General features: G+C 51.0%; 1 protein-coding gene and 1 pseudogene across 2 annotated transcripts; both read right to left on the bottom strand.

The window, feature by feature from the left end:
* Nucleotides 1-12,712: 12,712 nt before the first annotated feature.
* LOC144612276 (alpha-endosulfine-like) lies at nucleotides 12,713-27,043 on the bottom strand. 2 transcript variants are annotated; one of them, XM_078431844.1, is made up of 3 exons: nucleotides 26,800-27,043; nucleotides 15,934-16,059; nucleotides 12,713-15,662 (listed from the first exon to the last, which is right to left on the bottom strand). In XM_078431844.1, the coding sequence occupies exons 1-3, from the start codon at nucleotides 26,845-26,847 to the stop codon at nucleotides 15,492-15,494; spliced, it is 345 nt and encodes a 114-aa protein (XP_078287970.1). In that variant the 5' UTR covers nucleotides 26,848-27,043; the 3' UTR covers nucleotides 12,713-15,491. The 2 variants fall into 2 exon arrangements, with proteins under 2 accessions (XP_078287970.1, XP_078287971.1); XM_078431845.1 differs by having other exon boundaries at nucleotides 12,713-15,659.
* A 19,165-nt stretch (nucleotides 27,044-46,208) lies between these two features.
* LOC144612344 (one cut domain family member 2-like) overlaps nucleotides 46,209-54,379 on the bottom strand; it is a 10,955-nt pseudogene continuing 2,784 nt past the window's right edge.

Below are 54,379 nucleotides of genomic sequence, written 5' to 3'. Positions count from 1 at the left end.
GAGGCCATTCGGCCCTTCGAGCCTGTACGCACCGCCATTCAATGTGATCATGGCTGATCATTCTCAATCAGTACCCCGTTCCTGCCTTCTCCCCGTACCCCATGACTCCGCTATCCTTAAGAGCTCTATCCAGCTCTCTCTTGAATGCATTCGGAGAATTGGCCTCCACTGCCTTCTGAGGCAGAGAATTCCACAGATTCACAACTCTCCGACTGAAAAAGTTTTTCCTCGTCTCCGTTCTAAATGGCCGACCCCTTATTCTTAAACTGTGTGTGGCCCCTGGTTCTGGACTCCCCCAACATTGGGAACATGTTTCCTGCCTCTAACGTGTCCAACCCCTTAATAATCTTATACGTTTCGATAAGATCTCGGGGGTTTGGTTTAGAGATACAGCGCTGAAACAGGCCATTCGGCCCGTCCCGTCCAAGCCGCCCCCTTCTACCCCATTCCCAATTAATTTGGTTTAGAGATACAGCGCTGAAACAGGCCATTCGGCCCATCTCATCCAAGACACTCCCATCTATCCCACTCCCATTACGCACCCACAGAGCGGTAAACAGGCCCATCCAAGACGCCCCCTTCTACCGAATTCCCATTTTAGTTTAGAGATACAGCGCGGAAACAGGCCCTTCGGCCCGTCTCGTCCAAGACGCCCCCTTCTACCCCATTCCCATTTAGTTTGGTTTAGAGATACAGCGCGGAAACAGGCCCTTCGGCCCGTCTCGTCCAAGACGCCCCCTTCTACCCCACTCCCATTTAGTTTAGAGATACAGCGCGGAAACAGGCCCTTCGGCCCGTCTCGTCCAAGACGCCCCCTTCTACCCCACTCCCATTTAGTTTAGAGATACAGCGCGGAAACAGGCCCTTCGGCCCGTCTCGTCCAAGACGCCCCCTTCTACCCCACTCCCATTTAGTTTAGAGATACAGCGCGGGAAACAGGCCCTTCGGCCCGTCTCGTCCAAGACGCCCCTTCTACCCCACTCCATTTAGTTTAGAGATACAGCGCGGAAACAGGCCCTTCGGCCCGTCTCGTCCAAGACGCCCCCTTCTACCCCACTCCCATTTAGTTTAGAGACACAGCGCTATCGTGAACCGTTTTGGCTGTAGTTTAGGAACAAACAAACGAACAAACGAGAGTATTAGTATATAGACTAGACCAAGTGGACCCGTTGGGCCCAAACCTCTCCTGCATTGGTGCAGCACCCTCTCCTAACCCCCTCCCTCCCCTCCCCAATTCCCCTTCCCCCTCTCCATCCACCTCAACCCCCCCTTATCCACCTTCTCCCCCCTCCCCTCCCCCCCACTTCCCTCCCCCTTAGATAGATTTAAACTTTAAAATGTGAATAACTTTAAAAATATAACACCGATTTCAATAAAACTACTTGCTTTACCATCATCAAATGGTGAGTAAGGTGGGCCTAAAAGGAGCAAAGAGGTCCTTCTGCAGTTGTACAGGGCCCTAGTGAGACCGCACCTGGAGTACTGTGTGCAGTTGTACCGGGCCCTAGTGAGACCGCACCTGGAGTACTGTGTGCAGTTTTGGTCTCCAAATTTGAGGAAGGATATTCTTGCTATTGAGGGCGTGCAGCGTAGGTTCACCAGGTTAATTCCCGGAATGGCGGGACTGTCGTATGTTGAAAGACTGGAGTGACTGGGCTTGTATACACTGGAATTTAGAAGGTTGAATGGCGGTGCTGGCTCGAAGGGCCGAATGGCCTCCTCCTGCGTCTATTGTCTACTGAATTGGGCCGAAGGGCCTGTTTCCGCGCTGTATCTCTAAACCAAACTAAATGGGAATGGGATAGAAGGGGGTGTCTTGGACGGGTAGGGCTGAAGGGCCTGTTTGCGTGTCGGGACCCAGATCACTGCTACCCTCTGGTGGCCGGAGGGGGGAGGGCGCCCTCTTAGGGGGAAGAGGGGGAATGATGCACAGCTCCTCCTGTATCCCATGGGGTGGCTTGCGGGCAGACAGGCCGTTCGGCCCACCGGGTCCGCGCCGACCAGTGGTCCCCGCACACACTAACACTACCCTAGGTATCCCAAAATGCTGGAGTGGCTCAGCAGGTCAGGCAGCATCTAGGAGTGAAGGACCTGCTGAGTTACTCCAGCATTTTGTGATACCTCCGATTTGCACCAGCATCTGCAGTTATTTTCCTTAACACTATCCTACACACACACTGGGGACAGTTTTTACACACACACACACACCAAGCCAATTAACCTACAAACCTGCACGTCTTTGGAGCGTGGGAGGAAACCGAAGATCTCGGAGAAAACCCACGCAGGTCACGGGGGGAACGTGCAAACTCCGTACAGGCGGCGCCCGTGGTCGGGATCGAACCCGGGTCTCTCCATTCGCTGTAAGGAGAGCAATTCTACCGCTGCGCCAACGTGACCGCCCTACAGCGTGATTTGCCGTACAGTCATAGCAATAATAAGCAACAGGACACACAAAACGCATTATAGACAATAGGTGCAGGAGGAGGCCATCCGGCCCTTCGAGCCTGTACGCACCGCCATTCAATGTGATCACGGCTGATCATTCTCAATCAGTACCCCGTTCCTGCCTTCTCCCCAAACCCCCTGACTCCGCTATCCTTAAGAGCTCTATCCAGCTCTCTCTTGAATGCATTCAGAGAATCGGCCTCCACTGCCCTCTGAGGCAGAGAATTCCACAGATTCACAACTGAAAAAGTTTTTCCTCATCTCCGTTCTAAATGGCCGACCCCCTTATTCTTAAACTGTGTGTGGCCCCTTGTTCTGGACTCCCCCAACACCGGGAACATGTTTCCTGCCTCTAACGTGTCCAACCCCTTAATAATCTTATACGTTTCGATAAGATCCCCTCTCATCCTTCTAAATTCCAGTGTATACAAGCCTACTTCGACACGAACATCCACCACAGTGACTCCTCCACATTGCTCACTCTGATGGAAGGCGGGAAAAAGTTCCATCTCTTCCCTTCTTTGTCCTCCAGCGGTCGGGGGCCTCGAACCTTCCGTTGACGGGACGATCAAGCTCCAGCATCTGGGGGAGGGAATCTCAGCTTGAAATCCTCCCGCCCCAGAACTCCCCCCTAAAACGTGGCCTCCAGTCTCCCCACCCCCACCGCCCCCCCTCCCTGGAAATAGGTGCAGGAGGAGGCCATTCGGCCCTTCGAGCCAGCACCGCCATTCATTGTGATCGCGGCTGAACATCCACAATCAGTAACCCGTGCCTGCCTCCTCCCCATATCCCTTGATTCCGCTAGCCCCTAGAGCTCTATCTAACTCTCTTTTAAATTCATCCAGTGAATCGGCCTCCACTGCCCTCTGTGGCAGAGAATTCCACACATTCACAACTCTCTGGGTGAAAAAGTTTTTTCTCGCTTCAGTTTTAAACGGCCTCCCCTTTATTCTTAGACTGTGTGTGTGGCTCCTGGTTCTGGACTCGCCCAACATTGGGAACATTTTTCCTGCATCTAGCTTGTCCAGTCCTGTTATAATTTTATACGTCTCTACGAGATCCCCTCTCGACCGTGTAAACTCCGGTTAAAAGAAGCCCAATCCTTCTAAACTCCGGTGAATACAAGCCCAGTCTTCCCAATCTTTCCTCATATGACAGTCCCACCATCCCGGGGATTAACCTGGTGAACCTACGCTGCACTGCCTCAACAGCAAGGACGTCCTTCCTCAAGTTGGGAGACCAAAACAGCACACGTTACTCCAGCATTTCCATCACCTACAACGGGACCCCACCACTGGCCACATCTTCCCAACCCCTCCCCTCTCTGCGTTCCGCAGAGACCGTTCCCTCCGTAACTCCCTGGTCCACTCGTCCCTTCCCACCCAATCCCCGGGCACTTTCCCCTGCAACCGCACGAGATGCAACACCTGTCCCTTTACCTCCCCCCTCAACTCCATCCAAGGACCCAAACAGTCTCTCCAGGTGAGGCAGAGGTTCACCTGCACCTCCTCCAACCTCATCTATTGCATCCGCTGCTCTAGATGTCAACTTCTTTACATCGGCGAAACCAAGCGCAGGCTCGGCGATCGTTTCGCTCGACACCTTCGCTCAGTCCGCCTTAACCAACCTGATCTCCCGGTGGCTCAGCACTTCAACTCCCCCTCCCACCTTTCTTTCATGGGCCTCCTCCAGTGCCATAGTGAGGCCCACCGGAAATTGGAGGAACAGCACCTCATATTCCGCTTGGGCAGCTTGCAGCCCAGCGGTATGAACATTGACTTCTCCAACTTTAGATAGTTCCTCTGTCCCTCTCTTCCCCTCCCCGTCACAGTTCTCCCTCTATCTTCCTGCCTCCACCTACATAGTTCCTTTGTCCCGCCCCGTCTGACATCAGTCTGAAGAAGGGTCTCGACCCCGAAACGTCACCCATTCCTTCTCTCCTGAGATGCTGCCTGACCCGCTGAGTTACTCCAGTATTTTGTGAACAATACTCCAGATGTGGTCTCACCAGGGCCCCTGTACAACTGCAGGGCTGTTCCGGTACCGTCCGGAACATTCCGGTACCGCCGGACTCCTCTCGCCGGTCCGGCAAAACGAATAATCTGTCCGGCAAGTCGCTGGAACCAAGCGCGCCGGAAAATTGGTGATGGACCTGAACTCACAATGGTGGATTTCAGAAACGTTGCTGTAAATTCTCAGCAGTTCAGACAGAGTCCGAGGAGAGAGCCGGAACAAGCAACTACAGATACTAGTTTAGATAAACCTGCAGTGTAGTACAGGTTGTGAAGGGCAAGGTTTAAGAGAGGGCGGTGGGTATATGGAATGAGCCGCCAGGGAACAGAATCATCCACAATTGAATCGAATAAGTTTATTGGCCAAGTACGTACCCATACAAGGAATGTACCTTGGTGCTCTGCTCGCAAGGAACACAAACGTACAGTAAACAATTAAGAACAAAGCATAAAACATTAAGAATAAAGCATCTATATACTAAAACTCTCGTTTGTTCCTGAACGACAGCCAAAGCGGGACACGACAGCGCGACAATTTTAGGCCCACCCTACTCAACTTTGGTGCTAATGGTAGAAGTTTAATTGAAATCGGTGTTATATTTTTAAAGTTATTCACATTTTAAAGTTTAAATCTATCTCCTCGGGAGGGAGGGGGGATGGAGTGGGGGGGGCGGGGAGGGAGGAGAGGTTTGGGCCCAACGGGTCATAGAAACATAGAAAATAGGTGCAGGAGTAGGCCATTCGGCCCTTCGAGCCTGTATGCACCGCCATTCAATATGATCATGGCTGATCATCCAACTCAGTATCCCGTACCTGCCTTCTCTCCATACCCCCTGATCCCTTTAGCCACAAGGGCCACATCTAAATCCCTATTAAATATTGCCAATGAACTGGCCTCAACTACCATCTGTGGCAGAGAATTCCACTTGGTCTAGTTATGGTTTAAACACGTGAGTGAAATAAACCAGAGCAAAAGGAGACTACAGACGTTTGGTTATTGAATGGAGTACTGTGTGCAGTTTTGGTCTCCAAATTTGAGGAAGGATATTCTTGCTATTGAGGGCGTGCAGCGTAGGTTTACTAGGTTAATTCCCGGAATGGCGGGACTGTCATATGTTGAAAGACTGGAGCGACTAGGTTTGTATACACTGGAATTTAGAAGGATGAGAGGGGATCTTATCGAAACGTATAAGATTATTAAGGGGTTGGACATGTTAGAGGCAGGAAACATGTTCCCAATGTTGAGGGAGTCCAGAACCAGGGGCCACAGTTTAAGAATAAGGGGTAGGCAATTTAGAACAGAGATGAGGAAACACCTTTTTAGTCAGAGAGTTGTGAATCTGTGGAATTCTCTGCCTCAGAGGGCAGTGGAGGCCAATTCTCTGAATACATTCAAGAGAGAGCTGGATAGAGCTCTTAAGGATAGCGGAGTCAGGGGGTACGGGGAGAAGGCAGGAACGGGGTACTGATTGAGAATGATCAGCCATGATCACATTGAATGGCGGTGCTGGCTCGAAGGGCCGAATGGCCTACTCCTGCACCTATTGTCTATTGAATTACTAATCTGGAAAACAAGCTGTTTTTATGTCTGGCTGTGGCTGCTTTGACAGTCCGGAGTCGCCTTCCAGAGGGAAGTGCTTCCAAGAGTTTGTGGCCAGGGTGAGAGGGGTCAGAGGTGATCTTGCCCGCTCGCTTCCTGGCCCTTGCAGTGTACAGTTCGTCAATGGGGGGGAAGGTTGCAGCCAACAACCTTCTCAGCCGTGCGAACGATCCGTTGCAGCCTCCGCATGTCGTGCTTGGTGGCTGAGCCAAACCAGACCATGCAGCGTGAAAACAGAGCCTTCGGCCCAATTTTCCCATCAAAATGCCCCATCTACACTAGTCCCACCTGCCTGCGCTTGCCCCATACCCCTCCTGTCCGCGTACACGTCCAAACTCTCCCTATAGCTCAGGCCCGTAAGCTGGAAGGAGAGCAGAGATGATTTGAGAGGATGTTGCCAGGACTCGAGGGGCCTGAGCTACAGGGAGAGGCTGGGACTCCATTAATTGGAGCGCAGGAGGATAAGGGGTGATCTTAGAGAGGTGTATAATACCATGATCAAATTGGTCATCATTGGTCCAAAAACGCTCACCAAATCCACCCAAAACTTCATCCTCAACATTGATGGTCTCCCAGTATCCACCTCCCCTCACATCCGGAATCTTGGAATCATCTTTGATCAAACCCTCTCCTTCGACAAACACATCAAACACATCACAAAGACAGCCTTCTTCCACCTCAAAAACATTGCCCGTCTCCGTCCATCCCTCTCCTCCACAGCTGCAGAAACCCTCATCCACGCCTTCATCACCTCCCGTCTGGACTACTGCAACAGCCTCCTCTATGGCGCACCCTCAAAAATCATCAGTAAACTTCAATACATTCAAAACTCCGCTGCCCGTCTACTCACACACACCTCGATCCGTGACCATATCACCCCCGTCCTTTATAAACTCCACTGGCTCCCCATCCCCCAGAGAATCCAGTACAAAATCCTCCTCATAACCTACAAAGCCCTCCACAACCTGGCCCCATCCTACCTGACCGACCTCCTCCACAGGCACACTCCCACCTGCACCCTCCGCTCTGCCGCTGCCAACCTCCTGTCCCCCCACATCCGGACCAAACTCAGATCCTGGGGGGACAGGGCTTTCTCCATCGCTGCTCCCACCCTATGGAACTCACTACCCCCAAAACGTTAGAGACTCCCCCACACTCACCACATTCAAAACATCACTGAAGTCTCACCTGTTCAGCACTGCCTTCAACCACTGAAGGTCACCTCACCTACTGTCTCCTTTCTCTGTTCATTTATTTATTTACTTATTTATCTATTTATTAATTTCCCCTATGTTCTCAAAATCTCTGTAAAGCGTCTTTGAGTGTATGAAAAGCGCTATATACATTATGATCGGGTAGACACACCATCTCTTGCCCAGAGTAGAGGAATCAAGAACCATAGCTTTAAGGTCAGAGGGGGAAAGATTTAATAGGAATCTGAGGGGCATCTTTTCACACAGAGGGTGGTGGGTGTATGGAACGAGCTGCCAGAGGGGGTAGTTGGGGCAGGTACTATAACATTAAAAAGCACTTGGGCAGGTACAGGGATGGAACAGTTTTAGGGGGATATGGGCCAAATCTGGACAGAAGGGACAGGTAAAGATGGGGCATCTTGGTCAGGATGGACAAGTTGGGCCGAAGGGCCTGTTGTCTGACTCTTGAGTTGTCTGTGTTTTTATTGTAGATCGACACAAAATGCAGGAGTAGTAACTCAACGGGACAGGCAGCGTCTCTGGAGAGAAGGAATGGGTGACGTTTCGGTTCGAGACCCCTTCTTCAGGGTGACTGTAGGTGCTGCACCATCTGCAGTCACAAACTGACTCCAGGAGGGGGCAGCATTGGCCAGCGTATCCCAAGTACTAGTGACCAAACTCCCCAGTAATTGTTAACGCACCTACTAATAACCCATGTAAGGGGGGGAAAAAAATGCAGGCGCCGGGTTAAATCAAAGGTAGACACAAAATGCTGGAGTAACTCAGCGGGTCAGGCAGCGTCTCAATAGACAACGGGTGCAGGAGGAGGCCATTCAGCCCTTCGAGCCAACACTGCCATACAATGTGATCATGGCTGATCATTCTCAATCAGTGCCCCGTTCCTGCCTTCTCCCCATACCCCCTGACTCCGCTATCCTTAAAGAGCTCTATCCAGCTCTCTCTTGAATGCATTCAGAGAATTGGCCTCCACTGCCCTCTGAGGCAGAGAATTCCACAGATTCACAACTCTCTGTCTCTGCCCGACCCGCTGAGTTACACCAGCATTTTGTGTCCACCTTTAACCTACAAGCCTGTACGTCTTTGGAGTGTGGGAGGAAACCAGAGAGGTCACGGGGGGTGGGGGAGAAAATAGGTGCAGGAGGAGGCCATTTGGCCCTTCGAGCCAGCACCGCCATTCATCGTGAATCATGGCTGGCCATCCACAATCAGTAACCCGTGTCTGCCTTCGCCCCATATCCCTTATTCCATGCCCCATATCCCTTGATTCTGCTAGCCCCTCGAGCCCTATCTAACAGAATGAGCAAATTTCATACAGACAGCACCCGTAGTCAGGATCGAACCCACCCCCACCCCCGGTCTCTGGCGCTGTGTGGCATAGACACCACCACTGAGCCATACCATATGAACCCCACCCCAGTATATAAAGTTACGAGTGGCATATATTAGGATAGACAGCCAGAACCTCCCCCCCCCCAGGGTGGAAATATCCAACACTAGAGTGCGTAGGTTTAAGATGAGAGGGGGGAAGTTTAATGACCCTGGCCCTGGTGAGACCGCACCTGGAGTACTGTGTGCAATTTTGGTCTCCAAATTTGAGGAAGGATATTCTTGCTATTGAGGGCGTGCAGCGTAGGTTCACTAGGTTAATTCCCGGAATGGCGGGACTGTCGTATGTTGAAAGGCTGGAGCGATTGGGCTTGTATACACTGGAATTTAGTATGATGAGGGGGGATCTTATTGAAACATATAAGATAATTAGGGGATTGGACACATTAGAGGCAGGAAACATGTTCCCAATGTTGGGGGAGTCCAGAACAAGGGGCCACAGTTTAAGAATAAGGGGTAGGCCATTTAGAACGGAGATGAGGAAGAACTTTTTCAGTCAGAAAGTGGTGAAGGTGTGGAATTCTCTGCCTCAGAAGGCAGTGGAGGCCAGTTCGTTGGATGCTTTCAAGAGAGAGCTGGATAGAGCTCTTAAGGATAGCGGAGTGAGGGGGTATGGGGAGAAGGCAGGAACAGGGTACTGATTGAGAGTGATCAGCCATGATCGCATTGAATGGCGGTGCTGGCTCGAAGGGCTGAATGGCCTACTCCTGCACCTATTGTCTATTGACCCTCTCATCCTCCCACCTAAGAGATAGATTTAAACTTTAAAATGCGAATAACTTCAAAAATATAACAGCGATTTCAAAGAAACTTCGTCCATTAGCACCAAAGGGACGACGGTGAGTAAGGTGGGCCTAAAATTGTCTCGCTGTCGTGTACAGTTTTGGCTGTAGTTCAGGAACAAACAAACAAACAAACAAACAAACAAGAGTTTTAGTATATATAGAATATGCGGGTGGTGGTGGCGGCAGATGTGATAGTGGTGTGTTGTTACTTGCGAGCAAAGCACCAAGGCAAGTTCCTTGTATGTTTACATACTTGGCTAACAAAATGTAATCAATTCAAGAGGGTTTTAGATAGGCATGTGGAAGTGCAGGGATTATGGATCGTGTACAGATGAGATCAGTTTATCTTGGCATTATTTTCGGCACCAGTGTGTGTACGGTGTGAACTCCGGTCGGCAGTCAGAGATTCAATGCCATGTCTTTAATTCAGTGCTCCATGTGACCTTGTGGGTTTTCTCCGGGTGCTCCGGTTTCTTCCTGGGTGTCATGGTGCACCAGTCATTGAAAGCAAGCGTGCAGGTGCAGCAGGCAGTGAAGAAAGCGAATGGTATGTTGGCATTCATAGCAAGAGGAGTAAAGGAGCAGGGAGGTTCTACTGCAGTTGTACAGGGCCTTGGTGAGGCCGCACCTGGAGTATTGTGTACAGTTTTGGCCTCCTAATCTGAGGAAAGACATTCTAGCCTTAGAGGGAGTACAGAGAAGGTTCAGCAGATTGATCCTTGGGATGGCAGGACTTTCATATGAAGAAAGACTGGAAAGACTCGTCTTGTACTCGCTGAAATTTAGAAGATTGAGGGGGGATCTTATAGAAACGTACAAAATTCTTAAGGGGTTGGACAGGCTAGATGCGGGAAGATTGTTCCCGATGTTGGGGAAGTCCAGAACAAGGGGTCACAGTTTAAGGATAAGGGGGAAGTCTTTTAGGACCGAGATGAGAAAACATTTCTTCACACAGAGTGGTGAGTCTGTGGAATTCTCTGCCACAGAAGGTAGTTGAGGCCAGTTCATTGGCTATATTTAAGAGGGAGTTAGATGTGGCCCTTGTGGCTAAAGGGATCAGGGGGTATGGAGAGAAGGCAGGTACAGGATACTGAGTTGGATGATCAGCCATGATCATATTGAATGGCGGTGCGTACAGGCTCGAAGGGCCGAATGGCCTACTCCTGCACCTATTTTCTATGTTTCCCACACTCCCAAAGACGTGCAGGTTAATTGGCTTCTGGTGTGAGGGACAGAACTAGTGTAGGGATGATCGCTGGTCGGCACGAACTCGGTGGGCTGAAGGGCCTGTTTCTGCACCGTATCTGTACGTCTTTGGAGTGTGGGAGGAAACCAGAAAAAGTCCACACAGGTCACGGGGGGGAGAATAGAAACATAGAAAATAAGTGGAGGAGGAAGCCATTCGGCCCTTCGAGCCAGCACTGCCATTCATCGTGATCATGGCTGATCATCCACAATCAGTAACCCGTGCCTGCCTTCTCCCCGTATCCCTCGATTCCACTAGCCCCTAGAGCTCTATCTAACTCTCTTTTAATTTCATCCAGTGAATCGGCCTCCGCTGCCCTCTGTGGCAGAGAATTCCACACATTCACAACTCTCTGGGTGAAAAAGTTTTTTCCTCACCTCAGTTTTAAATGGCCTCCCCTTTATTCTTGTGTGTGGCCCCTGGTTCTGGACTCCCCCAATATCGGGAACATTTTTCCTGCATCGAGCTTGTCCAGTCCTTTTATAATTTGATAAGATCCCCCTCTCATCCTTCTAAACTCCAGAGAATACAAAGCCCAGTCTTTCCTCCTGTGGCAGTCCCGCCATCCCGGGGATTAAACCTCGAGAATCACGAAAGGTTAATTTAAGGCAGTAAAAAAAGGCAAATGCAATGTTTAGCATTCATTTCGAGCGGACTAGAGCATAAAAGCATGGATGTAATGCTCTAGACGGCGCTGGTCAGGCCACATTTTGATTATTGTGAGCAGTTTTGGTCCTCACATCTGAGGATGTGCTGGCTCTGGAGAGGGTCCAGAGGTTTACGAGAATGATCCCAGGAACGAGTGGGTTAACGTACGATGAGCGTTTGTCGGCACTGGGCCTGTACTCGCTGGAGTTTAGAAGGATGAGGGGGACGGACGGACTTAATCGAAACGCACAGAACATTGAAAGACCTGGACGGATAGAGTGGATGAATAACTAGTTTTACGTTATCCCACTTTCCGATCCACTCCCAACACATTTGGGACAATTTTGCAGAGGGTCAATAAACCTGCAAACCTGCTCGTCTTTGGAGCGTGGGAGGCAACCAGAGCACGAGGAGGAAACCCACGAGGTCACGGGGAGAACGTGCAAACTCCGCACAGAGGCAGACAGACACACGCATAGACAGACAGACGCACACATGAGACACCTCAACAGACACACACACTCAGAAGAGAGACGCACGCACACAGAGAAAAAGACACATAGATGCAGACAGACACACATACACAGCTCCCGAGGCCAGGATCGAACCCGGGTCTCTGGCGCTGTGAGGCAGCGACTCTACCCGCTGCACCACCGTGCTGTCCAACTTGATTGGGGAGGGGGTAAATGAGACCGCCAGCTAGTTCCAGTGACACTCTGCGATGGGCGGCGCTCGATACTGCCAGCCCGCCGATCCTCAAGGCCATCGGCACACAGGTGAGACAGGGCCCTGGTCCGCCCGACCACACCCCTCATAGAAACATAGAAAGCAGGTGCAGGAGGCCATTCAGCCCTTCGAGCCTGTACGCACCGCCATTCATTGTCATCACGGCCGATCATCCACAATCAGTAACCCGTGCCTGCCTTCTCCCCATATCCCCTGATTCCGCTAGCCCATAGAGCTCTATCTAACTCTCTTTTAAATTCATCCATTGAATCGGCCTCCACTGCCCTCTGTGGCAGAGAATTCCACAGATTCGCAACTCTCTGGGTGAAAAAGTTCCTTCTCACCTCAGTTTTAAATGGCCTCCCCTTTATTCTCAGACTGTGTGGCCCCTGGTTCTGGACTCCCCAACATTGGGAACGTTTTTCCTGCATCTAGCTTGTCCAGTCCTTTTATAATTTTATACGTCTCTATAAGATCCCCTCTCGTCCTTCTAAACTCCAGTGAATACAAGCCCAGTCTTTCCAATCTCACCTTTTTCTCACCTGTTTTACACGGCCTCCCCTGTTATTCTTAGACTGTGTGTGGCCCCTGGTTCTGGCCCCTCCTCCCTCATCCTCCCCTCCCCATAAAAATCAGTGACGATCCAATGCTTGTGCGTATTGTTCTTTTTTTAATATAAATATATGCAGCTTCAAAGGGAGATTTGAGAGTCGGAGAGGGTGGAAGGAGGGTGTTTATCCTCAGGTTCTTTTATGTTCTCCCCCCTCCCACCCTCTCCCGGGGTGTGAGTGGAGGAGCAGACAAAGAAGAGGTGAGGGGGAACACAAAACCATCCAAAAAAAACCGGAGGAATCGGGGGGGGGGGGGGGGGGGGGTTAATCGATGGGTGACAACATTGGAAACAGCAGCCATTTTGTTTTATTTCACGTCCCTCGCCCACCGCTTCTTTCGTGGCCCCTCCTGCTCCTCTCCCTCCTCCCGTATAAAACCATGTACACCTCAGTCACCTCCCTCCCTCCCTCCCCCATCTCCCACCCCAATCTCCTCTTACCCCGTTCTAAACACACTCTGCCAAGTTACATTGACATGCCAACCTTTCCCACCTGTGTAAAGTGGGGAAGAGGCCGAACACAGGATGATGGGGGGAGGAACTAAACCAACAGAACTGACCGACCTTCGGCTGGCTGAAGGGATGTGACTTTTGTTTTGTTTTTTAAAACCTGGCCGTAGGCGGACACGACCACAAAGGATTAATGTCCTTTTCTTGTGTTGGAAGGAACTGCAGATGCTGGTTTAAAAATCGAAGGTGGACACAAAATGCTGGAGTAACTCAGCGGGGCGGGCAGCATCTCTGGAGAGAAGGAAATGGGCGACGTTTCGGGTCGAGACCTTTGTTCGGATTTCAGTTTCTCAACTCTAAATCCGAAGAAGGGTCTCAACCCGAAACGTTGCCCTTTGCTTCTCTCCAGAGATGCTGCCTGACCCGCTGAGTTACTCCAGCATTGTGTCTAATGTCCTTTTTTTTTTTGTTGTAGTGTGAAGTTTTCTCCGACTGTTATCTATCGGTTTTTAAAAATCGGGCCTGCCACCTCCCATCCTCCTCCCCTTTCCCAATTGATTTTTGCTATGTCAACAGTCACGCTGCTGTTGTAGGCCTCGGCCACTAGGTGGGGTCGCTGAGACGAACGCTCAGCTCTGTTTCCCCCCCATCCCCATCTGCACTAGACACGTAAAACACACCCCGGCGTGTCTGGACATTGACGATCGGGAAGACGAGGGGGGTTGGGGGGGGGCAATAATACGACTCTTCCATCCTCCCCCCCCTCTCCAACAACCCTTCCTGGCTTTGTAAACCTCGAATAAAACACCCCCCCGGCCACGGACTTACTCCCGATTAAAAACACAGGGTGGAAAAATGGCGCAAGTTCACCGCCCGCAGAAGAAACGTTCTCGCCTAGTCTTTCACCAAACAGGTCTGTGGGAGGGCGGCCATTTTATAAGAGGGGAAATTTGTGCAAATTATCCCAGGGAGGGGGGGGGGGAAATCGCCGCGGCAACTCCTGCAGCGGATTTTAAATAGCAGGGTGGGGGGGGGGGGGGGGCAAGATAACTCTCTGTTTGGCCTCACCCGGACGGTGGGAGGAAGCAGAGAGGAACAGGTCCACCACTGCCGACACCTCCTTTAGTTCGGATCACGAGAGGGTTTTCAGCGGTCGATTGGCAGGTCGACTTTGCCCCTCCTAGAGGTCGTCTCCCGAGGCCAACTTTGCAGGCTGGCACCTCCCCCCCCCGGCGGAATATTCCGGAACCCCCAGGGATAATCCGGAAAAGGCTCTGGAACCGGCGGTGCCGGGAGAATCAGCGGTGCCACCGAGAACACGACTGACCGCGGGGCGAACCGTTTTGTTTCACGGGTGAGAACAGACCACTTCTCGGTTCACCCCCCTCACTCACCCACCGACTACCAGGAAGGCAAACTGCAACCACCCAAACCGTGGAAACCGGATATATTTCGGCAAAAGTAATAGAAGTTTTGTTTAAAAGTAAAAATGCACAGCACGACTTTGTGTCAGGGAGGGTGGTTATGAAATGCCCTTCTCCCTTGCAGCAATCCCTCCATTGAGTTTAGTTTCGAGATAAAGCGCAGATACAGGCCCTTCGGCCCACCGCCGACCAGCGATCCCCGCACACTAACACTATCCTACACCCACCAGGGACAATTCTTACAATTACCAAGCCAATTATCATTGAAACCTCTACGTCTTTGGAGTGCGGGAGGAAACCGGAGATCCTGGAGAAAACCCACGCGGGTCACGGGGAGAACGTGCAAACTCCGTACAGACAGCACCCGTAGTCGGGATGGCACCCGGGTCTCAGGCGCTGTCTACCTCCGCCACTCTACCTCCGCGCCACCGTGCCGACCCCCTTGACCCGATCTATGACCGCCACGGCTGTGGTGGGAGGTGCAAACCGAGGAACTGCAGACGCTGGTTTACAAAACAAAAAGACACAAGAGCGCTGGAGTAATCGCGGGGAGCGTTTTTGAAGTGGGGAGGGTGGGGGAATCTTGAATTGGCTGCTCCCACACCACTCCCCCCCCCCTCCTCCCCTCACTCGAAGACCATCTCAATCCCCGGGGAATGGTTGGGAAGGCAGGACAATTAATGTCGGAGATGGGAGGGTGAAGGATGGAAGAGAAGGGGGTGGGATGAAGCCATTTTGGTTCCGCTGGTTTGCCGAAGGGGGTGGGGGGGGGGGGGGGGAGCAGGGCGGCGTTAAAAAAAAAATCAATCGGCGGCACTCAGAAGGGAATCCCGTCTCCGCACCCCCTCATCCCCGGCCCCCCCCTCCCCGCTGGATGTGTCGGTCAGCGTCCATCCCGGTTGGAGACGGCCGGGCAGCACCATAGAGGGGGTGAAGGGGGGGGGGTCAGCCGGCAAGTTTGCTGGTGACGAGCGAGGACTTCCTCTGCGGCAGGTCCTCTGGGGTGGGGATGTGGTCTCCGGTCACCAGGTTCTTGTCCGCCCCGTTGCTGGGAGGCTGCTTGTTCTTCATCTTGGCCTTGGCCATGTTGTAGTCCCCAGAGTCAAAGTATTTCTGCTGCAAGAGAGGGAGAAGGCAGTCGGATACGGCTTGCACTTTGGTCAACACAGAGAGGCCTAACCCAGGCCCTTCGGCCCACCCAATCCGCGCTGACCAGCGATAGACAAATAGCCTGGGATGCAGACTATCAGGTCCTGGGGATGTATCAGCCTCCTGTCCCATCAGTCCACTCATCCCCCCGCCCCCCGATTTCTATTTCGGCAGATGGGGAAGAGCCCCTAAGCCGCCAGGTCTTTGAGAGGCCGTTCCTCCGCGTGGGCGCCCTTACCCCTTTCTGCAGCCGCTTCATCAGGAACTCGGAACCTCCTGGTCTCAACCCCAACACCGGGTACTTGGCCTTTAGCTTCACTTCCTCGGCCTTCTCTGGGCTCATCGCCCCTTTCTCTTGCGTGTCCTGTGGAGGAAATGAGAGAAGGTGAGGTCAGCTCAGAAGGCGGGCACAGAAAAACAAAAAAGCCGAGGTAACTGGGCATCACAGAGGAGCAGCGGTAGAGTTGCTGCCTCACAGCACCGGGGGTCCGATCCCGACTACGGGCGCAGTCCGTACGGAGTTTGTACGTTTCCCCCCCCATGACCCGTGTGGCCCCATAGCAGAAGCGTCCACGTCGCGGGGCTGGAAGCTGGAAGTGTCCTGAGCTGGTCTACTGTACAAGTGATGGCTCCCACTGATTGTCGCCGCAAGCTTGCGCCCTTTTCAGGACGAACGATGACAGCGATGTAACATTTGAAACATGGACGATGGACATGAAAGAAGAAGACCCGCGTGGGGTTTCTTCGGTTTCCTCCCACATTCCAAAGACGTACAGTTTTGTTGGTTAATTGGCTTGGTATAAATGTAAATTGTCCCTCGTGCGCAGGAAGGGGTCAGTGTGCAGGGATCGCTGGTCGGCACGGACTTAGTGGGCCAAAGGGCCTGTTTCCGCGCTGTATCTGTAAACTAAAAACTAAAACTCAGCGGGTCAGGCAGCATCTCTGGAGAAATGTCTTTGAAACAGCGACATTTTTACCGTCCTCTACCACTTCCTTTACCAAAGAGTCTGTTTATTGCAAAGACAGGCGGGCTTGAAGGTAATATAAGAAAATAACTGCAGATGCTGGTACAAATCGATTTATTCACAAAATGCTGGAGTAACTCAGCAGGTCGGACAGCATCTCGGGAGAGAAGGAATGGGTGACGTTTCGGGTCTGAAGAAGGGTCTCGACGCGAAACGTCACCCATTCCTTCTCTCCCGAGATGCTGTCTGACCCGCTGAGTTACTCCAGCATTTTGTGAATAAATGGGCTTGAAGGTAAATTGGATTAATAGACAATAGGTGCAGGAGGAGGCCATTCGGCCCTTCGAGCCAGCACCGCCATTCAATGTGATCATGGCTGATCATTCTCAATCAGTACCCCGTTCCTGCCTTCTCCCCATACCCCCTGGCTCCGCTATCCTTAAGAGCTCTATCTAGCTCTCTCTTGAATGCATTCAGAGAATTGGCCTCCACTGCCTTCTGAGGCAGAGAATTCCACAGATTCATAACTCTCTGACTGAAAAAGTTTTTCATCATCTCAGTTCTAAATGGCCTACCCCTTATTCTTAAACTGTGGCCCCTTGTTCTGGGTTCTTGGAACATTGGAGTCCAGGGGGGTTGACAAACTGTGTAGGACCGAACTGTCTCCTTACATCTTCGTCTATATCTCTCGTTTTCCCTTGACTTTCAGTCCGAAGAAGGGTCTCGACCCGAAATGTCACCATTTCCTTCTCTCCAGAGATGCTGCCTGACCCGCTGAGTTACTCCAGCATTTTGTGTCTTTCTTTGGAGTTGACAAATTGATTTGTCCCCTCCCCTCTCTGCGTTCCGTGCTCCCCCTCCCCCCACTCGCAACAAGGACAGAATCCCCTTCGTTTTCATCTTCGACCCCACCAGCCAGCGGATCCAACAAATCATCCTCCAACATTTCCGTCACCTACAACGGGACCCCACCACTGGCCATATCTTTCCATCCCCTCCCCTCTCTGCGTTCCGCAGAGACCGTTCCCTCAGTAACTCCCTGGTCTACTCGTCCCTTCCTACCCAAACCACCCCATCCCCGGGCACTTTCCCCTGCAACCGCACGAGATGCAACACCTGTCCTTTTACCTCCCCCCTCAACTCCATCCAAGGACCCAAACAGTCTTTCCAGGTGAGACAGAGGTTCCTTATCTATTGCATCCGCTGCTCCAGATGTCAACTTATTTACATCGACGAAACCAAGCGCAGGCTCGGCGATCGCTTCGCTCAACACCTGCGCTCGGTCCGTGTTGGCCAAACTGGTCTCCCGGTGGCTGAGCACTTCAACTCCCCCTCCCACTCCCAGTCTGACCTTTCTTTCATGGGCCTCCTCCAGTGCCATAGTGAGGCCCACCGGAAATTGGAGGAACAGCACCTCATATTTCGCCTGGGCAGCTTGCAGCCCAGTGGTATGAACATCGACTTCTCCAACTTTAGATAGTTCCTCTGTCCCTCTCTTCCCCTCCCCCTTCCCAGTTCTCCCTCTATCTTCCTGTCTCCACCTATATCCTTCCTTTGTCCCGACCCCCTGACATCAGTCTGAAGAAGGGTCTCGACCCGAAACGTCACCCATTCCTTCTCTCCTGAGATGCTGTCTGACCTGCTGAGTTACTCCAGCATTTTGTGAATAAACACCTTCGATTTGTACCAGCATCTGCAGTTATTTTCTTACACTACCAATTGATTTGTTCTGGTCGTTTCTCGCCTCCAGTTTATATTTTCACCCACCCCCCACCTCTATTTTTAGTCTGAAGGAGGGACCCGACCCGAAACGTCACCTATTTTCATCCCCAGAGATGCTGGCAACCTGCTGAGTTATTATGGCAATTTGTGTCTATCTAAACAAGCACCTGCCGTTCCTTCTACAGAACTGGGTGGTCACGGTGGCGCAGCGGTAGAGTTGCTGCCTTACAGCGCCGGAGTCCCGGGTTCGATCCAGACTACGGGTGCTGTCTGTACGGAGTTTGTACGTTCTCCCCGTGACCTGCGTGGGTTTTCTCCGAGATCTTCGGTTGCCTCCCACACTCCAAAGGCGTACAGGTATGCAAGGAAATTGGCTTGGTGTGAACGTAAATGATCATATCTGTGCGTAGGATAGTGCTAATGTGCGGGGATCGCTGGCCTGTGTCGACGGTGGGTCGAAGGGCCAGTTTCCGTGCTGTATCTCTAAACTAAACTGCATTTTAAAACGGACCAGTGAGATCACTAAAAGGGAGCGTTCGTTCTGAAAGAAAGCTTAGCTCCCCTGAAAATACAAACTAAACGTCATCTTCAACTTTGAGATCGGCTGCCTGGTTTAGATCGCGAAACCAAAACAAACAGAGATGGGAGGCAGTGGACTGACCACTGAAATACAATAATTAACATTGACTGCGGCCTGCAAGGAAAAACACTCTGAAGGTAAACAAAATGCTGGAGTATAAGAAAATAACTGCAGATGCTGGTACAAATCGAAGGCATTTATTCACAAAATGCTGGAGTCACTCAGCAGGTCAGGCAGCATCTCGGGAGAGTAGGAATGGGTGACGTTTCAGGTCAAGGAATGGGTGATGTTTCAGTCTGAAGAAGGGTCTCGACCCGAAACGTCACCCATTCCTTCCCTCCTGAGATGCTGCCTGACCTGCTGAGTTACTCCAGCATTTTGTGAATAAAATGCTGGAGTAACTCAGCGGGCCAGGCAGCATCTCTGGAGAGAAGGGATAGGTGACATTTCGGGTCAGACTGTCAAAAGTCACCCCACTGAGACTACTTTCCCACCCTAGAATAGGAATACAAGGCCACCGCTGGAATTGGGCGCTGCACGGTCACACAGCGGTAGAGTTGCTGACCCACATCGCCAGAGACCTGGGTTCAATCCAGACTACAGGTGCTGTCTGTACGAGTTTGTACGTTCTCCCCGTGACCGCGTGGGTACATGTGACAATAAAGCAAACTAAACATATAGGTCAGCGTGGGCAAGGTGGGCCGAATGGCTTGTTTAGTTTAGATTGGAGATACAGCGGGCTTAGATTCCGTGGTTAGAGATACAGGTGGAGGTTGACAGGCTCTTGATTCGTATGGGTGTCAGGGGTTGTGGGGAGAAGGCATGAGACTGAAGTTGAGAGGGAAAGATAGATCAGCCACGATTGAATGGCGGAGTATTCTCGATGGGCAGAGTCTAAAGAAGGGTCTCGACCCAAAACATCACCCATTCCTTCTATCCAAAGATGCTGCCTGTCCCGCTGGGTTACTCCGGCATTATGACAGGTGACGTGAACAACATTGATTATCTTGTTACAATGGCACCTGTCAAGGGGTGGGATAAATGAGGCAGCAAGTGAACAGTCAGTTCTTGAAGCTGATGTGTTGGATGCAGGAGAAATGGGCAGGAGTGAAGACCTGAGCGACTTTGACAAGGGCCAAATTGTTATGGCCAGACGACTGGGTCAGAGCATCTCTGAAACGGCAAGGCTTGTGGGGTGTTCCCGGTCAGCAGTGGTGAGTACCGACCGACAGTGGTCCGCGGAGGGACAAACCACAAACAGGGTGTTGGGCGCCCAAGGTTCATCGATGCGCGAGGGCAACGAAGGCTATCCCATCTGGTCCGAACCGACTGTGAGAAGACGACAAGCCGGTGGAGGGAGTGTGACGCTCTGGGCAATGTTCTGCTGGGAAACCCTGGGTCCGGCCATTCATGTGGATGTCAATTTGACACGTGTCACCTGCCTAAACATCGTTGCAGACCGGGTACACCCCTTCATGGATTTGTGCCTGGAAGGTCATGTTTGACTAATCTTCTTGAATTTTTTGAAGAGGTTACCAGGGAAATTGATAAGGGCAAGGCTGTGGATGTTGTCTATATGGACTTTAGTAAGGCATTTGACAAGGTTCCACATGGAAGGTTGATTAAGAAGGTTAAATCGTTGGGTATTAATAGTGAGGTTGCAAGATGGATTCAACAATGGCTGAATGGGAGATACCAGAGGGTAACGGTTGACAATTGTATGTCAGGTTGGAGGCCAGTGTCTAGTGGAGTGCCCCAAGGATCTGTGTTGGGTCCACTGTTGTTTGTCATTTACATTAATGATCTGGATGATGGTGTGGCAAATTGGATTAGTAAATATGCAGATGATACTAAGATAGGTGGAGTAGTTGATAGTGAGGTAGATTTTCAAAGTCTACAGAGAGACTTGGGCCTTTTGGAAGGGTGGGCTGAAAGATGGCAGATGGAGTTTAATGCTGATAAGTGTGAGGTGCTGCATTTTGGTAGGACAAATCAAAATAGGACGTACAGGGTAAATGGTAGGGAATTGAGGAATGCAGTGGAACAGAGGGATCTGGGAATAACTGTGCATTGTTCCCTGAAGGTGGAATCTCATGTGGATAGGGTGGTGAAGAAGGCGTTTGGTATGCTTGCCTTTATAAATCAGAGCATCGAGTATAGAAGTTGGGATGTAATGTTGAAATTGTACAGGGCATTGGTGAGGCCAAATCTGGAGTATGGTGTGCAGTTCTGGTCGCCAAATTATAGGAAGGATGTCGACAAAATGGAGAGGGTACAGAGGAGATTTACTAGAATGTTGCCTGGGTTTCAGCACTTAGGCTACAGAGAGAGGTTGAACAGGTTGGGTCTTTATTCTTTGGAGCGTAGAAGGTTGAGGGGGGACTTGATAGAGGTTTTTAAAATTTTGAGAGGGACGGACAGAGTTGACGTGGGTAGGCTTTTCCCTTTGAGAGTGGGGAAGATTCCAACAAGGGGACATAGCTTCAGAATTGAGGGACAAAGGTTTAGGGGTAACATGAGGGGGAACTTCTTTACTCAGAGGGTTGTGGCTGTATGGAATGGGCTTCCGGTGGAAGTGGTGGAGGCTGGCTCGATTTTATTATTTAAGAGTAAATTGGATAGGTATATGGATAGGAGGGGATTGGAGGGTTATGGTCTGAGTGCACGTAGATGAGACTAGGTCAGGGAGAATGGTCGGCGTGGACTGGTAGGGCCGGACAGGCCTGTTTCCATGCTGTAGTTGTTATATGTTATATGTTATATATGTTCATGGCAATGGTATTCCCTAATGGCAATGGCCTCTTTCAGCAGGATAATGCGCCCTGCCGCACTGCACCCATTGTCCGGGAATGGTTTGAGGAACATGATGAAGTGTTCACGGTGTTGCCCTGGCCTACAAGTTCTCCAGATCTCAAGCCGATTGAGCATCTGTGGGATGTGCTGGATCGACAAGTCCGATCCACGGCGGCTCCACCTCGCAACTTACAGGACTTGAAGGATCTGCTGCTCATGTTTTGGTGCCAGATACCACAGGACACCTTCAGGGGTCTTGTAGAGTCCATGCCTCGGCGGTCGGTGCTGTTTTGGCAGCACACGGAGGACCAACAGCACATTAGGCAGGTGGTCATAATGTTTGTGTGTGTGTGTGTGTGTGTGTGTGTGTGTGTGTGTGTGTGTGTGTGTGTGTGTGTGTGTGTGTTGGACAGCCAAAAACAGCAGAACCTAGACTCCAGAGTGTCAGACAGACAATGACCTTCTTACTTGCAGCAGCACAACAGAATATGTAAGCATAGTACACTGTAAACAATATGATAAACGAGAAGAGAAAGTTCAGTGAGTGTATATTTACATATACACATAAAGAAGGGTCTCAACCAGAAACGTCACCTATTGCTTTTCTCCAGAGATGCTGCCTGATCCACTACTTACATTCATACTTATATACATACATGAACCTCATCTATTGTATCCGCTGCTCCAGATGTCAACTTATTTACATCGGCGAAACCAAACATAGGCTCGCCGATCGCTTCGCTCAACACCTGCGCTCGGTCCGCGTTGGCCAAACTGATCACCCGGTGGCCGAGCACTTCAACTCTCCCTCCCATTCCCAGTCTGCCCTTTCTGTCATGGGCCTCCTCCAGTGCCATGGTGAGGCCCACTGGAAATTGGAGGAACAGCACCTCAGATTTCGCTTGGGCAGCTTGCAGCCCAGTGGTATGAACATTGACTTCTCCAACTTTAGATAGTTCCTCTGTCCCTCTCTTCCCCTCCTCCTTCCCAGATCTCCCTCTATCTTCCTGTCTCCACCTATATCCTTCCTTTGTCCCGCCCCCCTGACATCAGTCTGAAGAAGGGTGTCGACCCGAAACGTCACCCATTCCTTCTCTCCTGAGATGCTGCCTGACCTGCAGAGTTACTCCAGCATTTTGTGAATACTTTCGATTTGTACCAGCATCTGCAGTTATTTTCTTATACATACATGAATACATACACAAGAGATGGAGTAACTCCTCAGGAGATATATATATATATATATATATATATATATATATATATACACACACATATACACACACGCACACATATGCCGATCAGCCAAAACATTATGACCACCTGCCTAATATGCTGTTGGTCCTCCGTGTGCAGCCCCATACGCAGCAGGGTGCGATGCACTGTGTATTGTGACACATTCCTCCCACGACCACCATTAACATTTTCTGTGACTTGTGCCACAGTAGACCTTCTGTCAGTTCACTTCACCCGTCAGTGGTCATAACGTTTAGGCTGATTGGTGTATATGTGTGTGTGTGTGTATAATATGCACACAGAAATATACAAACATACATGCATACACAAACATATTTCCAAACACACGTATACACACACACATATACATATATAAAATACACAAATACAAACACACACATGTACATGCACACACGCATACAAACACACACATATACATGCACACACATATATTTATACATACACACATGTGTAGGAAGGAACTACAGATGCTGGATTAAATACACAGACACATATATACATGCACACACACAGTAAGTGCGTCAGAAAGCATTTCTGGAGAAAAGGAATAGGTGAAGTTTCGGATCAAAACCTTCCAATATGTGTAAATGTAGACACAAAATGTTGGAGTAACTCAGCGGAATAGTCAGCATCTCTGTAGAGACGGAAAGGGTGATGTTTCGGGCCGAGACCCTTCATCAGCCTGATCCTAAATGTGTACACATAAATATACACACACACACTGCACTTTCTGTTATCGTGCATTATATTGCAGCGGGCTAGGTTTACATATTCTGCTGTGCTGCCGCAAGTATGCTGTCATTGTCCTATCTGGGACACACACACACTCACTTGACAATGAAACACTCTGGGGGACATCCATGTCCTTGCTCTTGTGAGACACAAAATGCTGGAGTAACTCAGCGGGTCAGGCCGCATCTCAGGAGAGAAGGAATGGGTGACGTTTCGGGTCGAGACCCTTCTTCACACCCATCTCTGTACACTTCGTTGTAGCTAACAATGATCTATTCTACATTTTTCTTTCAACTGCATCCCCTTTGATGTCTCGTTTTCACACCTTACACTTCCTTATTTCTGTGTTTCCCTCTCCCCAGGCTGATCAGCCTGACGAAGGGTCTCGAGCCGAAACATCACCCATTCCTTCTCTCCCGAGATGCTGCCTGACCCGCTGAGTTACTCCAGCACAAAGATAATAGAGCAGAGCAAGATAGACCACTGGACCCTAAAAACCGTAGTATGTCACGGCGCCATTTTAGTAGGCAGAAACTTGCCAAAACATTTTTTTTTTTTTAAATACCAAAAATCTGTGAATTGATAGACGAGATATATTCTGCATTTTTATGGTATCATCACACATACTGTTCCCCCAAAACACTGATTACATTTCGAGAGGCACAGCGAACGGCGGGTTTTGCTTACTAAAATGGTGGAGGTTATGCTCCTTTGCGTACTACACTTCAGCTTACACCACAGCGGTATGAACATTGATTTCTCTAACTTTCGACAGCTTCTCTGTCCTTCTCTTTCCCCTCCCCAGTTCTCCCACTGTCTTTGTGTCTCCAACCACATCCTTACTTTTTCCCGCCCTCTCCCGAGATCAGTCTGAAGAAGGGTCTGGACCCGAAACGTCACCCATTCCTTCTCTCCTGAGATGCTGCCTGTACTCTACTTTTTAGTTCAGTTTAGAGATGCAGCGCAGAAACAGGCCCTTTGTCCCACCGAGTCCGCGCCGACCAGCGATCCCCGCACACTAACACTATCCCACACACACTAGGGACAATTTTGAACATTTAACAAGCCAATTAACCTACAAACCTGCATGTCTTTGGAGTGTGGGAGGAAACCAAAGATCTCGAAGAGAACGTACAAACCCCGTACAGAAAGCGCCCGTAGTCAGGATGGAACCCGGCGCTGTATTCGCTGTAAGGCAGCAACTACCGCTGCGCCATCGTGACCGCATTTTGTGATACCTTCAATTTGTACCGGCATCTGCAGTTATTTTCCTGCGCACTTCAGCATGGGTGATTTGGTCCATCTTGCTCCTCTAGTTATCTTTGCTCCAGCATTGTATGTGTGTCCACCTTCGATTTTAAAACAGCATCTGCATCTTTATCTCTCTCTCTATATATATCTCTCTCTCTCTATATATATATCTATATCTATATATATCTTTCTCTATATATCTCTCTCTCTCTCTATATATATATATATCTATATATATATATATCTTTCTCTATATCTCTCTCTCTCTCTCTCTCTCTCTCTCTATATATATATATATATCTTTCTCTCTATATGTACCGGCATCTGCAGTTATTTTCAGACATCAGTCTGAAGGGTCTCGACCCGAAAGTCACCCATTCCTTCTCTCCCGAGATGCTGCCTGATCTGCTGAGTTACTCCATCATTTTGTGAATAAATCGATTTGTACCAGCATATGCAGTTATTTTCTTATATTACCTTCAAGCCCGCCTGTCTTTGCAATAAACAGACTCTTTGGTAAAGGAAGTGGTAGAGGATGGTAAAAATGTCACTGTTTCAAAGACATTTCTCCAGAGATGCTGCCTGACCCGCTGAGTTTTAGTTTTTAGTTTACAGATACAGCGCGGAAACAGGCCCTTTGGCCCACTAAGTCCGTGCCGACCAGCGATCCCTGCACACTGACCCCTTCCTGCGCACGAGAGACAATTTACATTTATACCAAGCCAATTAACCAACAAAACTGTACGTCTTGTTGCTCCACTGCGATTTCTCTTCAAGGTATCTCCACTTTGAAGAAGTTCTCCTCCTCTCTTCGACGAGAGTTTGGCAACATGCTCTCTCGCTGCTCCCCCTCTGTGATTTCTCCTGCCCTCCCGAGATATCACATCAGTCTGAAGAAGGGTCTCGACCCGAAACGTCACCCATTCCTTCTCTCCCGAGATGCTGCCTGACCCGCTGAGTTACTCCAGCATTTTGTGAATAAATCGATTTGTACCAGCATCTGCAGTTATTTTCTTATATATATCTCTCTCTATATATATCTCTATATATATATCTCTATATATATATCTCTATATATATCTCTCTATATATATATCTCTATATATATATCTCTCTATATATATCTCTCTATATATATATATATCTATATCTTTATATATATCTCTATATATATATATATCTCTATATATATCTCTCTATATATATATCTTTATATATATATATCTATATCTTTATATATATCTCTATATATATATATATATCTCTATATATATATCTCTCTATAAATATATATATCTCTATAAATATATATATATATCTCTATAAATATATATTATCTCTATAAATATATATATGAATATATATATATATCTATATATATCTCTATATACATCTCTCTATATATCTCTCTCATACACATTCCTTGCTTTTGTTGGCTGCTCAAGCCCCTCCAGTGACGTCAAGCCCGCCGGCTGACTGACGGACGTGACCGCCGGCCAATGGGGGGAGCTGGCACCGCCCACACAGGCCAATCAGCGTGGGCGAGGGGCGGGACTTCCGGGGAGGAGGCGGCGGGCGGGCAGGCCGGCAAAATGGCCGCCGTCTCTCCGCCTCTCCTCGGTCGTCCTTCCGCTAAAAACCCCCCTCCCAACGGCAACCCGTCCCAGGAACATCGGCGACTACACTCCCCCATACACTCACACTCACACACACATCGTTGACCGGATCCAAAACCCGGGTAGGCCTGAGGTGTTTTATTATTCTTCTTCTTCTTATTATTATAAGTCCCTTTATATTCCCTCACCTGCTTCTCTTCACCCGCCTCCTCCTCCAGCTGGCGGTTCTCCGACATGGCGAGAAACAGCGCGCGGTTTTCCACCCCCGTCGGTCAGGGAGAGGGGGCTTTTAAAACCTCGGGGAGAAATCTGAGGAGAATTGTTTGGGGGGGGGTTTTGTTTCGACGACAAACGACGACAACAACAACCGCCGCCGCCTCGCGCTCCTCCGCTCGCAAACCGTCAAGATGGCCGCCGGCCGCCACTGACGTCGGCGCGCAGCCCAACCTGCTGGCAGCCGGATGATGGACGGCCGCCCGCGCCAATCGTCCAGCGCGAGGGCGGGGGGTCATTGGCGGCGCCCGCCCAATCGGCGTCGTGATCTGAGCCCGGGGGCGGGACCTCCACTCGCTCCGCCCCTTTCCCCCACCCCTCCCACTGTCTATCATGTTTGGTTGCAGTGCACGTTGACTGCACTGCAGGAGGAGGAGAGAGGGAGGAGGATGAGAATGGGAGGAAGAGGGGGATGGGAGGGAGTGGTGGAGGAGGAGGATGGGAGGAAGAGGGGGATGGGAGGGAGTGGAGGAGGAGGAGAATGGGAGGAAGAGGGGGATGGGAGGGAGTGGAGGAGGATGAGAATGGGAGGAAGAGGGGGATGGGAGGGAGTGGAGGAGGAGGAGGATGGGAGGGAGAGGGGGATGGGAGGGAGTGGAGGAGGAGGAGAATGGGAGGAAGAGGGGGATGGGAGGGAGTGGTGGAGGAGGAGGATGGGAGGGAGAGGAGGAGGGAGGAGAGAGGGAGAGGAGGAGGGGGAGGGAGAGGAGGAGGAGGATAGGAGAAAGGAGGAGGAGGAGGATAGGAGAAAGGAGGAGGAGGAGAATGGGAGGGAGAGGAGGAGGAGATGGGAGGGAGAGGAGGAGGAGATGGGAGGGAGAGGAGGAGGAGGAGGATGGTAGGGGTGGAGGATGGGTGGAGGAGGAGGAGATGGGAGGTGGAGGAGGAGGAGATGGGAGGGAGAGGAGGAGGAGGAGATGGGAGGGAGAGGAGGAGGAGGAGGATGGTAGGGGTGGAGGATGGGTGGAGGAGGAGGATGGTAGGGGGAGGAGGATGGTAGGGGGAGGAGGAGGAGATGGGAGGTGGAGGAGGAGGAGATGGGAGGGAGAGGAGGAGGAGGATGGGAGGGAGAGGAGGAGGAGGATGGGAGGGAGAGGAGGGGAGGGGAGGGAGAGGGTGATGTTTAGGATGGAGAACGGAGATGAGGAAAAACATCTTCACTCAGAGAGTTGTAAATCTGTGGAATTCTCTGCCTCAGAAGGCAGTGGAGGCCGATTCTCTCAATGCCTTCAAGAGAGAGTTAGATAGAGCTCTTAATGATAGCGGAGTCAGGGGGTATGGGGAGAGGGCAGGAACGGGGTGCTGCTTGTGGGTGATCAGCCATGATCACATTGAATGGCGGTGCTGGCTCGAAGGGCTGTCTGGCCTCCTCCTGCACCTATTGACTATTTAGACTGACATCCCCTGGAATGTGTAGGAAAAAGATGCTGGGTTAAATCTAAGGTAGACACAAAATGCTGGAGTAACCCAGCGGGTCAGGCAGCATCTCAGGAGAGAAGGAATGTGTGATGTTTCGGGTCGAGACCCTTCTTCAGACCTTCTCGCCTGAGATGCTGCCTGACCCGCTGAGTTACTCCAGCATTTTGTGTCCATCCTTGGAATGTGTCTGGCGCATGCGTGGTTGTAGCTTTATTGATAAGATATTAGAACAATCAAGATGGTTGAGAGCGTGTGACTCCTTCTCTGCAGTCTCAGTTTTGGTCTCCTAATCTGAGGAAAGACATTCTTGCCATAGAGGAAGTACAGAGAAGGTTCACCAGATTGATTCCTGGGATGGCAGGACTTTCATATGAAGAAAGACTGGATAGACTCGGCTTGTACTCGCTGGAATTTAGAAGATTGAGGGGGGATCTTATAGAAACTTACAAAATTCTTAAGGGGTTGGACAGGCTAGATGCAGGAAGATTGTTCCTGATGTTGGGGAAGTCCAGAACAAGGGGTCACAGTTTAAGGATAAGGGGAAAGTCTTTTAGGACCGAGATGAGAACGTTTTTTTTTCACACAGAGAGTGGTGAATCTGTGGAATTCTCTGGCACAGAAGGTAGTTGAGGCCAGTTCATTGGCTATATTTAAGAGGGAGTTAGATGTGGCCCTTGTGGCTAAAGGGATCAGGGGGTATGGAGAGAAGGCAGGTACAGGATACTGAGTTGGATGATCAGCCATGATCATATTGAATGGCCTACTCCTGCACCTATTTTCTATGTTTCTATGTCTCCAATGCTTATGGCTAATAAAGAACTTTACATGAAGTTAAACATCTAATCGTCATTACAACTTCTTACAGCCACTTGCATCACGCAATTACTTCAAATCCTCTCCTTTCATTTAGAGATAGGGTTGCCAACTTCCCCACTCCCAAATAAGGGACAATGTGCCCCACGTCACCTCACCCAGCCAGCGTGTGTGTGTGGGTGCGGTCCCTCATAGTCTTTGGACAGGAAGAGGTTCTGGCATCTCAGGCTTGTCCCAGCCACTTAGGCTTAGCCTCAATAGAGGCGCTGGCTATCTAGGCTGGCTTTCGTCCCAGCAGCCCAGTCCTGACCACACGGTCGTCTCAGGTCTGTCCCAGTCAAAGATACTAGAGGAACAAGATCGACCACTCCGTTGAAATCGCCTATACTGAAGTGTAGTACGCAAAGGAGCCATTTTAGTAGGCAAAACCCGCCCTCCGCTCGTTATGCCTCTCGCAATGTAATCAGTGCTTTGGGGGAGCAGTATGTGTGATGATACCATTAAAATGCAGAATATATCTCTATCAATTCACAGATTTTTGTTATTTTTCTTTTTAAATGTTTCTGCAAGTTTCTACCTACTAAAATGGCGTCATGACGTACTAAGGTTTTTAGGGTCGAGTGGTCTATCTTGTTCCTCTAGTATCTTTGGTCCCAGTGGCTCAGTCTTCCATGAACCTACAGCAGGGGAACATTACTAGGAGGCAGGCAGCCCACTGCCTGCCTTTCTCTCTCCCTTCCCCCTCTCTTCTTCTCCCTCTCCCCCCCCCACCCCCGTTGCCCCCACTTCCTCTCTCCCCCCCTGCTGAGTTACTCCAGCACCTTAGCGTTTTGACGATTAAACATTCTGGGAAGAAAAGGCTTATTCTAGAGAAACCGTGGAATCAAGGCTCTTCCGCCCACGCCGATCTCTACACCAGTTCTATTGTGTCCCACTCTCATGCCGTTCACACTAGGGGCAATTTACCTACACTCCTGCATGTAGGGTTGCCAACTTTCTCACTCCCAAATAAGGGACAAAAGGTGAGGTCGCTGCCCCGCGCCCCACGTGACCTCACCCAGCCAGCGGCCACGTGCTCCCGCTCCACCAATGGCGGCAGCCCGGGCCGGGAGGTGGGTTGCTACGCAACCTCCGTTAGGAGGCACCCGGGCCTCCGGATCTTCGCTGTCCGGGCCTACGGTGTCCAGGCGTACAGCGGCCCCCGGGCCTACAGTGTCCGGGCCTACAGTGTCCGGAGCTACAGCGATCCCCCGGGCCTACAGTGTCCGGGCCTACAGTGTCCGGGCCTACAGCGACCCCCGGGCCTAATACGGGACAAGGGCGGTCCCGTACGGGACCAACCATTTTAGCCAAATACACGGGATGGCCCGGCTAATAAAAGGGACAGTTGGCAACCCTACCTGCACGTCCTTCGAACGTGGGAGGAAACCGGAGCACCCGGAAACAAAAAAACCCACACGGTCACAGGGAGAATGTTCAAACTCTGCACGAACAGCACCTGAGGTCGGGATCGAACCTGGGTCTCTGGCGCTGTGAGAGACGAGCGCTAACCGTTGGGCCATACAGGAAGCAGAAGAGGAGAAATAACTCAATGGAGGTGCAAGCTGCCACTGACTCATTCGCCTCCTGTGAAACGGAGCACTGGCGATCGGGAGATAGGAGCTCTATGATGGGCTGAATGACCTGCTGGATTCACTGCTATACCTTTAGTTCCACCTGCTCCAACAGAGGGTTCGCCTTCTTGGCTCTCTCCTGCCACCTGCTGGCGATGCTCAAGGAATTGCGGTGAATCTTGTCAAAGAGGAAGAATTTCCCAAGTCAAGAGTTTAGATTTAGATTTTAGATTTAGAGATACAGCGCAGAAACAGGCCCTTCGGCCCACCGGGTCCGCGCCGCCCAGCGATACCCGCACATTAACACTATCCTACACCTACTAGGGACAATTTTTACATTTGCCCAGCCAATTAACCTACAAACCTGCACGTCTTTGCAGTGGGGGGGAAACCGAAGATCTCGGGGAAAACCCACGCAGGTCACGGAGAGAACGTACAAACTCCGTACAGACGGCGCCCGTAGTCAGGATCGAACCTGAGTCTCCGGCGCTGCATTCGCTGTAAGGCAGCAACTCTACCGCCGCGCCACCGTGCCGTCCTAAAGTTCACAGCGTTTAATTGACAAATGGAAGGGGGGGGCCGAAATGATGAAATTCTTATTTGCTCTTCTGTTACAGGGACATCAACACAAGCAAAGAGCAAATAAGTATAGCACTAGGACCGCTCTCTAGTTGGAGATAGTATGGTTCGGTTGCCTGATGACAGAAACTGTCCCTGTATCTGGAGGTGTGCTTTTTTCACACTTCGATTCCTCTTGCCTGATGGGAGAGGGGAGGTGAGAATTTGCTGGTGGCCTTGCTGAGGCAGCGCGAGGCATAGATGGAGTCAACGGAAGGGAGATTAGTTTCCGTGATGGTCGGCTACGTACAGAACTCCCTGCGATTTCTTGCGATCTTGGATGGTGCTGTTCCCACACCAAGCTGTGAAGCATCCTGAAAAAAATGCTTTCTACAGCGCATTTGTAGGAGTTGATGAGAGTAGTTGGGGATGTGCCGAACCTCCGAAGCCTTCTAAGGGACAAGTGGCATCGATGAGCTTTCTCGGCCTTAGTTTCACTATAGGTGGTACATAGAAACATAGAAAATAGGTGCAGGAGTAGGCCATTCGGCCCTTCGAGCCTGCACCGCCATTCAATATGATCATGGCTGATCATCCAACTCAGTATCCCGTACCTGCCTTCTCTCCATACCCCCTGATCCCTTTAGCCACAAGGACCACATGTAACTCCCTCTTAAATATAGCCAATGAACTGGCCTCAACTACCTTCTGTGCCAGAGAATTCCACAGATTCACCACTCTGTGTGAAAAAAAACGTACTCATCTCGGTCCTAAAAGACTTCCCCCTTATCCTTAAACTGTGACCCCTTGTTCTGGACTTCCCCAACATCGGGAACAATCTTCCTGCATCTAGCCTGTCCAACCCCTTAAGAATTTTGTAAGTTTCTATAAGATCCCCCCTCTATCTTCTAAATTCCAGCGAGTACAAGCCGAGTCGATCCAGTCTTTCTTCATATGAAAGTCCTGCCATCCCAGGAATCAATCTGGTGAACCTTCTCTGTACTCCCTCTATGGCAAGAATGTCTTTCCTCAGATTAGGAAAGTCAAGTCAAGTCAAGTTTATTTGTCACATACATATACAAGATGTGCAGTGAAATGAAAGTGGCAACACCTGCGGATTGTACTAAACTACAAAACAGAATAGAAATATATATTTTTTAACACAAAAAATAAATGAAACAGTAAATTAAATGAGTCCCGGGTGATATGAGAGTTAACAGTCCTGATGGTCTGTGGGAAGAAACTCTGTCTCATCCTCTCTGTTTTCACAGCGTGACAGCGGAGGTGTTTGCCTGACCATAGCAGCTGGAACAGTCCGTTGCTGGGGTGGTAGGGGTCCCCCATAATGTTGCTGGATCTGCACCTCCTGATGTATAGGTCCTGCAGGGGGGCGAGTGTAGTTCCCATAGTGCGTTCAGCCGAACTGTCTGAGGTGGTAAAGGCACTGCCTTGCCTTACTCACCAGTGCGGCAATGTGTGTTGTCCATGTCAGATCCTCTGTGATGTGAACTCCCAGGTATTTAAAGCTGCTCACCCTATTCACAGTAATCCCATTTATCTCCAGTGGCGTGTACGTCCTCAGATGTTGAGCCCTTCTGAAGTCTACAATCAGCACCTTGTCCAGGACAACTTGCTGGTGATATTTAATCCTAGATACTATCATGCCAACTTGGTCGGCATGGACATGGTGGGCCGAAGGGCCTGCATCTGTGCTTTAGACTCTATGATGGCAGGAGTAGCAGCGATTTGCATGAGTCCTTGATAATTCAACATAATTTAGTTTTGTTTAGTTTAGAGAAACAGGCCCTTCAGCCCACCGGGTCCGTGCTGACCAGCGATCCCCGCATATTAACACTGTCCTACGCAGTAAGGATGAGAGGAGATCTTATCGAAACTTATAAGATTATTAAGGGGTTGGACACGTTAGAGGCAGGAAACATGTTCCCAATGTTGGGGGAGTCCAGAACAAGGGGCCACAGTTTAAGAATAAGGGGTAGGCCATTTAAAACTGAGATGAGGAAAAACTTTTTCAGTCAGAGAGTTGTGAATCTGTGGAATTCTCTGCCTCAGAAGGCAGTGGAGGCCAATTCTCTGAATGCATTCAAGAGAGAGCTGGATAGAGCTCTTTAGGATAGCAGAGTCAGGGGGTATGGGGAGAAGGCAGGAACGGGGTACTGATTGAGAATGATCAGCCATGATCACATTGGCCTCCTCCTGCACCCATTGTCTATTGTCACACAATTTTTACATTTACCAAGCCAATTAACCTACATACCTGTACGTCTTTGGAGCGTGGGAGGAAACCGAAGATCTCGGAGAAAACCCACGCAGGTCACGGGGTAGAACGTGCAAACTCTGCACAGACAGCGCCCGTAATCGGGATCGAACCCGGGTCTCCGGCGCTGCATTCGCTGTAAGGCAGCAACTCTACCGCTGCGCCATCATGACCGCCCTAAAATAAGACTTTTAATTTTAAAAAACTCTTTAATTAGTTGAGTTTATTGTCATGTGTACTGAGGTACAGTGAAAAGTCTTTGTTACGTGCTGACCAGTCAGCGGAAAGACTATACATGATTTCAATCGAGCTGTCCACAGCGTACAGATACAGGATTAAGGGAATAATGTGAAGTAGATTTAGTGCAAGGTAGCACGGTGGCGCAGTAGTAGAGTCAGTGCCTCACAGCACCAGAGACCCGGGTTCCATCCTGACCAAGGGTGCTTGTCTGTGCAAAGTTTTGTACGTTCTCCCCGTGACCTGCGTGGGTTTTCTCCGGGTGCTCTGGTTTCCTCCAAAGACGTGCACGTTTGCGGTCTTATTGGGTTGGTATAATTGTAAATTGTCCCTAATGTGTGCGGGATAGCGTTAGTGTCAGGGGCGATTGCTGTTCGGCACGGACTCGGTGGGCCGAAGGGCCTGTTTCCGCGCTGTATCTCTAAACTAAACTAAAATAACGCCCGATGAAAGATAGTTCCTGGGTCTCCAATGAGGTCGATGGTAGGTAGACACAAAATGCTGGAGTAACTCAGCGGGTCAGGCAGCATCTCGGGAGAGAAGGAATGGGCGACGTTTTGGGTCGAGACCCTTCTTCAGACTGAAGAAACCTTTCCTGATCAGTCTGAAGAAGGGTCTCGACCCGAAATGTCACCCATTCCTTCTCTCCACAGATGCTGCCTGACCCGCTGAGTTACTCCAGCATTTTGTGTCCACCTTCAAATCCAAGTCAAGCCGTGTTTAGTGTTGTACCCACAGGCGCTAGAACGAACAGGTACAAAGAAAATCCCTTGAATAAACTAATGAGATTTAAACGGTCGATGGTAGGTAGACACAAAATGCTGGAGTAACTCAGCGGGTCAGGCAGCATCTCTGGAGAGAAGGAATGGGTGGCGTTTCGGGTCGAGACCATTCTTCAGACTGAATAAGAAAATAACTGCAGATGCTGGTACAAATCAAAGGTATTTATTCACAAAATGCTGGAGTAACTCAGCAGGTCAGGCAGCATCTCGGGAGAGAAGGAATGGGTGACGTTTCGGGTCGAGACCCTTCTTCAGACTGATGTAGGTGGTAGGTCAGAATGACTCTCTAGTTGTTGGTCGGATGCCTGCTAGCAGTTGGGTAGAAATCTTTCCTTATCTGTGTTTGCACAAGTCATCTTGACAGAGTAAAACTGATTAATCTCTTTGGCACCAGTCAGTTATACCTATTGATTCTCCACCTAAGGAAACAATGGCAAATTCTCTTAATCATCGGCCGCCCGGATCCAAGGATGCAGCAGGGTGGGTTCGAAGTTAATAACTGACAGTCAGAATGAGTTGGCACCTCGCGGGGAGATGGGTGAAGGAGTTCAAACTTCAGACTCTAGAGATACAGCAAGGAAACAGGACCTTCGGCCCACCGAGTCCGTGCCAACCAGCGATCCCCGCACACTAGCACACTAAGGACACTTTACAATTTACAGTCTTTACTGAAGCCAACAAACCTGCACATCTTAGGAGTGTAGGAGGAAACCGGAGCACCCGGAGAAAACCCACGCAGTCGCAGGGAGAACGTACAAGCTCTTCGGGTGAAAGTACAAACCCCCAAAGTTGGTCAGCATGCTGGTCTTTAGTTTAGCTGAGTTTAGAGATGCGGAACGGAAACAGGTCCTTTGGCCCACCGAGCCCCCCGCGGCCGACCAGCGATCCCCGCACACTAACACTATCCTACACCCACGAGGGACGATTTACAATTGCACCAGGCCGATTAATCTACAAAGCCGGGCGTCTTTGGAGTGTGGGAGGAAACCGGAGAGACCTAGAAACATAGAAAATAGGTGTAGGAGTAGGCCATTCGGCCCTTCGAGCCTGCACCGCCATTCAATATGATCATGGCTGATCATCCAACTCAGTATCCCGTACCTGCCTTCTCTCCATACCCCCTGATCCCTTTAGCCACAAGGGCCACATCTAACTCCCTCTTAAGTATAGCCAATGAACTGGCCTCAACTACCTTCTGTGGCAGAAAATTCCACAGACTCACCACTCCCTGTGTGAAGAAATGTTTTCTCATCTCGGTCCTAAAAGACTTCCCCCTTATCCTTAAGCTGTGACCCCTGGTTCTGGACTTCCCCAACATCGGGAACAATCATCCCGCATCTAGCCTCTCCAACCCCTTAAGAATTTTATATGTTTCAATAAGATCCCCCCTCAGTCTTCTAAATTCCAGCGCGTAAAAGCCTAGTCTATCCAGTCTTTCTTCATATGAAAGTCCTGCCATCCCAGGGATCAATCTGGTGAACCTTCTCTGTACTCCCTCTAAGGCGAGAATGTCTTTCCTCAGATTAGGAGACCAAAACTGTACACAATACTCCAGGTGCGGTCTCACCAATGCCCTGTACAACTGCAGCAGAACCTCCCTGCTCCTATACTCAAATCCTCTTGCTATGAATGCTAACATACCATTCGCTTTCTTCACTGCCTGCTGCACCTGCATGCCTACTTTCAATGACTGGTGCACCATGACACCCAGGTCACGTTACATCTCCCCTTTTCCTAATTGGCCACCATTCAGGTAATACTCTGCTTTCCTGTTCTTGCCGCCAAAGTGGATAACCTGACATTTATCCACATTATATAACAGTATAACAGAGCTTTATTTGTCGTTCGGTACCGAAGTACCGAACGAAACTACATAGCAGTCATAGAAAAAAAAAAAGAACACAAGACACATAACCCCAACACAAACGTCCATCACAGTGACTCCAAACACCCCCTCACTGTGATGGAGGCAACAAAACTTCCCCTCTCTTCCCCACAGCTCGTCCCCGACCGACCCGCACAGTCCCCGCACCGGGCGCTGAAACGTCTCGCGGCCGAACCGGGCGATGAAAGGCCCGCGACCAAGCCTTGCGCAGCTAAGTCCCGCAGCCGAGCCGCACCAGCGGTGAAAAGTCCCGCAGCCGAGCCGCACCGGACGGTGTTAAATCCCGCAGCCGAGTTGCACCGGACGGTGTTAAATCCCGCAGCCGAGTTGCACCGGACGGTGTTAAATCCCGCAGCCGAGTTGCACCGGACGGTGTTAAGTCCCGCAGCCGAGTTGCACCGGGCGGTGTTAAGCCCCGCAGCCGAGCTGCACCGGGCGAAGTAAGTCCAGCGGCCAGCCGCACCGGGATGTAAAGTCCAGCGGCCGAGCTGCACCGGGGGATGTTAGGCCCCGCAGCCGAGCCGCACCCCGCGCCGTGAGGAAGAGAAAAGTTCCCCACACCCACCCACCCACCCACACCCACCCCCACCCCCCACACACCACCACCCCCTCCCACACATACACAACCAAAAAAAATATATAAAAATCATCCCAACACCGACACTCAACAAAAAAAAGACGGACAGACTGCTAGTCAGCCGCTGCCGTTAGGCATGTATTTGCCCACTCACCTAACCTATCCAAGTCACTCTGCAGCGTCCAGGCCTACAGCGTCTGGGCCTACAGCGTCCGGGCCTACACTGTCCAGGCCTACAGCGTCCGGGCCTACACTGTCTGGGCCTACAGCATCCGGGCCTACACTGTCTGGGCCTACAGCGTCCGGGCCTACAGCGTCCGGGCCTACACTGTCTGGGCCTACAGCGTCCGGGCCTACAGCGTCCGGGCCTACAGCGTCTAGGCCTACAGCGTCCGGGCTTACAGCGCCCCCCCGGGCCTAATACGGGACAAGGGCGGTCCCATACGGGACAAACAAATTTAGCCCAAAATACGGGATGTCCCGGCTAATACGGGACAGTTGGCGACCCTAGCTCTAAGCCTCGGGAAGTTACAACAGTATTACGTCAGGTCTCTCACAAATACCAAGCCGGCGTGTTAAACTTCTTAACGTGGAATTTCCTCTTCCAAGTGGTGACTTCAAACCAAACACAGTTGCTGCACAGTTCAAACGGGCAGCTCGTTATCTCAAATCGACCAACATATCGGCATCTCTTCCTGGCTCCCCGATAGGTCTCTGTGAGACCCGATGACCCTGTGTCAGCTCCCGTTTGTTTTGCAGATGGCTGTGGAATATTTGTTCAAACTTGCCCTCCTTCCACTCCTTCCAAGACAGGACAATGATTAACAGACCAACGCCTCCATTTCGAACCTATCGACCCCATTTTCACATTCCCCTTCAGGTTCCCACTTCCTCCCCGTCTCTTTAACCACTCCCCCCACACCCCTCACCTCCGGTTCCTACACCCCTACCTGCCTCTGTAACCCACCCATGTCCGGCCCACAAATTCCTTCTATGTGTGTACATACTTGGCTAATAAAATTCAGTCTGCAGAAGGGTCTCGACCCGCAACGTCACCCATTCCTTCTCTCCAGAGATGCTGCCTGACCCGTTGAGTTACTCCAGCATTTTGTGTCTATCTTCGCTGTGAGCACTGACTTCTCTCTAACGTTAAGTAACCCTTGCTTTCCCACTCTCTCTCTCCCCCCCCCCATCTTAGGTCTCCAACCAGTCTGGTTGTCCTCCTGATTTTCATTTTATCTGTGTCTGCCTTCATTGTCACCTTCCCCTGACTAACAATGATCTGTTCCACATTTTCCTTGAGATTCGTCCCCTTTGATGTCTCATTTTCACACCTCACCCTTCCATATCTCTGTCCCTCCCTCTCCCCTGACTCTCAGTCTGAAGAAGGGGCTCGACCCGAAACGTCGCCCGTTCCTTCCCTCCAGAGATGCTGCCTGACCAGCTGAGTTTCTCCAGCATTTTGTGTCTACCTACCATCGACCTCATTGGAGACCCATGCAGTATCTTTGACCCGCCGTTTAGTTTAGAGGTACAGCGCGGAAACAGGCCCTTCGGCCCACCAGGTCCGCGCCGACCAGCGATCCCCGCGCACTAACACTATCCTACACCCACTAGGGACAATTTTTTTTACATTTACACCAAGCCAATTAACCTACAAACCCGCATGTCTTTGGAGTGTTGGAGGAAAGCGAAGATCTCGGAGAAAACCCAGGCAGGTCACGGGGAGAACGTACAAACTCCGTACAGACGGCGCCCGTAGTCGGGATGGAACCCGGGTCTCCGGCGCTGCATTCGCTGTAAGGCGGCAACTCTACCGCTGCGCCACCGTGACGCTGTGTTACTCCAGCATTTGGTGTATATTTAAGGAAAGTACGTGCCACAATTGGTCTTAAACAATCTTTATTCTATTTCTTTGGCATGTTTAAGGCAGGTAAAAGCCTTGAGGTATTGCAATGATCAGATCCGAGAAAGCAAGAATTTTCGCACGCGATTTTTTGTTGTTGTAGAAACCTGTTCCGTTCGCACTTAATAATCCAATTCACAAAACCATTCTCTCGTGCACGTCGAGAAGAGGTGTACCAAACCTTGGGAGGGATAGATCGGATAAATGCAGAGTCTCGGCCCAGTGGAGAAAACTTGTTAACCAGAGGACCGATCAGCCAAAACATTATGACCACTGACAGGCGAAGTGAATAACATTGGTTATCTTGTTACAATGGCACCTGTCAAGGGGTGGGATATATTGGGCAGCAAGTGAACAATCAGTCCTTGAAGTTGACGTGTTGGATGCGGGAGAAATGGGCAGGAGTAAAGACCTGAGCGACTTTGACAAGGGCCAAATTGTTCTGGCCAGACGACTGGGTCAGAGCATCTCTGAAACGGCTAGGCTTGTGGGGTGCTCCCGGTCAGCAGTGGTGAGTACCGACCGACCGACAGTGGTCCGAGGAGGGACAAACCCACAAACCGGCAACAGGCAGGGTGTTGGGCGCCCAAGGATCATCGACGCGCGAGGGCAACGAAGGCGATCCCGTCTGGTCCGAGCCGACAGAAGGTCGACTGTGGCACAAAAGTCACGGAAAATGTTAACGGTGGTCACGGGAGGAATGTGTCACAATACACAGTGCATCGTACCCTGCTGCGTATGGGGCTGCACACGGAGGACCAACAGCATGTTGGGCAGGTGGGCGTAATGTTTTGGCTGATCAGGTCATAATGTTTTGGCTGATCAGTGTAGGTTTGAGGTGGGGGAGGGAAAGATTTAATAGGAACCTGATGGTCATTTTTTTTACACAGAGGGTGGTGGGTGTATGGAACGAGCTGCCAGAGGAGGTAGTTAAGCCAGAAGATGGGTCACGTGCCCAATTGACACCCATCCTTTTTCTCCGGAATATTCTGTCCGAGCTGCTGAGTTACTCCAGTACTTTGTGTCTTTCTTTGGTGTAAGCCAGCTTCTTCAGTTCTCTTTTAGTTTGCTTTAGAGATACAGCGGGGAAACAGGCCCTTTCGGCCCACCGGGTCCGCGCCGACCAGCGATCCCCGCACACTGACACCATCCCACACACACGCCGGGGACAATCTTTACATGTACCAAGCCAATTAACCTCCAAACCAGCACGTCTTTGGAGTGCGGGAGGAAACCGAAGATCTCGGAGAAAACCCCACGCAGGTCACGGGGAGAATGTGCAAACTCCGTACAGACGGCGCCCGTAGTCGGGATGGAACCCGGGTCTCCGGCGCTGCGTTCGCTGTAAGGCGGCAACTCTACCGCTGTGCCCATGGTTTGTTTCTTCTAGTTGAGGCAGGGACTATTGGAATGTTTAAGGAACACTTAGACAGGCACACGGATTGGTACAGGTTTAGAGGGATATGGGCCAAATGCAAAACAGGTGGGTCGGTGTTTGCAGTCTGAAGACCCATTCCTTCTCTCCCGAAATGCCGCCTGACCCGCTGAGTTACTCCAGCATTTTGTGTCTCCCTTCCGCATGGGCAAGTTGGGCGAAAGGTCCAGTTCCCACACTGTGTGGCTGCGACTAATCTTTGGTACTAAATCCCTCCTTTGCCTTTCACACAGAGAGTGGTGAATCTGTGGAATTCTCTGCCACAGAAGGTAGTTGAGGCCAGTTCATTGGCTATATTTAAGAGGGAGTTAGATGTGGCCCTTGTGGCTAAAGGGATCAGGGTGTATGGAGAGAAGGCAGGTACAGGATACTGAGCTGGATGATCAGCCATGATCATATTGAATGGCGGTGCGTACAGGCTCGAAGGGCCGAATGGCCTACTCCTGCACATATTTTCTATGTTTCTATGGAGGCCAATTCTCTGAATGCATTCAAGAGAGAGCTAGATAGAGCTCTTAAGGATAGCGGGAGTCAGGGGGTATGGGGAGAAGGCAGGAACGGGGGTACTGATTGAGAATGATCAGCCATGATCACTCTGAATGGCGGTGCGTACAGGCTCGAAGGGCCGAATGGCCTCCTCCTGCACCTATTGTCTATTGTGTATTTATTCTCTTTGAGGCAAAAGCGTGGCAAACAACTTTACACTGAGTTTTAACCTCTGTGCCAGCGCCCGTGGTCAGGATCGAACCCGGGTCTCTGGCACTGTGAGGCAGCAACTCTGCCGCTGTGCCACCGTGCCACCTATAAACCTAGTACTTGCAATAGGACACAGAGTGCTGGCGTAACTCAGCGGGTCGGGCAGCATCTCTGGAGCAGGTGGACAGGTGACATTTCCGGTCGGGACCCTTCTAACGCAGAACTGGAGAGAGGAGGAGAAGTTCTTCAAAGTTAGGAGGAGGGGATGTTCAACGAGATCTGGGTGTCCTAGTGCATCAGTCACTGAAAGGAAGCATGCAGGTACAGCAGGCAGTGAAGAAAGCCAATGGAATGTTGGCCTTCATAACAAGAGGAGTTGAGTATAGGAGCAAAGAGGTCCTTCTACAGTTGTACAGGGCCCTAGTGAGACCGCACCTGGAGTACTGTGTGCAGTTTTGGTCTCCAAATTTGAGGAAGGATATTCTTGCTATTGAGAGCGTGCAGCGTAGGTTCACCAGGTTAATTCCCGGAATGGCGGGACTGTCATATGTCGAAAGACTGGGGCGACTGGGCTTGTATTCACTGGAATTTAGAAGGATGAGAGGAGATCTTATCGAAACGTACAAGATTATTAAGGGGTTGGACACGTTAGAGGCAGGAGACATGTTCCCAATGTTGGGGGAGTCCAGAACCAGGGGCCACACAGTTTAAGAATAAGGGGTCGGCCATTTAGAACTGAGATGAGGAAAAACTTTTTCAGTCAGAGAGTTGTGAATCTGTGGAATTCTCTGCCTCAGAAGGCAGTGGAGGCCAATTCTCTGAATGCATTCAAGAGAGAACTAGATAGAGCTCTTAAGGATAGCGGAGTCAGGGGGTATGGGGAGAAGGCAGGAACGGGGTACTGATTGTGGATGATCAGCCATGATCACATTGAATGGTGGTGCTGGCTCAAAGGGCCGAATGGCCTCCTCCTGCCCCTATTGTCTATTGTCTATTGTTCCACAGAGAAAGAGAGAGAGAACAGGAAGGGAGTGGAGGAGTCTTATCAGACTTGGCTGGCCTCCCGGCTGGAATCTTGTACCGTTCCTCGACACCTTCACAAGTGCCAGTGTCACCATAACCAGGCCAGTCATTTCCTGTTCAATCTGGAGCGGAGAATTAGCACTGCTCAGCTAAGGCTTTAGTGAGTGATGGCAGGACTTTCATATGAAGAAAGACTGGATAGACTCGGCTTGTACTCGCTGGAATTTAGAAGATTGAGGGGGGATCTTATAGAAACTTACAAAATTCTTAAGGGGTTGGAGAGGCTAGATGCGGGAAGATTGTTCCCGATGTTGGGGAAGTCCAGAACCAGGGGTCACAGTTTAAGGATAAGGGGGAAGTCTTTTAGGACCGAGATGAAAACGTTTTTTTTCACACAGAGAGTGGTGAATCTGTGGAATTCTCTGCCACAGAGGGTAGTTGAGGCCAGTTTATTGGCTATATTTAAGAGGGAGTTAGATGTGGCCCTTGTGGCTAAAGGGATCAGGGGGTATGGAGAGAAGGCAGGTATGGGATACTGAGTTGGATGATCAGCCATGAGCTTATTGAATGGCGGTGCATACAGGCTCGAAGGGCCGAATGGCCTACTCCTGCACCTATTTTCTATGTTTCTATGTGAGGCCACATTTGCACTGCAATGTTCTTCTTCTTCTACTTGCTGCTGATGAATGCGACCCTCCGACGACGCATGTTGGCGTAGAATCGGCCGACCTCTGTGCGGAGCCAGTTCAGGGCGACCCACTGTTTGCGGGGCGTGTCCGAGCCGGGGTGGGGCACTGGAGGCTCTGTGCGGCGGTGAAATGAGGGAGGTGGCGATGTCTGTTCTCAGACGGTTCTCCATGCCAAGAGAGAGCTAGATAGAGCTCTTAAGGATAGCGGAGTCAGGGGGTAAGGGGAGAAGGCAGGAACAGGGTACTGATTGTGAATGATCAGCCATGATCACATTGAATGGCGGTGCTGGCTCGAATGGCTGAATGGCCTCCTGCACCTATTGTCTATTGTCTATTCCTCCTAGTATGTTGAAACCGGAGCCACAGGGAGAGGTTGAACAAGCTGGGACTCTATTCCATGGAGCGCAGGAGGATGAGGGGAGGATCTCTTATTGGTGGTAAGAATAGGAAGGCAGAGTATTATCCGAATGGTGTCAAGTCAGGAAAAGGGGACGTACAACGAGATCTGGGTGTCCTAGTGCATCAGTCACTGAAAGGAAGCATGCAGGTACAGCAGGCAGTGAAGAAAGCCAATGGCACGTTGGCCTTCATAACAAGAGGAGTTGAGTATAGGAGCAAAGAGGTCCTTCTGCAGTTGTACAGGGCCCTAGTGAGACCGCACCTGGAGTACTGTGTGCAGTTTTGGTCTCCAAATTTGAGGAAGGATATTCTTGCTATTGAGGGCGTGCAGCGTAGGTTTACTAGGTTAATTCCTGGAATGGCGGGACTGTCGTATGTTGAAAGACTGGAGCGACTGGGCTTGTATACACTGGAATTTAGAAGGATGAGAAGGGATCTTATCGAAACCTATAAGATTATTAAGGGGTTAGACACGTTAGAGGCAGGAAACATGTTCCCGATGTTGGGGGGAGTCCAGAACCAGGGGCCACGCAGTTTAAGAATAAGGGGAGGCCATTTAGAACGGAGATGAGGAAAAACTTTTTCAGTCAGAGTTGTGAATCTGTGGAATTCTCTGCCTCAGAAGGCAGTGAAGGCCAATTCTCTGAATGCATTCAAGAGAGAGCTAGATAGAGCTCTTAAGGATAGCGGAGTCAGGGGGTATGGGGAGAAGGCAGGAACGGGGTACTGATTGAGAATGATCAGCCATGATCACATTGAATGGCGGTGCTGGCTCAAAGGGCTGAATGGCTTCTTCCTGCACCTATGTCTATTTCATAGAGGTGTACAAAATCACGAGAGGAATAGATTGGGTAGACGCACAGAGTCTCTTGCCCAGAGTAGGGGAATCGAGGACCAGAGGACATAGGTTCAAGGTGAAGGGGAAAAGATTTAATAGGAATCCGAGGGGTAACCTTTTCCCACACAGAGGGTGGTGGGTGTGTGGAACGAGTTGCTGGAGGAGGTAGTTGAGGCTGGGACTATCCCATCGTATAAGGAACAGTTGGACAGGTACATGGATGGGACAGGTTTGGAGGGATATGGACCAAGCGCGGGCAGGTGGGACTAGTGCAGCTGGGACATTGTTGGCCGGTGTGGGCGAGTTGGGCCGAAGGGCCTGTTTCTACTCTATGACCCTATAACCCTCAGCTTAACCTGAGGCGAAAGGGCTCCAAAGGAGGTTCATTGCACTCTGGTATTTTTCTCTGCACTCCGCCTGTTATACTTCTATCTGTTTGTATTTATGTACAGTATTATCAGGAGACAACAGGAACTGCAGGACCCAAACAGTCTCTCCAGGTGAGACAGAGGTTCACCTGCACCTCCTCCAACCTCATCTACTGTATCCGCTGTTCCAGATGTCAACTTCTCTACATCGGTGAGACCAAACGCAGGCTCGGCGATCGTTTCGCTCAACACCTCCGCTCAGTCCGCCTTAACCAACCTGATCTCCTGGTGGCTGAGCACTTCAACTCCCCCTCCCACTCCCAGTCTGACCTTTCTGTCATGGGCCTCCTCCAGTGCCATAGTGAGGCCCACCGCAAATTGGAGGAACAGCACCTCATATTTTGCTTGGGCAGCTTGCAGCCCAGCGGTATGAACATCGACTTCTCCAACTTTAGATAGTTCCTCTGTCCCTCCCTTTCCCCTCCCTTCTCCCACTGTCTTCCTGTCTCCACCTATATCCTTCCTTTGTCCCGCCCCCCTGACATCAGTCTGAAGAAGGGTCTCGACCCGAAACGTCACCCATTCCTTCTCTCCTGAGATGCTGCCTGACCCGCTGAGTTACTCCAACATTTTGTGTTACCTTCGACCGGAACTGCAGGTGCTGGTTTACAAAATAAAAGGACACAAAGTGCTGGAGTAACTCAGCGGGCCAGGCAGCATCTCTGGGGGACATGGATAGGTGACGTTCCGGGCACCCCCTGTAATGGGGGTGACCAGAACTGCACCCAAATGTGGCCTGACCAACGTCCTACAAAGTTCCAGCGTGACTCTTATACTCAACGAAGACAGGCACAAAAAGCTGGAGTAACTCAGCGGGTCGGGCAGCATCTCTGGAGAGAAGGAACGGGCGACGTTTCGGGTCGAGACCCTTCCTTCGGACCGGTTCGGGATACAGTGCGGGAGATGTGAGGCGCGATAAAGAACAACGAATGAAAGGTGTGCAAAAAGTAACGACGATAATCACGGGGGCATTTGCAAAACTCCCGTGGGAGAGAGGAGGAGGAGGAGGACTTCTTCGAAGTAGAAGGGGAGGCCATTCAAAACCGAGGTGAGAAAATAACTTTTCCACCCGGAGAGTTGTGAGTTTGTGGAATTATAAAACATAGAAACATAGAAAATAGGTGCAGGAGTAGGCCATTCGGCCCTTCGAGCCTGTACGCACCGCCATTCAATATGATCATGGCTGATCATCCAACTCAGTATCCCGTACCTGCCTTCTCTCCGTATCCCCTGATCCCTTTAGCCACAAGGGCCACATCTAACTCCCTCTTAAATATAGCCAATGAACTGGCCTCAACTACCTTCTGTGGCAGAGAATTCCACAGATTCACCACTCTCTGTGTGAAGAAATGTTTTCTCATCTCGGTCCTAAAAGACTTCCCCCTTATCCTTAAGCTGTGACCCCTGGTTCTGGACTTCCCCAACATCGGGAACAATCTTCCTGCATCTAGCCTCTCCAACCCCTTAAGAATGTTATATGTTTCAATAAGATCCCCCCTCAGTCTTCTAAATTCCAGCGAGTACAAGCCGAGTCTATCCAGTCTTTCTTCATATGAAAGTCCTGTCATCCCAGGGATCAATCTGGTGATCAATCTGGTGCCATCCCAGGGTTCAATCTGGTGATCAATCTGGTGCCATCCCAGGGATCAATTCCCTGCCACAGAGGGCAGCAGAGGCCAGATGTTTGTGAGTCCGAGGAGTTTTGGGTCCCTCTCCATCCTTGCCCCCCCCCTCCCCTCCACCTCGAGACGTCAGGGGGTGACCTGCGTCCCTTCCTCCGACCATTTGTCCAGACCCCGACGACGGGAGTTCATGAAGAAGTTGGCGACAGTGGACAACTCCAGGCCCAGCTGGAGGGCGATGGTCAGCTGGAGGTCACGATTGGGCCGTGGGGTCTCCTTGTAGATGGCCAGCAGGGTCCGGCGTTGCACCTCCGTGAAGACCAGCCGGTGTCTCTTGGGCGGACGCTGATGGTCCACCCGGGCATCTTCCTCCTCCTCCTTCCTCCGGGAAGCTGTGGGACAAAGGAGAAGGAACTTTGGACCAAAGATGAAACGCCAAGATCGACGGGACTTGTATACACTGGAATTTAGAAGGATGAGAGGAGATCTTGTACGTGAGAAGCTTTGTTTTGCTCTCCTAACAATTCAGATAATAGTGAGACCGCACCTGAGTATAGGAGCAAAGAGGTCCTTCTGCAGTTGTACAGGGCCCTAGTGAGACCGCACCTGGAGTACTGTGTGCAGTTTTGGTCTCCAAATTTGAGGAAGAATATTCTTGCTATTGAGGGCGTGCAGCGTAGGTTTACCAGGTTAATACCCGGAATGGCGGGACTGTCATATGTTGAAAGACTGGAGCGACTAGGCTTGTATACACTGGAATTTAGAAGGATGAGAGGGGATCTTATATTAAGATTATTAAGGTGTTGGACATGTTAGAGGCAGGAAACATGTTCCTGATGTTGGGGGAGTCCAGAACCAGGGGCCACACAGTTTAAGAATAAGGGGTAGGCCATTTAGAACTGAGATGAGGAAAAACTTTTTCAGTCACAGAGTTGTGAATCTGTGGAATTCTCTGCCTCAGAAGGCAGTGGAGGCCAATTCTCTGAATGCATTCAAGAGAGAGCTGGATAGAGCTCTTAAGGATAGCGAAGTCAGGGGGTACGGGGAGAAGGCAGGAACGGGGTACTGATTGAGAATGATCAGCCATGATCACATTGAATGGCGGTGCGTACAGGCTCGAAGGGCCGAATGGCCTCCTCCTGCACCTATTGTCTATTGACGCAAGGAACTGCAGGTGCTGGTTCACAAAAAGACAAGCGCTGGAGTAAACCCCGGCAGCATCTCCGGGGGCGCAAAGAAATAGGTAACGTCTCAGCTCCTTCTGATTCCAAAATTATAAAAGGACCGGACGAGCTCGAGGCAGGAATAATGTTCCCAAAGTTGGGGGGAGTCCAGAACCAGTGGTCACGCACAGTCTAAGAATAAAGGGGAGGCCATTTAAAACTGAGGTGAGAAGAAAAAAACCCAGAGAGTTGTGAATTTGTGGAATTCTCTGCCACAGAGGGCAGTGGAGGCCGATTCACTGGATGGATTTAAAAGAGAGTTAGATAGAGCTCTAGGGGCTAGCGGAATCAAGGGATATGGGGAGAAGGCAGGCACGGGGTACTGATTGTGGACGATCAGCCATGATCACAGTGAATGGCGGTGCTGGCTGGAAGGGCCGAATGACCTCCTCCTGCACCTGTTTTCAATGTTTCTATAAGTTTGAACCGAAAAAGACTTTAAGGTCTACGGAGGCAAGGAACTGCAGGTGCTGGTTCACCAAAAGACAAGTGCTGGAGTAACCCAGGCAGCATCTCTGCGGCAAAAGGAATAGATGATGTTTCAGCTCCTTCTGACCCGAAATGTCACCTACCGAAAGGAATGGGGGACGTTTTGGGCCAATACCCTTCTTCAGACTGAGCGCAGATAGCCTGAAGAAGAGTCTCGACCTGAAACGTCACCGTAGATAGCTAGATATGATCAGTAGATGGTTACAATAGACAATAGACAATAGGTGCAGGAGGAGGCCATTCGGCCCTTCAAACCAGCAACGCCATTCAATGTGGTCATGGCTGATCATTCTCAATCAGTACCCCGTTCCTGCCTTCTCCCCATACCGCTATCCTTAAGAGATCTATCTAGCTCTCTCTTGAATGCATTCAGAGAATTGGCCTCCACTGCCTTCTGAGGCAGAGAATTCCATAGATTCACAACTCTCTGACTGAAAAAGTTTTTCCTCATCTCAGTTCTAAATGGCCGACCCCTTATTCTTAAACTGTGTGGCCCCTGGTTCTGGACTCCCCCAACATTGGGAACATGTTTCCTGCCTCTAACGTGTCCAACCTCTTAATAATCTTATACGTTTCGATAAGATCTCCTCTCATCCTTCTAAATTCCAGTGTATACAAGCCTAGTCGCTCCAGTCTTTCAACATATGACAGTCCCGCCATTCCGGGAATTAACCTGGTAAACCTACGCTGCACGCCCTCAATAGCAAGAATATCCTTCCTCAAATTAGGAGACCAAAATTGCACACAGTACTCCAGGTGCGGTCTCACTAGGGCCCTGTACAACTGCAGAAGGGCCTCTTTGCTCCTATACTCAACTCCTCTTGTTATGAAGGCCAACATTCCATTGGCTTTCTTCACTGTTACATATGAATTGTAATGAGATAGATAGATAGGAACTACGGATAGTTGAGATAACTCAGCGGGTCAGGCAGCATCTCTGGAGAGAAGGAATGGGTGACAACAAGGTCCCACATAGGAGATTAGTGGGCAAAATTAGAGCACATGGTATTGGGGGTAGGGTACTGACATGGATAGAAAATTGGTTGACAGACAGAAAGCAAAGAGTGGGGATAAATGGGTCCCTTTCGGAATGGCAGGCAGTGACCAGTGGGGTACCGCAAGGTTCGGTGCTGGGACCCCAGCTATTTACGATATACATTAATGACTTAGATGAAGGGATTAAAAGTACCATTAGCAAAGAGCACCTGGAGTACTGTGTGCAGTTTTGGTCTCCAAATTTGAGGAAGGATATTCTTGCTATGGAGGGCGTGCAGCGTAGGTTCACTAGGTTAATTCCCGGAATGGCGGGACTGTCGTATGTTGAAAGGCTGGAGCGATTGGGCTTGTATACACTGGAATTTAGAAGGATGAGGGGGGATCTTATCGAAACATATAAGATAATCAGGGGATTGGACACATTAGAGGCAGGAAACATGTTCCCAATGTTGGGGGAGTCCAGAACAAGGGGCCACAGTTTAAGAATAAGGGGTCGGCCATTTAGAACGGAGATGAGGAAGAACTTTTTCAGTCAGAGAGGGGTGAAGGTGTGGAATTCTCTGCCGCAGAAGGCAGTGGAGGCCAGTTCGTTGGATGCTTTCAAGAGAGAGCTGGATAGAGCTCTTAAGGATAGCGGAGTGAGGGGGTATGGGGAGAGGGCAGGAACAGGGTACTGATTGAGAATGATCAGCCATGATCGCATTGAATGGCGGTGCTGGCTCGAAGGGCTGAATGGCCTCCTCCTGCACCTATTGTCTATTGTCTATTGTCTATTGACGTTTTGGGTCGTGGCTCTGAAGAAGGGTCTCGACCCGAAACGTCACCCATTCCTTCTCTCCCGAGATGCTGCCTGACCCGCTGAGTTACTCCTGCATTTTGTGTCGACCTTCAATTTAAACCAGCATCTGCAGTTTTCTTTCCAACAGTTGGAGACGCAGCGCAGAAACAGGCCCTTCGGGGTCTCACCGCGTCCGCGCCGACCTGCGATCCCCGCACATTAACACTATCCTACACACACACACACAGTAGGAACAATTTTTACATTTGGCAAGCCAATTCAGCTACAAACCTGCACGTCTTTGGAGTGTGGGAGGAAACCGGAGCGCCCGGAGAAAACCCACGCAGGTCAAACTCCGTAAAGACAGCGCCCGTGGTCGGGATTGAACCCGGGTCTCCGGCGCTGCGTTCGCTGTGAGGCAGCAACTCTACCGCCGCGCCACCGTGACCGCCCTCATGATATTGTTTGCATTCAAGAGAGAGCTGGATAGAGCTCTTAAGGATAGCGTAGTCAGGGGGTATGGGGAGAAGGCAGGAACGGGGTAGTGATTGAGAATGGTCAGCCATGATCACATTGAATGGCGGTGCGTACAGGCTCGAAGGGCCGAATGGCCTCCTCCTGCACCTATTGTCTATTGTTTGCAGAGTACCATGTTTACATATTCTGTCGTGCCACTGCAAGTAAGGATTTCATTGTTCCACCTTGGACATTTCTATACACTAAAACTGTGTTTGTTTGTGCGCGACAATGTTAGGCCCACCTTACTCACCGTCGTCCCTCTGGTGCCAATGGAAGAAGTTTCATTGAAATCGGTGTGATATTTTTAAAGTTATTCACGTTTTAACGTTTAAATCTATCTCCTAGGGAGGGAGGGGGGGGGAGAATAAGGGGGGTTGAGGGGGATGGAGTTGGGGAGGGGAAGGGGAGGAGGGAGGGGGGGGAGGGTGGGAGGGAGGGGGAAGAATAAGGGGGGTTGAGGAGGATGGAGTTGGGGAGGGGGAGGGGTGGGAGGGGGAAGTGGAGGAGGGGGGAGAGGGAGGGGGATAAGGGGGGTTGAGGGGGATGGAGTTGGTTGGGATGGGGGGAGTTGGGGAAGAGGGGAGGGGGAGGGGGTGAAGGGGGGAGGATAAGGGGAGGTGTTGAGGAGGATGGAGTTGGGGAGGGGGAGGGGAAGGGGGAGGGGAGGGGAGAAGGGGAGGAGGGGGAGTGAGGGGGAGGAGGGGGGGTAGACAGGGGAAGGGGGGAAGGGAAGGGGAGGGAGGGAGAGAGGGGGGGAGTGAGTGGGGGAGGAGAGGGGACAGCACCAATGCAGGAGAGGTTTGGGCCCAACGGGTCCACTTGGTCTATATGACAATAAAACTATCTCCCCCTCTCTCCCCCTCTTCCTCGCTCCCCTCTCTCTCTCTCTCTCTCCTTCTCTCTCCCTCCCTCTCTCCTCTCCCCTTCTCCCCCTCTCTCTCTCCCCCCTCTCTCTCCCCCTCTCTCTCTCTCCCCCTCTCTCTCTCCTCTCTCTCTCTCCCTCTCTCTCTCCTCTCTCTCTCCCCTCTCCCTCCCCCCTCTCTCTCCCTCACTCTCTCTCTCCCTCACTCACTCCCTCCCTCTTTCCCTCTCCCTCCCTCTTCTCTTCTCTTTCCCTCTCTCTCCCCCCTTCACCATCTCCCCTCTCCTCTCTCTCCTCTCTCTCTCACTCCCCTCTCCCTCCCTTTCCCTCTCCCTCTCTCTTCCTCTCCCTCTCTCTCCCTCTCTCCCTCCCCCTCCCCTTCCTTCTCTCTCCCCCTCTCTCCCCCCCTTCTCTCTCCCCCCTCTCCTCCTCTCTCTCTCCCTCTCTCACTCCCCTCTCTCACTCTCTCTCTCCTTCACTCTCCCCCTCTCCCCCCTCTCTCCTCAAACCCATCTCTCTCTCTCTGCCTCTCTCTCTCTCCCTCTCTCCCTCCCCCTCCCCTCCTTCTCTCTCCCCCCTCTCCCCTCTCTCTCTCCCCCCTCTCTCACTCTCTCTCTCCCTCACTCTCTCCTCTCCCTCCCTCTTTCTCTTTCTCTTTCCTCTCTTTCCCCCTTTCTCTCTCTCCCCCTCTCTCCTCTCTCTCTCTCTCTCTCTCTCTCTCCCCTCTCCTCCCTCTCCCTCCCTCTCTCCCTCCCTCCTTCTCTCTCCCCTCTCTCCCCCTCCCCCCTCTCTTTCTCCCCTCTCTCACTCTCTCTCTCCCTCACTCTCTCCCTCTCTCCTCCCTCTTTCTCTTTCTCTTCCCCTCTCTCTCCCCCCCCTCTCTCACTCTCTCTCTCTCCTTCACTCTCCCCTCTCTCACCCCCCCTCCCTCCCTCTCTCCCCCCCCTCCCTCTCTCTCTCCCCCTCTCTCTCTCTCTCTCCCCCCTCTCTCTCCCCCTCTCTCTCTCTCTCCCCCCCTCTCTCTCTCCCCCCTCTCTCTCCCCTCTCTCTCTCTCTCTCTCTCCCCCCCTCTCTCTCCCCCTCTCTCTCTCTCTCCCCCCTCTCTCTCTCCTCACTCTCTCTCTCCCCTCTCTCTCTCTCTCCCCCCCTCTCTCTCCCCCTCTCTCTCTCCCCCTCTCTCTCTCTCTCTCCCCGTAGGGCCTGTTCCTGTTCTGTCCCTGTTCAATGGTCCCTTCGTTCCACGCCCTGCCCCGTACACCGCCGCTCAAGCCACAGGTATCTCCTTGTCCAGGTTGCCCTCTGCCCGACCCACCTGCTCCCTCAGGTGTGACGGTCCCACCCCCCCCAGTCCCACAGCCTGGGCCCGTGCAGTCACGACAGGCCCTTCGGCCCAACTCGCTCCCCTACCCCCTAACGCCGCCCAACATGCCCCGTCCGCGATAGACAAACAAAAGCCGGAGTAACTCAGCGGGAAAAGGCATGGGTGACATTCGAGCTGGAGATCCTTGGTCGGTGCGGACCCGATGGGCCGAAGGCCCGTTTCCGCGCTGTATCTCTAAACTAAACTAAACCAAACTAACTCTCTCTCTCTTTAACTCTCACTCTCTGCCTCTCTCTCCCCCTCTCTCTCCCTTTCAGTTGTACCGGGCCCTGGTGAGACCGCACCTGGAGTACTGTGTGCAGTTGTACAGGGCCCTAGTGAGACCCGCAACCTGGAGTACTGTGTGCAGTTGTACAGGGCCCTAGTGAGACCGCACCTGGAGTACTGTGTGCAGTTGTACAGGGCCCTAGTGAGACCGCACCTGGAGTACTGTGTGCAGTTGTACAGGGCCCTGGTGAGACCGCACTGGAGTACTGTGTGCAGTTGTACAGGGCCCTAGTGAGATCGCACCTGGAGTACTGTGTGCAGTTTTGGTCTCAAATTTGAGGAAGGGTATTCTTGCTATGGAGGGCGTGCAGCGTAGGTTCACCAGGTTAATTCCCGGAATGGCGGGGACTGTCGTATGTTTGAAAGGCTGGAGCGATTGGGCTTGTATACACTGGAATTTAGAAGGATGAGGGGGGATCATATTGAAACATATAAGATAATTAGCGGATTGGACACATTAGAGGCAGGAAACATGTTCCAATGTTGGGGGTGTCCAGAACAAGGGGCCACAGTTTAAGAATAAGGGTAGGCCATTTAGAACGGAGATGAGGAAGAACTTTTTCAGTCAGAGAGTTGTGAATCTGTGGAATTCTCTGCCTCAGAAGGCAGTGGAGGCCAGTTTGTTGATGCTTTCAAGAGAGAGCTGATAGAGCTCTTAAGGATAGCGGAGTGAGGGGGTATGGGGAGAAGGCAGGAACGGGGTACTGATTGAGAGTGATCAGCCATGATCGCATTGAATGGCGGTGCTGGCTCGAAGGGCTGAATGGCTCCTCCTGCACCTATTGTCTATTGTCTATTGTCTATTGTCACTCTCTCTTACACACTCTGTCTACCCTCTCCCTTTCTCTCACTCTCACTCTTTCTGAGGAAAGACATTCTTGCCATAGAGGGAGTACAGAGAAGGTTCACCAGATTGATCCCTGGGATGGCAGGACTTTCATATGAAGAAAGACTGGATAGACTCGGCTTGTACTCGCTGGAATTTAGAAGATTGAGGGGGATCTTATAGAAACTTACAAAATTCTTAAGGGGTTGGACAGGCTAGATGCGGAAGATTGTTCCCGATGTTGGGGAAGTCAGAACAAGGGGTCACAGTTTAAGGATAAGGGGGAAGTCTTTTAGGACCGAGATGAGAAAGTTTTTTTCACACAGAGAGTGGTGAATCTGTGGAATTCTCTGCCTCAGAAGGCAGTGGAGGCCAATTCTCTGAATGCATTCAACAGAGAGCTGGATAGAGCTCTTAAGGATAGCGGAGTCAGGGGGTATGGGGGAGAAGGCAGGAACAGGGTACTGATTGAGAATGATCAGCATGATCACAGTGAATGGCGGTGCGTACAGGCTCGAAGGGCCGAATGGCCTCCTCCTGCACCTATTGTCTATAAACACCCCCTCAGATTCAGTGTGGTGAGTTTTCCCTGCACACACAGTAATCTGGGAATCCCTGGAGCATTAAAGAGGCCACAAATCAAGACCTTCTGCCAAAGACAATCACACAGAGGGAAGCATTGAAACCACAAATCAATCAAAAGCTGCCAACTGGCTTCCTCTCCCTTTTCCATGCCCTTTATGTCTGCGTGTTTGTTTATTGAGAGTGATTTTGCCCGCCAATCAGCAGGGATACAAAGTTCGGTCAATGCTGGAATCGCCTGCAATAGGCGGCAGGGGTTTCAACAGGATGCAGTCCGTCTGTGTGTGGAGTTTGCACCTTCTCTCCCCGTTGACCGCGTGGGTTTCCTCTAGGCTCTCCGCGTTTCCTCCCACACTCCCGAAGACGTGCCCGGTGCG

The sequence above is a fragment of the Rhinoraja longicauda genome, chromosome 44 (genome assembly GCF_053455715.1).
Source record: "Rhinoraja longicauda isolate Sanriku21f chromosome 44, sRhiLon1.1, whole genome shotgun sequence".
NCBI lineage: Eukaryota > Metazoa > Chordata > Chondrichthyes > Rajiformes > Arhynchobatidae > Rhinoraja > Rhinoraja longicauda.
The sequence above is the reverse complement of the archived record's forward strand: the minus strand, read 5'-3'. Positions and strand labels throughout refer to the sequence as shown.

What these genes read in the sequence shown, in the direction of transcription:
- LOC144612276 (XM_078431844.1), bottom strand. Translation starts at nt 26,847, where the DNA reads ATGTCGGAGAACCGCCAGCTGGAGGAGGAGGCGGGTGAAGAGAAGCAG. An exon ending in AGGCGGGTGAAGAGAAGCAG is followed by an intron (nt 16,060 to 26,799) that starts GTGAGGGAATAT and finishes TTTCCTCCACAG; the next exon opens with GACACGCAAGAGAAAGGGGC. An exon ending in TGAAGCGGCTGCAGAAAGGG is followed by an intron (nt 15,663 to 15,933) that starts GTAAGGGCGCCC and finishes CCTCTCTTGCAG; the next exon opens with CAGAAATACTTTGACTCTGG.